The sequence below is a fragment of the Buteo buteo genome, unplaced genomic scaffold (genome assembly GCF_964188355.1).
Source record: "Buteo buteo unplaced genomic scaffold, bButBut1.hap1.1 HAP1_SCAFFOLD_232, whole genome shotgun sequence".
In the NCBI taxonomy this organism is placed as follows: domain Eukaryota; kingdom Metazoa; phylum Chordata; class Aves; order Accipitriformes; family Accipitridae; genus Buteo; species Buteo buteo.
Genome location: NW_027439396.1, coordinates 4,244 through 75,761, shown reverse-complemented (window position 1 = coordinate 75,761; position 71,518 = coordinate 4,244). Strand labels below are relative to the sequence as shown.

At 47.2% G+C, this 71,518-nt stretch overlaps 1 protein-coding gene across 1 annotated transcript; it reads right to left on the bottom strand.

Annotated features, from left to right (window-relative positions):
- Positions 1 to 26,973: 26,973 nt before the first annotated feature.
- LOC142028273 (A-kinase anchor protein 1, mitochondrial-like) lies at positions 26,974 to 43,075 on the bottom strand. The gene is made up of 11 exons (XM_075022230.1): positions 42,812 to 43,075; positions 37,789 to 38,452; positions 35,599 to 35,732; positions 34,032 to 34,158; positions 33,356 to 33,486; positions 31,330 to 31,507; positions 30,490 to 30,640; positions 29,787 to 29,854; positions 28,334 to 28,407; positions 27,480 to 27,545; positions 26,974 to 27,338 (listed from the first exon to the last, which is right to left on the bottom strand). The coding sequence occupies exons 2-11, from the start codon at positions 38,426 to 38,428 to the stop codon at positions 27,279 to 27,281; spliced, it is 1,629 nt and encodes a 542-aa protein (XP_074878331.1). The 5' UTR covers positions 38,429 to 38,452; positions 42,812 to 43,075; the 3' UTR covers positions 26,974 to 27,278.
- Positions 43,076 to 71,518: the final 28,443 nt, after the last annotated feature.

The window sequence follows — 71,518 nt, the reverse complement described above, 5'->3', positions numbered from 1 at the left end:
AGACTCCGGTGTCTGCATTGCAAGTCGCCCTTGTCAATACTATTCTGTGAATATATTATTCCGTAAATGTTGCCATTTTTCACTGAATAGAATTCAATTTTTTTGCAGTATTCATGCTCATATAAATTATTCACATAATAATGGCAATATTTATCAAGTAATTAATCCTTTCTAGTGTTTAACCAGTCCTAGCTACAGACAAAGTAGGCAGAATGTATTAGTCTATATGGAACAAGCACAAGTTATCATTACGATTCATCAAATGTGGGCATTTCTATTTATTTCTTATGAACCTATGACCCTGCTCTGACTATGAGTATAATGAAGCTTCCTCCAAAGCTTTTGGCAATTAGTGGGAACATTTCCACTGATTTTCATGGTCTTTGGATCAGATCCTGGTAATGCTGATAGTATACAGATAGCACTATTTTTCTGAAAAAAAACCCCAAACAAACCAGTGAAAATAAACAAAGGAATTCATGTTCAGGTTCAGAAAAGCATCCCTACTCATGAAAAACACTAAATATGGACCTTGTTTTAAATAGGCATTTAAGGTATTTCCTAGTAAGAAGTAAGAAAAGAGATGTGATTTAAGCTTATTCTAACCTGATAAATATGTATGTACTACATTACATGTGCCACTGTCACAAATAATCTTTCCTCACAATTAAATGCAAATTGCTGCTTGACCAGTCAGAACACCAATAATTACCAAGACTAACAACGCTTATGTTATAGAACAAAACTGACTAACCCAGGTCACTTAATAACAATGATCTGTGTTGTATTGTTCTTTTATCTGAATCAGGCTTGGCAAAAGAAGTCACTTCTTCGGGCTTCTGTTCTCTAACTGATTCAATATCAATACAGGAGAATAACACGCTTGAAAATAATTTTAATACCATACTTTTCAACTCATATATAAAAATGCAGATATTTGATGAGAAGAAACTTCCAGACTCAGATACCTATTACATTGAGGAAAATATATACCAGAAAAGCCCCCGACTCGGAGTCAAATTCCACTCTCCCAACCTCAGTCTGCACCAGCATCCAATCTCACACAAATTCACTTGAAACAGTGACATTATGCAGACATTCCTGTCTAGAACTTCCTCACACAAACACATTTCAGCCTTCATATTTTGGTAACCGTTCTTAGCTTCACACAGAATTGAAGGAATTTGCTATCTGCATACAATGCGTGATCCCTTGTGCAAGAAACCAGCTCATTTATCCTTCAACTGGAGGGCAGTCAGGTTCCCTTCTGCACTCAGCATGAAAGGCCTTGTGAGATATTGTCCTGACACAAAGAACCCCAAACATTCATGAAATGCAAATCAGACCCATACCCCCAATCCCACATGTAATGAGGTAAGAGAGATTTTACAATAGCCAATATATTTTCAGCCTGTATCTCAAGCTAAGATGATAGCTTTTTCACAGACTTTGAGCAATACAAAAACCAGGACTAAAACACCCTACCAAACACCACAAGATCCAAGATAAAAATCACAATTTTTGCTGGGTAACATCAGCACCACCTTTTTTCTTTCCTTCTTGAAAGACTTCCATTCTTCTACCGATTTTAGTATTTTCCCGTGAAACGAAAGTGTTCTAGATGCTTGTCTTATAAAAAGGCTTTAGTGAATAACTCTAGTTTTAAAGACTACAACCAAATGATCTTTTTCTTCTTTCCTGCTGAGATTCCTGACTTTTGTAAGCCTCTGGATTTCATCTCTACTGCAGGAGAACAATAAAAAACGTCTTGCTTATGAATTTTTAAAATGTGAAATGCAAGTACAAGATGAATAGAATTTTGAACACACACTATTACACTATGAGCGATTACCCACAAAAAGTAGGGAACACATACAAATACTTAGGCATTTAAGATGATTGCTACCCCTGTCTCACAAAGCCGTTTTTTTCCTGCTGCTTTATTCCACATTCCCTTGGTTGTAAGTTAGTTCGGTGCATCCTTCTTTTCACTGTAGCTGTTTTCTTCCTTCAGAAATGAAGGGGAAAAACCTATGTATGTTCTTTCTGTTTATCCATCGGTAACATACCTATAGCTCCTCTGCTAATTTTTTTTAAACTTTTTGTGCCTTGAATTCACTTAAAGTGTATATTCCATATAAACCCCATTTTCCCTTTATAAACTATAAATAACTGCTATATCAAATCTTGTTGACTGGGTATATGGATTTCTGATATTTTGGTTTATGAAACAAAAGCAGCCACCTGAAAACTTCACAGTGTTTCATGTCTAATTGCCTGAGTTATTTAACTGTCACCTCACTTCACTTGCTTCAGGAATGATACGTGAGGATGTACTTACTGATTAAAATGACAATTAAGGTAGGTTACCATCACATATCTGTACGAAACTTTGAACATGCTGTGTTTCTCAGCTTTTACAAATGCTGCTATATTTACATGCAACATAGCTGAAATTTGACCATGAAAAATGTATCCCTCACACATAACAATACAAAGTGTTGAGTGAGGCACATTAAAACAAAGATGTGTTCACCTAATTCTAACGTCTTTATAGTTTAAAAATCACCTACTAAAAAGCTATGAATGTTTTGCCTGTGAATACAAGAATTAGCTGCTTTTTTTTCCTCCAAAGAAAGCAACAGGCCTGCCTGCCAGTTTCCCGGCAATTGCAGTTGGTATTTGAACAAGCTTTCTCCTTCTGAATACAAAAGAACAATTAACTTGAAATCTAGAAGTGAGACTAGAGTAAGGGGGTATATACCCACTACAATCTATTGCAAAGCCATCTGCAAGGTTCCACATGAGATGATTGTTTTGTACAGAACAAAAAATAAATAAACAAAAAAGCACACGCAGCATTCACTTCACCTCCAGACTTCTAAGTGAAAAGATGTATGTAACCTGGGATGCAGTGAACTATCTAAGGGAAATCGGGCCTGATAATCAACCTCTTTCATGTTTGTCTTACAAAAGCAAGGCTTATCTTTCTATTTGTTTGACAGACCCCAATTAGAATGAGTCCCGATTTTAACATGAGTTCTGCAGAACAAAACTCCAGGTAGTTGGGTGTTTGTATTGCAATTCTCACTCCAGATCAGCCCTCTTCTATTTATTGAGGAGCAGGTGCTGAGAGAGAAAGCAAACTGTCTTGCCTTGTTTGGAACAACAACATCATCCTTAGCAATGATGTACCTTCATGAGTAAATTGACTCATGTGGGTAACTTCTAACTTGGCTGCATAATTATGCAAGCAACTTCATGGGATTAGTGGCATAAGTAAGTGCTCACTAGAGTAACAAAAAGGGCTTCATACATTAACATTGTTTTTCTTTCCCTTCAATGTAAGGCTCCTGTAACTTGTAATGCAACACAACAGCAAGCAAACATCAAGAAAAAAAACCAAAACAAACAGAAAACCCCAAATATGGGCTAACTTAACAGAGCATGCAGGCAGTAAAACTTCTTACTCAGAATCATCCTGGCAAGACGGCCATTCTGTAGGATGAGCTAGCATGAACTGTCCAAAGAGTAACCGCAGTGTGCACTGTTGCTATCCTAGCAGGAACTCTGCTGCACACAGTGAATTTTTCCTGCTGGAAAATGTCAGTTGTATCCCAAAACATGGTGTTTTCATTTTGTTTTTTTCCTTCATGGATGTGTAAGTACTTTACCAAAAAAACCTGTACTCAGTAGTTTATCGTATTTAGTTCACATCCCACATTTCTCATGTCGTTAGAGCTTATAGGACTGTTATTTACTCACAAAAGCCTACTGAAGTGATGTTAACCTGTACACTGTAGTGCATTGCTTCTACTTCTGAAGACAAAGTCCAAATAAAAGGCAGGAATGCCCTTCATTGCAGAGGAAAAAATACAGCTGCCACAGTGATTCCTTCTGTTGCTCCTGATGCTGTATATATTAACATCAACATCTGCTGACATTAGCAAAGAGCAACATGGAACTAGACTTACCATCAAGAAATCATGTTTTTGTGTGATAAATAGGCAGCAGCAGCTGTTTTTACAGCTGGGAGATTTCATCTAACTGTGGGACCAGACACAGTCACTTCTTGGACATTCCAGATTGTCTTGAACAGTGCTAGAATGAACAGAGAACAGAAAGAAATGCTGAAATTGCAACTTTTCTTATGGTAAATTGCAGTATTATTGGCATTCTTCTGAGTCTTCTTCCACGTGCTGCCCAATTCTTTTTTTGTGTGCTGTACTATGAGAATGTCTTCAAGGCACCTTGATAAAGGACATGCTCAGGACTACACTTCTCTCAGATTCTGTGCTTGACTGCTTCCTCTGTGTTCCCGACCAGTTAAGTTCTCAAGGTTATACCCCAGCTTCATCCCACTGGCCCAGAATAGGAGAACCACAAATTACAGTAACTTTTCTGGGTATGACGGGAACAGGCAGCCCCACGCTCACCGTGCAGCTCATCTCCACACATTTTCTTGAGACGCTTTTCTGACTGCAGCACCATGAGCGCTTGGAAAGCCTCTCCTGCTTGTTTTGCCTGCCAACAAACCACTTCAAAGACTTCAGCCCTCTGTTGTCTGCTCACATGCTACCCCACGGGATGGCCACGTGCTCGTACCTGTAATGCACTCACAGAAGAGGATCGAGAGGGCTGTGAAAGTGGTACCAGCTGCAGGTGAAATGACTTATGTAAGGGATTTTTCTATTTGGAGAAGATCATAAAACAATAATATTTTGGGCTACCAATAAAAAGACAGTTTTGTGATAAAATAGGAAGTTTTAGGCTCCCTTCCTCCCTCCAAACAGTGAGCAGCAGCCTCTAGACAGGAGCATGGAATAGTCCTGACCAGAGTCAGCATTGCATCACATGGACCTGGTCTAAAATAGCTCTAACAAAATCCCAGCCTCAGAGGAGAAAGCAGCAGCAGCAGCAAAGATAAATCCTGTGATTATAACCAGAGTGAGGTTGTAAAGTCAGTATCTCTCTTCAGGAAAGTGACCATTAAGACTATGGCTTCAGTTTCTGTCCTGGGGCCTTTTCAAGCTGGTTAGGTCATTGTTTTAGAAGTTTGAGGTTTATTCAGGAAGAGATCAATTCACGAATGGATCATATATTTTAGCTGATCAAGAGAATAAATGGCACATGGCTATGTCTGTTAGTGTGTGAGCCCATGTCCGTAGAAGCCCCGTCGACAGCTTCACCAAGATTACCTTCTCACAAGGCCATTCTTCAATGACCTTCAGACGGTTCAAAATACACAGCCTATCTTAATGCCACTATCCAGGAGAGGATGTTTGTCCCAGCTAGTGTTGCATGGTCTGAGAGCTGTCTTTCTCAGGGACGAATCGTCTAGGGTGAAAGTGGTTTTCGTCTTAATGAGGGCAGAGCAAAAGTGTGATGCTGCACAGACTCTCCCTCTCGTGGGGAGGGAGGTCCATATTGGTGTCTGGGTCCAGACCATGACATTCCCTTTCTCTTGCAGTGTGAAGTGTTGAGGCACACAGAGCAATGCAGAAAGCACAAAACACCAAGTTACCGTTACCAAGTTGGAAACTGTATCTGCACCCTATCAGCATGGTCATCTTCTTTCTCACTGTCCCATGCCAAGAGAGAGCCTCCCCAATTTGACCACTGCTTTGGCTAGAGAAAACCCACACAATTCTAATCCTCATCGCAGTGGCACAGGGAGATGTGCATGAAGGGCGGGAATGGGAAGGGTGCTACATAGACAAGCAAGGGGAATCCAGGGATAGCCACACACTTGTGACTAAGACACAGTGGCTTAGGGAAATGCACAGTTCTGGGGCATGAAGGTCCTAGCAAGAAAGACTGCAGAAGTCCCAAGCCCTTCCCCTCTGCTCTGTCGAGCCCTGGGCTCCCCAGTGCCAGGCAGAGACGGCCACATTGGAAAGAACTCTCCCCCCAGTGCCCCTCCCACTTTCCGTTGGGCTCAGAATGTTGGTCGTTGGGCTTAGAATGTTGGTCGTTGGGCTCGGAATGTTGGTCAGTTGGAGCCCACGGCCGCCAGAGACAGCAGCACGGAGCTGTGCTGGCACGCAGGAGCGCTGGGAGGAGGCAGGATCTGACCGAGCGGCACCGAACCGGCACCGGCACCTCGCCTCCCATCCCCGCTGTCGCCGACTGGCCCGCGTCCTCGGTCCACGGCGAGGGTCCTCCTCTCCCGGGCAGGATGGGCCAGGCCAACTGCTGCTGCGGCTCCAGGTGAGCTCTCCCTGTGCCTCGGGGGCACGGCCGGGACCCGCGGTGGCAGCGGCCTTTCTCATGCCCGCCGCTCTCTGCTCTGCAGGGAGGCTCTCGCCGACGCCGAGGCGGTGCTGAGCGCGGACGTGCGGCTGACCCGGGGCCGCAAGAGGAGCGAGAGACGCCTTCTCCTCCTCCAGGAGGAACTGGTGATCGCCAAGTTGCAGTAAGACCCTCAGAGCCCAGCTGCCTTTCCCCCAGCCCTGGCCCTGGCCCCGGGGCAGGGACACCCCGGCACCAGCCCCAGGCCCTGGCACCTTGGTGGGTGCTGGAGGCGCCCATCGCTGTCCGTCCGTCCGTCCCAAGGGCAGGTGGGGGACTGGGCTCTGCCCGGGGGGACCCCGAGGAGGACACCCCCAGCTCACCGCCTGCCTCTCCTCTCTGCTCTCTGCAGACGCGGCACCAGCCTGCGCCCACAGCTCCGCCTGGCCCTGGACCAGCTGTGGGTGCTGAGCGGCGGAAAGGAGGCGGCGGGGGACGAGGAAGAGGAGGAAGGCGGCGATGAGGACAGGACCTCCGTCATCCTCGTCTGGTCCACCGGCTCCTGTGTTGCCGCTTTTGGGTGAGTCGTGGTGCCACGTCCCATGGTCGGGCAGGAGAGGTTCACAACCGTGCCCACGCCATCCTGTGAACGGCCTCTGCCCTGTGTGGAGAGCCTGGGCAGGGAGCGGGAAGCACGCTGGCAGGGAGGGATGGGGGCATTGCCAGGTCCTGCATCCCTTGGTGCCCTTTGGGTCCCCAGAAGAGAAGGGCAAAAGCAGCTGCTCTGGCAGGACACGGGGAGCCAGGGCTTGGGCAGCGTCTCTGTCCTGCCCCACGGGGCTTCGTCCCACTCCGGCGTCCTTCCCCACGGGGCAGGGCTGCACAGGCGCCCGCCTCTGCCCACGGGCTTTGAAGCAGCGGGGCCTGACGCTGGTTCTCCTCTCTTTCTGCAGCTCCCAGGCGCTGAAGGAGCTGTGGGTGGGCACGCTGCTGGGGTAAGCCAAAGGGGGATGCTCCAGGCGCAGCCTGATGGGAGAACACAGCTCCCCAGCTGGGGAGAGGTGCCCTCGCAGCTGCCAGGAGCTCTCGGGGAGAGCTGCCTGACAGGAGAGAAGGGGCAGCTTGGGGCTCAGCCTGCTCTCTCCCTGTCCCTTGCCGGTGCACAGGACACCAGGAGGAGCCAAGAGAGCCTGCGTGACCCGTCTCCCCTCCCTCAGACCCCTGGAGAAGGAGCTGAGCCGCCGCCACACCGTGAGTGTCTCCCCGGTCTGGGCTCTGTCCCCGAGCCCTGGTCCTGAAGCATTGCTGCTCACCTTCCTCCGCTCCTTCTCTCTTGCCCAGTGGAGGACATTCAGCACCAGGAGCCTGGAGAGGCTGATGGAGGGCCAGGCAGAGGTGAGAATGGCTGCCTTTCACCCACCTCTGGCTGTGCCGGCGTCTGCGGCCAGCGGGGTGAGCTTGTAAGGCAGAGATGGAGGGAGGGAGCGTCCCGCGGTGCCACTCGGGGAGCGTAGAGGGTTGGGGAGCCACCAGGCATGCCAGCACATCCTCGCTGGCGGCGCTGGGGGGAAGCCTGCCGTGTGGGGCAGAGAGCCCAGGAGGGCAGAGGGTCCCAGCTCTGCCGCGCTCAGGCTGCTGGTGCCGGGCGGCAGCTCGCCGGTGGCCCTTTCTGCTGTGGGGCTGCTCTCTAAGCGCAGCCTGCTTCTTGCAGGATCGTCCCAAGCAAGGGCAAAGGCCACCGACAGCCCCATCTATCAAAGCTGGGGGACTTTGCGGCTCACCAGGTGAGTTCTGGAAAGAAGCACATTGTCCTGCAAATGGTTGAGCTGTGCTCACTTGTCCTTTGAGTGTCTCCATGCAGGTGCGGCACCCCAAGGGAGGACGTCACCTGGACGAGCAAGGACACCTGCTGGGCAGCAGCCGCTGGATGTGGTTCTGCGGGGACCCAGAGCCTCTCCTGCTGCCCACAGTTTGGAGGAGGGCAGGGCGAGGGCTGGGACAGGTTGTCCCGGTGGCATGCCGGCTCTCAAGAGCTTCCGAGCTGGAGCCGCTGAGCTGGAGCTGTGGTTCCAGCTGCTGGCTCCCTGCCCATCCTGCCTCAGCCCTCAGCACCGTGCTGCAGGCAGGGCAGGCTCCGGGAGTGCTGGCCCGGCTGTCTCCATTGACACGCTCTTGCTCCATTTTCCTTTTCGGAAGGAGGGAACACCATCAGGAGGAGGAAGAGGATGGGGCTGCCCTGGCCCTTTGCTCATCGGAGGACCCTGGCCGCTGCCCAGGCGCCAGGGCAGGTGGGCTCCGGCTGCAGCAGGGCGCTCTTTGGCCAGCCCCTGGCAGCCCTCTGCGGGGAGGACGGCTCCCTGCCCCGGCCCATCCAGGTAAGCCAGCCTGGGCAGGGGGTCCCCAGCCCTCCCTCCCGCTGCTCCAGAGGGGAGGTGGGTGTCCCCAGGAGCTCCGGGGATGGGGGATTGGGCCCTTCACCCCCAGAAGACGCTTCTGGTGCCAGCCCCCTTTGCGGGGGGCAAGGAGCAGGATGTGGGGCAGCGCTTTGGTCACTGCTGTTGGAAGGCAGCTTCTCAGCCAAGCAACTGTCCTCCTGCCCCTCCTGCAGGAGATGCTGGCTGTCCTGCACAAGGAAGGACCGTCGACAGAAGGGATATTCCGAAGAGCTGCCGGCAGGACAGAGTTTCGTGAGCTGCGGGAGGCCCTGGACCACGGTGCGGATGTCGACCTGGGCAGCCAGCCTGCGCTGCTGCTGGCCGTCATCTTGAAGGTGAGCGCTTCTGACCTGCAGCTGGAAGAGCTCCTGCCTGGCCTGGAGTGTTTAGAGGCTCACCTGGAGCCCCTGGCATTGCAGGACTTCCTCCGAAGCATCCCCGCCAAGCTCCTCGTGACAGACCTCTACGAGGACTGGATGGCAGCAATGCAGAAGAGCGGCAAGGAGGAGAAGGTTGAAGAGCTGAAAGCGTAAGTGTGGGCAGCAGCCTGCCTGTTGAGGAGGGACTGGTAGAGGCCTGGGACTTGCCTGAAAAGGGACGGTCTCCTTAAAAAGCTGTGTCTTCTGACAGCTTGCTTTTGCTGGGGTGGGCTTAGATTTCGGGGGAAAGGGCACGGACAGGGAGCCTTCCCTTGCCTGGGCTTGGGTGAAATGAGGAGCTGGGAAGCAACGCCGTGCTTCCTTCCTGAAGCGCAGGAGCACTGGCCGCTGGCTGAGAGCACCCGGAAAGCTGCGCAACCCACCTGCCTTGGGCAAGCTTTGGGGACAGCTGTGGGCAACATCTGCTCTATTAACGTTGAGTTCCTGTTCCCTCAGGGTGGCCAAGAAGTTGCCTGGAGCCAATCTCGTCCTCCTCAAGCGGCTGCTGGCCCTCCTCCAGCACATCGGCCACAACGCCTCCAGCAGCAGAATGACCGCCAGCAACCTGGCCATCTGCCTTGGGCCAAATCTGCTGAGCCCACCTAACGAGGACGTGCTCCCCCTCGAGGCCATGCTGGCGGTGACTGAGAAGGTGCGCTGTACTGAGCAGCCGGCTGCAGCCTTGCCGGCCCATCCGAGCTTGGCTGCTCAGAGGTCCCTGGCTGCCTCCTCTCTTGAGCGAATGCTGGTGGGGTGGCTGCCTGCAAGAGCAGCCCCACAACCACAGCCTCCTGCGCAGAGGCAAGGGTCGGGAGTGGGAAAGGCTGTGTGATACATTTTCAGGCACCTGGGTTGAGACTGAGGGTTTGATGTGTGCAGGTGAACGTGCTGGTGGCGTTTCTCATTGAAAACTGCGGTGACATCTTTGTGGAGGAGATGGCTGGCCGCTCCTGTCCATCAGCCGGGGAGTCGGCAGCCCCCATGGACAGAGCCACAGGTATGAGGAGGAACTGAGGGCTGTCCCAGGCTGGGGCTTGGGCTACCAGAAACCTCAATGTCGAGAAGACAGCTGGTGTAGGGCTTTGGGTGGGTTTTGCTTTAGGTGTGCTTTACTTCCAAGGAGTCACTTTGCTGCACGTGCTTTTCCTTTCTAGACCTGCATTTGGAAGAGCAAAGTGGCCCTGCAGGCAGAGCAGACAAGGACCACCAGGCAGAAGCCTTGCTGCACACACCACCCGCTTCTCTGCTGGATGTCCTCAAAGAAGCTGGGGGAGACGCGGTGGTGGAGTCCGAAACGTCACAGGTATGGCAGCTCCATCAGGGGCTACCCTCCTACCCGAGACACGGTATCCCCGTGTTTGTTGAGCTGCCAGAAACGAACCGAGTGTCACACACCCGTGTGAACCCTGTGTTCCAAAGTGAGGCCCTTGGAAGAATGGGCTAATGCAAACCAGCCAGAGGGATCTTCTCTGTAGGGCTAAGGCAGCATTTTGCCAAACAGTCGCCTGCTACTCCAGGGTGTCCCTTGCCACCTGCTGACTCTGACATTTCTGTTGTAGGCACCCGTTGCTTTGGCTCCAGCCACCCCAGGGAGCACAGTAGACTCCCTGGGATGCACAGAAGGACTAAAGAGCGTTTCAGAGGAAAGAAGGTGAAATGAGTCAGCTTTGGGTAAATCAAGAACTGATTCTAGTTGATCCTGGCTTTACCTACCTAATCATACTGTGGGATGGAAAGGTTTGCAGGCTCCCCCCAGGAGAAGGAAAACGGAAAGAAAAGAAAGAGAAAACAGGCCTGGGCAGAGGAGAAGGAATGCCAACGAGAAAAGAAAAGAAGGAAGAGAGAAGGAGATGGGGACTTAAAAGAAGCAGGAAGGTCCAGCAGGTCAGGAAGCCCAGGTGTGTACCAGGCTCTGCTGCCCATCTTTCCCAACTCTCAGCGCTGCTCCAAGTCAGTCCGACCCGCTGGCAAGGGACGGTGCTGCGTGGGGCTTGGAAATAACTCCATGGCCGCTCCCCAGGGGCTCCCCATCGAGCCCTGCTGCGTGGCACAGGGGCCCTGTGCATCTGTGCACGCATGCAGGTCTCCAAGTGCATTACCCGTGGGGATAAGGTGCCAGAGCCATCCCCTGGTTGATGCCAGCCATAGCTCTCTCTTCTGGGCTATGAACAATTCCTCGTCAACGGTGTTCCCCAAAGAAAGGGGAACCAAGTCATGCCTATTCCTGCCTTCATGGGTTTATCAGTGCTCTCTGACTCTGTCGTTGTAGGTGCCGTTTCCCTGTTACGGGCTGAAGCCCTGTGACTCCCGGGCCCGCCCCCCGCCGCAGTTGATGTTTGCAATAAAAGGATCTTTTCTCTCTTCTGAGTGTGTCTGCCATACGATATTCTGGACTAGGTAGATGGGGTTTTGTGGTGAGTCCTCGGGGAGGAGTCTGGGATCTTGCCTTGTCCCAGCATCCTTTCCCGCAGGCATCAGGGTTGAGTTCAGGTGCTTTAGGAGTGAAACCAAAGCACAGACTCACACAGGAGGGTGGAGGTTGAAAGGGACCTGTAGAGTTCCTCTGGTCCAACCCGCCTGCTCAAGCAGGCTCACCTAGAGCAGCTTGCCCAGGACAACGTGCCCTTGGGTTTTGAACATCGCCAAGGACGGAGACTCCGCAAACTCCCTGGGCAACCTGTGCCAGTGTTTGACCACCCAGACAGGAAAAAGTTGTTTTCTCATGTGCAGCTGGAGCATATCATGTGTTTTCATTTGTGCCTGTTGCCTCTGGTGCTCTCAGTGGGCACTCTTGAGAAGAGCCTGGCTCCCTCATCTTCATTCCCTCCCAGCAGATTTAGAGAGATAGATAGATAGCTAAGACACCCACCCCCACCCCCAGGCTTTCTCTTCTCCCCACGGAAGTGTGCCAGCTTAAAAGCAGCAGGGAAAAGTCGGCTTCCTTGAGGCTCCTTGTTTTGCAGGTGACCTGGAGACGTGAGGTTCCCCTGCCAAGCTGGCCCAGGGAAGAGAGGCGGAGGGCTGGAGGGCACAGCTGGACTCCTGCTCCTGCAACAGCAGGGACTCGCTGGCCAGAAATGGCCCCGAGGACCCCGGCAAGGGGCTGTGCTCAGTGCTGCAGAGGAAGGCGAACCCCCCCGGGACCTGTGCCAATCTGCCCGGGGGAAAAACTCCTTCCTGAGCCCAGCCCTGGTGCCCCGAGCAGGGTCCGGGGAGCTCCTGCGGGGGAGCGCGTTTGGGGTCGGCAGCCAGGGACCTAGAGAGTGGTTTTATGAGTGTAAGTGAATTTGCTTTTGCAACGAGATGTGTACAGGCATTGCCAGGGCCTGGCTTTACTCTGGAAGTGACTGTTGTTAGCTGCTGCAGAATTGAAGAGACTGTGCTATGAACACCACGCCAATTAGGCTGTCTCCAGACCCGAAGCTGCATTAAATCTCGTGCCACACTAGTCTCCTTTTTCCTTTGGAGAAGTAGGCCGAGTCTTTGAAATTCTGCCACATGACTTTATTTTGGGATGAATTGAAATGCAGTTGTTTCTTTAGCTTTGCTTATTAGCATTCTGCTGGAATAGTGTCAGATCCAGGAGGATTAACCTTCCTCCTTGTTTTGTTCTCTGTGTTGATTTTGGAGAGGAAGGCGTGTTGTCTGTCTTGTGGTGTCGTGTGGTGTTCAGAAGATGCTTGAAACGTTGCTCTTGTCTGTGACCGAGCTCTTTCCCTCAGCGTAATCCCTTTGGACAGCACTGCCAGTAGTGTGCGTACGTTTCTGAGCAGCCTGCAGGTGTTTGATCTCCCGATGGTAGAGAGAGCACTGCATTTGTTTGAGTTTGGCAGCCTGTCATCGCGCCTTGCTTTCTTCCATTCTTTCCACCCTCTTCCCCTCATCGCCGCTTCAGCGTCCCTTCCTGAATCGTACTTTTGTGTCCCTGCTGATTCCTGAAGACTTCATGACCACAGCGTAAGTCTTGGGTGGGTGATATCTGTCCTTCTGCTGTGGCGCGCTGTGTAACTCCTTTCATTAACTTCTTCCATATTAAGCAAGGAGAGGGCCTTTCTGAAGAGGAAGGAAAGTTCTCATCTCTGACCGAGTTCTGGCTGGGGCCCCTGAATGTGGAGGATATGAGAGTGGCTGCCTGCCAGACCATATACCAGCGAATACTTGCATGCCGTAATTCCTTACACTCCACCCTATTTCCTTATTTCCAAGTGACACTTGTGCGACATTTGTTTACTTCTTAATGGGTTCAGCTTTTCTTTGAGACCTTCTCTCTCCCTGTGCATTGTATTGTGGGCCGATACCTGGCAATGAACAACTTTTGAGAAGCTGGCTTACAAAAGATGTCGTTAATAGGTGCGAACACAGTTTGATGCAGGCAGTACACAACTCCCAGCATCACAGGGCCTAGCTCCAATGCTGTGAAGGCCCGTTCCTCTGCAGGTTTGCACTGTGGAGGGGATTGAGAGACACGTCCTGCCGGTTCCTTCTTTTAGTCCCTTGAGCAGAATGGCATTGCGATAGGCTGGAAGAGAGAGGTGCTGGTTTGAGGGCACCTTGTCAAAAACCCCAGTCCTAAAGGTTAGTGAGGATTGACTGAAAAGATCTGATCTCTCATCCTTTGTATCCTCAGATGCACAAAATACAAATGGGCAGAAAATTGAAAAGGAACAGTCCTTGTGGAAGACTGGATGTTTTTTAAGAACAATAAACTGGGAATTCATCTGCCTGCTAAGTATTTTCTCTGTGCAATGGGAATGATGTTTTGTTGTTGTTTAAACTCTTACAAGGAACGTAGCTCTGTTGCTTTTTGGCTGGGGTGGGACTAACTCTCTGTTTGTTTCACAGCGGTCTGGATCTCGACACCACTGAAAGTGCTGTCAAGGAGTTAGAGGTAGGAGATGAAGCAGGTCCACGGGAGCTTAGCTGAATGTTAGGCTGAGCAAATCTTTTGTTTGTTATGGGACGGAGGACGTTTTGTCAAATGCAGCATTTCAAGTGCGAGTAATGGGGAACTTCTCTAGAGAGTACGAGGGTGAAAAAAATGACGTAAATGAAAAGTGTCATCAACAGGCAGCATGAGCGCGAGTAATGCTTTTATCAGAAATACTTCAAAGAAGCTACTGCCTGTTGAAATTGGACAAATGAAAACTCCTATTTGTGGAGCTCGTTGCACTCCGTGCCTTGCTGGTTCCTGTTCAGATTCGTTCTGCAGTAGCACTTTCCCGTGGTTTCGCTCTCAGCCCCAGACCTGACCACTGCTTTGAACTTCTCAGGCTTGACTAGCTGTCAGACCCTCCTAGTTTTTCAGGAGCTGTGGCAGTACTGGTGAGCTAGCTTGATAGCAGCTAATCTAATGCTCAGTTGCACGTGCTTTCCTCATAGCTGTGGAGCTGGGGAAGCCAGCAGGGGAGCAAGCTCAGCTCAGTTGCTCTGACAACTCTGGTCCACGTGCTACCGAGAAAAAGCCGTACCTCCCTCATGAGTCGTGCTGCTCTCCAGCACGTCATGCGCTCTTCCTCGGCTATACTGTGCACACACGCAGGGCTGTAACTCAGTAGATTCAAGTTAAGAACTTCTTCCAAGGTACATCCAGGTAACTTAGATAGGAAGAAGACTATAATGAGCTACAAGCTCTTTCACACCAGGTCTAGAGCTCAGAATCGCTTTGAAAGGGAACAGTGAGGTTAGCAACCGTCAAAAAAATGCCAACACGTTCTCTATTTTACTGCATCTTACAATGCTTCGGGAACTCCAGCTATTACAGACTAGAATGTAAATAGGAGTCCAAATCTGTCCCTTCATTTCATAAAACGTAACCAATTCACAAATATTGAATCTGGAAATACAGTGCTAAAAAATGTGAAAGGCTAACAACTTGTCAAACCAAAAAATGACTTTTCTGCAAAGCAAATACTTTAAGAATAGACCATCCATGTATCCTATTGACCATTAAATCTACATATCAATGTCCAACAGATGTAACAATACAATTCAAACTGTATGCCAAGTCTAAATTAACTAAGCTTTCGCTTTCATACAAGCAAAATTCCTTGCATCCCCTGACTCTGGCCTTAGCCCCAGCTCCACACAGACTTCCAAATCCGCCCAAAATGAACCCATGGCGAGAAAACCACCTTTTCTCATGCTAACAACTCTATTGTAATAACATCTTCAGAGGCCATACTCCAGGTCTCAGGGAAAAGTAAACCACTGCAGCGCTTAATACCACAACAGCGCATTAACTCGTTCACACCCAGACAACCTTGCCAAACAAGGAGGAGTTTTCTCTCACATTTTCTTGATTTATATTTTCACAGCTGTCAGAGAGGAAAGCATGTAGGAAGCAAGTTATGTAAACCACGCCATTAGGCTGAAGTCCTCGGTATGGATCACACCTCCTTCCCTCTCCCATCTCCCTGCACCCTTGCACAGAGAAAGCAGAGAGACTCGATTACAAAAGGTTACATTTTCAAAGATTAAACTGGTCACTATTTGCATTGCTAGCTGTGTTATAATGCATGACACCGTACAACCAAAGGAGGAAATTCTCATTCTCACATTCTGCTGTCGGCAGCCTCACTGCTTTCAGCTTTGGTTTTCTTGTAAGACAGCAAGCACTGAGGCTCTGCTAGAGGTGTGCCTGGAGCAGAGACGGGGTTTGAGAATGTTACCGAAATCTCGGAATAAAAACTTATCAACACCAATTTAGTGTAGATAAGCAGACCCTTCTTTATTGACGGCTGGGTGCGCGGGCGAGTCCTCTCACGAACCACGCACACCTGTCACCAAAACAACACACCTTATATTGAACTTACTCATGCATATTCATAAGATTACAAAGACGTCATTTACATATTCATCAGATTTCCAGGAAATCATTTGCATATGTTAATGTCCATCACGCAGGCGCACTAAAGGTCTCTGGTGGTCTTCTAGAGTCCTCTGGTGGTCTTTCGTAGTCTTCCTCACTCGTCCGCTTCTTGACCTCTCAGGTGTTTCCAAGCAGCAAGCTGGTGTCCCTAACGGTTTCCTTAGCCTTTAAAACAAACACTACAAGACTACCAATCTTTGTCAAAACTTCTGTGGTTAAGTGATTTTGAACAATACTTAAATTCTTATGGTTACACATTATACGTTTTCTAAGCTCCTAAGTTCCTAAGGCTACATTTCAAACTTAACACTCCCATACTTACGCTTCACAATTTTCTACTTTTTAGTCAAACCAAACTCTTTCATGATCAGATTTTAACTTCTTTTATCTCGTTATCTAAGTTCTAAATGTTCCTACTAGATGATTTTAGCCAATTTCTCCGGCCTTGATACAGGGCTATACAGGGGATTTCACAGCAGATACTGGTTATTGGTTAAATATATAAAATGCAACATACATATAATTTTGCTAAAATATTAAAATTGAATATGATTAATTCTAACTAATAACAAATCAATGGCAAATCAGTAACATTTCCCCCCTTTGAAAGTGTTGAAAATTATTTCAATACTTTCACATCATCTACATGTCATTTATCTGCTACTATTTTGAGAGTCAGTATTTGTTTCGGCATATTCTGGTGGTGGACTACATTCTGGTGGAACAATTGGAATCTCTCTCATGATCATGCGATTGACTGCAATTCTACTGGTAAATTGTCTCTTCAGACAAGTATATAGTAGCATGATCATCAAAAAGACAATTAGTAACAGAAACAGAGTTTTGATTATAGACCATAACCAAGAGCTCAGATTCTATCCCAATCCACTAAAAATTTCTTCCTAGCCAATCTTCTGACATATTTTCTCAAATAGTTTTAGTTAATTTGAAATCATTTTTGAGTCCTCTACACAAATAGCCATATTTCAAGGTCGTAGCTAAAAGAAAAATTCTTTCGATTGCTGGGTCTTTATTACTACAATAATACATTTTTTTCCACATCTTTACCGAGATACTAAATTTTCTTTTTCCCATAATGAACTCCCCCTGTCATCTACTGATGGCCAGGCTGTATTAACTGATCCATCCCAAGTAAAGCACCGAGAAGTTTTGGCCATATATTGAGATTGAGACAATATGGTCATAGACCATACTGAACCCCAGCTAACTGTTTTTTCTGCTATGGTTTGATTGGTCTCACCACATTTTCATTCTATGACGCTCCGGCTTTCATTGCTTTTGACTCGTACATCATATGAACACCAACCCATAGGACTACCTACCGTAAACATGTCTCCTCTCATAGGACTACCTACCGTAAACATGTCTCCTATAGAGGAGGCTGGTATAAAATGATAATTTAATAATTTCAAGCAATCTTCTTCTCTGCCCATCTATTTCCATTGTTTTCTGATGATCTTTACCTGTTCAGACCATTTAGTCCCTGGCCTTTGTTTGCAATAGGTGGTTTTGTTTCTATGTTCCAGGGTAGTTAAATTCATAGTTAAAATTCCCCAAGGAATAGATTCCCCCACCGCTCTTGGTATCGGCAAACAAGCAGTAATTTGGGTAACATTTTGCAAGCTGGCAAATCTCTTAATCAATCTTAACATTACATTTTCTTCAGACGTTTTTTTTTTCAGGAATGCCAATCAGTTGTTCTGTTTCTACTTGTCTTTTGTTCCTAATCATCAAATCAGTCCGGGTTTCCACCATCATTATCTGCCGAGCTAATATAAAGAGAACAACCACAAACAGATATAAAAAAATTAGACATGTTTCAGAGTCAGTTTTAAAGTCTTTGGATCACGGCTACTAATCTTCCATGGAGTAGGTGCCTTCTTCACTCGGGTGTAGTGTATCCAAGCATCCGATTCTGCAATTTTAATAGCCGTAAAGGTGGTTAACAGTATCTGGAAGGGTCCTTTCCAACGTTCCTGCAGGGGTTCGGAAGTCCACGTTTTCACATAGACAGAGTCTCCTGGTTGAAAGTCATGCACCGGAACCTCCAGGGGTAATGGTCTGTTTCACACCACTGCTCTCTGAACTGCAGTCAAAGTTTTTCCTAAGGAAAGCAAATAGTTATACACATCCTGTTTTCCTTTTACATGCATGTTCGGGTTTGGTTCTGGAGATTCATAAGGTTTCCCATACAATAATTCATAAGGACTGACTGAGGTTCCACTCTTTGGCTGTACTCTGATTCGCAATAATGCCAATGGAAGCGCTTGAGGCCATTTTAAATTAGTCTCTTGACAAACTTTACTTATCTGCCTTTTTAAGGTTTAATTCCTTTTTTTTCTACTTTTCCACTGGATTGTGGCTTCCATGGGGTATGCAAATCCCATGTGATACCCAGAATTTTGCTAACATTTTGGACTACTTCTGCAACAAAGTGTGGACCTCTGTCAGAAGAAATTCCAATAGGAACTCCAAACCTTGGAATTACTTCTCGTAGTAACCACTTTACTACTTCCTTTGCTTGTGTAGAACGACAGGGAAAAGCTTCTGGCCATCCTGAAAAAGTATCAACCCCCACCAGGATGTACCGATACCCATTTTGCCTAGGTAGTTCTGAAAAATCTACTTGCCAATAATCTCCAGGCTCTGTACCAGATTTTATTCGACTCATTTGAACCTTTTTCCTGATCACTGGATTGTTTTTCAAACATACTTCACATTTTGCAGTTATTATTTTAGCTATTCCTAACATTCTGAGGGATACCACTGGTTTTTGTAAGGAAGTTACTAAGGCCTCTGCTCCCCAGTGACACTCCTGATGCTTTGTCTGAATTATTTCTCTCATCAAAAAGGGTGGAACTACTACCTGTCCTTTAGGTGTTACCCACCATCCGGCTAGGTTTTTCTTAGCATTTAATACTTGACCTAGCCTATCATCCTCCTCTGAGTATTTTGGTTCTTCCTTAGGGAGAGTTACTGTTTTGGAGGGAATTAATGCCATTTGCAATGCTCGTCCCTTTGCTACCTTTCTTGCCGTTCGGTCGGCTAAATTATTTCCAGCCATTTCCTTTATGTTTCCAATTTGATGTGCTTTACAGTGCATGATTGCTACCTGATCTGGTTTCTGAACTGCTTGTAATAATTGTAAAATTTCATCTTGGTGTTTAATATTTGATCCCTGGGAGGACAATAATCCTCTTTCTTTCCACAATGCTGCATGGACATGTACCACTCCAAAAGCATACTTTCAATCTGTCCAGATATTTGCTTTCTTCTTCTCACTTAGTTCTAAAGCTCAAATCAAAGCAATAAGTTCCGCTTTCTGAGCTGAGGTGGTACTTGGCAATGCTTCTGCTTCTATAACTGTGGTGTCTGTTGTTACCGCATACCCAGCGTATCGGACTCCTTGCTCCACAAAGCTGCTGCCATTCGCATACAGTTCCCAGTCCGGTCGCTCCAATGGTACATCCTTCAAATCTTCACGACTGGAATAAACATACTCAATAGCAGCCAGGCAATCATGTTCCAATTGTCCTTCTTCCTGTATGGAACTTAAAAACACAGCTGGATTTGCCAGGTTAGTTGTTTTTAAAATTACATCATCTTGTTGAGTTAATATTACCTGGTACTTCATCATTCTGCTCGGAGATAGCCAGTGTCCCCCCTTTTGTTCTAGAACAGTTTTCACCATGTGTGGGACATAGACTGTTATTGTTTTTCCCAAAGTCAATTTCCGAGCTTCTTGTATGATCATTACTGTAGCAGCTACTGCTCGAAGACAATTTGGCCACCCTTTACTCACTGTGTCCAGTTGTTTGGAGAAGTAACCGACTGGTCGTTTCCAGCTTCCCATCTCCTGGGTTAACACACCAAGTGCCAGGCGTTGTCTTTCATGAACAAACAACTGGAAATCTTTAGTTAAATCAGGGAGGCCTAAAGCGGGTGCAGACATTAAAGCGCGTTTTAACTCTGTAAAGGCCCTTTGCTGTTCTGGACCCCACACAAAGGAAGAGTTCTTTTGGGCCTCCTATAACGGTTTAGCTATTAGACCGTAGTTCATAATCCAAAGGCGACACCACCCTGCCATTCCCAAAAATGCTCTGAGTTCATGGATATTGTTCAGTTCAGGTATACTGCAAATGATTTCTTTGCGATCCTTTCCCAGTTGTCGCTGTCCTTTTGAAATCTCAAAGCCCAAGTATATCACAGTCTGACATGCTATTTGGGCTCTCTTCCTGAATACCTTGTACCCAGTTAGTCCTGGAAAATTCAAAAGGTCAATGGTTACCTGTATGCAGGTGACTCTTTCTTCTGTAGCAATCAGTATATCATCCACATATTGTAGAAGTAAATGTTCAGGCCTCGGTTTGTCCTGTTTCCAGATTTCAAGCTCCTTTGCCAGCTGGTTTCCGAAGATCGTCGGGCTGTTTTTAAATCCTTGGGGTAGTCTTGTCCATGTCAGCTGCATTTTTCGTCCAGTTTGTGGATTTTCCCACTCAAAAGCAAACAGCTTTCTGCTTTCCTTTTCCAAGGGTATACAAAAAAGCATCTTTCAAATCAAGCACTGTAAACCACTAATGAGTCTCCTTTAATGCTGTTAACAATGTGTAAGGATTTGGAACCACAGGATATATGTCCTTGGTTATTTGATTTACTGCTCTCAAATCTTGCACTAACTTATACTCACCCGAGGGTTTTCTAACTGATAAAATAGGAGTATTATATTCAGATTCACATTCTTCCAAAATTTTATACTCTAAAAATTTATCAATCAATTTCTTCAATTCCTGCCTAACTTCCGGTTTGATTGGGTATTGTTTAATTTTTACTGTTCCTGCACCTTCTTTTAAATCTATTTTCACAGGTGCTGCTAATTTTGATTTACCAAGAATATTTGTTTCCCATACTGTAGGGATCACTGCAGCATCCACCTCTGGTGGAATTTCCTGCTCCTCCACCTTTTCTTGTATCATCAGGATTTCTCCCGGTTTTGACTCAGGTATTTTTTTAAAAAAGAGTTCTCCATCCTCAAAAACAATTTGTGCATTTAATTTGGATAACAAATCCCTTCCTAACAAGGGTATCGGGCATTCTGGTACATACAAGAATTCATGTGTAATTATTTTATTTCCAAATTTCAAACCCAGGGGCTGCAGGAATGGTCTGTTTTCTTCCCTCCCTGTGGCTCTTACTATGTTTGCTGGTTTTGTTCCAATTTCTCCTTTACAAGTATTTAACACCGAAAATGTTGCTCCTGTATCCACTAGAAATTTAACTTCTTTTTCTCCCAGCTTAATTACAACCAGAGGCTCAGCTGGGTTCCCCTCCAGTCCCCTTCATTCATCCAAAACCATCATTCTGGCTATCTCTTTCTGAATTACTCACCTTTCCGTGGTATCAGGACGATGGATTAGCCAGGGATGCTTTCAGGCAATTTAGAAAGCAAACAGGAAGCACATTTTTCACCCACACGTAATTAAGTCGTGGGACATATTGCCACAGGATGTCGTGAAGGTCAGAAGGACAAATGGACTCAAAACACCATTACACAAATTCACCAGAGGTAGTTTATATGTGTCTATTAAGCGCAACACTGCGTGCAGCATTTGGCTCAGAAGTCCCTGCACTGCTCACAGATGGAAACCAGGAGCGTGTCGGGGCAAAACCGCTCTGTAGGAGATCCCTCTTTTGTACCTTTTGCCCAAATTACCTGGACTGCCAGAGTGGGTATGGGCCAGGCAGACCTCCAGTCTGATCGCTGCGGTGACCGGTCTCACATAGCAGAGCCCCAGCACGTCTGTCCTACAAGAACCGTTCACGTTTCCCCTGGCAAAAAGCCCAAGCCCTGACACTCACCGCGGCTGCCATCATCCCCGCTGTTGCCCAGTGCAGCCGGATTTTTTTCCTCTTGCTTTGCATTGTGGCTGGTTTTTCTTTTGAAGGGGGTAGGGAAGGAAGAGGAGAGGAAACAGAGGTGACTGGAGCCAAAACACAGCCCCGAGGCAATAAACTAAATGCAAGACACATGTTCTTTAATTCTAGCTCAGCAGCCTCCGACACACGGGCTTCCTAGGGACAGCACCGAGACAGGACCCGATAGATTTGTGTCACACAGTAGAAGGGAAGTAAAAATAAAGTTTCCATTGGATTCTTTTTGTTTGTTTTTTTTCGGGAAAACCCACTGCCAATGAAGTTTCCACGATGGAACTGCAGTGCCAGGTTCCCTGCCGCGCGGCGAGCAGGCTGCATATGTGGCCGTGAGAGGGAAGGGGCCGAACCGCTCCTCGTGCCGGTGCTCCAAGTGCCAGTATCGGACAGGGGCACCATTATTCTCCATCTGCTCCAAAAACACTCTCTTTGCTCCTCCCCTCCTCCCTCACTAAGGAGCCTTTGAGTCCACGTGCCGAAGGAAAATCATCTCCGGGCTTTGCCTAAGGACTGGCCCCGCTGCTCGAGAGGGTCTGCCAGGAAGGTGCCGCTTGCCCCGGGGAGAAGCTCCTGCTGGGCTGCCCAGGGCAGGACGATGAGGGGGCAGAGGCTGGGAAGCAAGGAAGGCTCGTAGGAAGCACCCCTCATCCTCGGAAAGAGCCCGAAGAGGGGAGGTCTGGGCTTCCAGGGGCTGCTCGGCGGGGGAATGCCGGAGCGTGCCTCGCGGCCGGCGGGAAGCTTTCCCTGCGGAAGTTATAAATTAGGCATCTCCAGAGACCTCATTCATTTTACCCGTAATAAAATTACCACTTTTCAAAGGGGAAAACCCCTTTGAATGGCTTCAGTCAAACTAACCCCACGGGACGGCTTAGCTCAGATGCACGTATGCTCAATCTCAGGTTTGCGGGCAAGAATTATAGAGCTGCTTTGGGGACGTGGCTGATATTACAAGCAGTGTGACCCCTTCAAAGCCCACCCCAGCTACGTTCCTGAGGTCTGATGGGGCACAAAGCACCACCACTGCATCTCGGAAAGGAAGATGCAAATACAGCTACCTTGTTTCAACCTCCCCTGTTCCTTTTCTGACCTGTACTTTTCCCCCTGCTCTTTTCCAAGCAGTCCATATCCAATTCCCCCACCTCAGCAATGCCATTCACCCTTGTCCATAATGAAAAAAACAACAAAACCAAAACCCCAAAACAAAAAAACAAAACCCAAACAAAAAACCCCCACACACCTGAAGCTATTAATGCATCAGTTCAGGCTGAGACTTTTGATTTTAAAGAAAGAAGGGTTGCCTATTTGTTACTTGCCAACACCTCCTTATTTTGGTTAATCTTACCCTACAATGTTCTATTTGCTACAGCTTAAAAAAAAAATAGGCAGCTTACAACACAAATAGGGAACAGGATGTTTTTCCATGCTGCAGAGCCAGAGGAAAGCGAGGGACACAGAGCAGACAACAGGAGCGCTCCCCACACCAGCTGCCAGCAGTTACTGCCGATTCCTGACTTCGACACACCCCTCAAAGCGAGGGAAAACACCAGCTTCGAGATGAGTTAAACTTTGTCGTGAACAATATAAAGTAACACATTCACCCCCATGCGCGCAGACTAAATAGTCCAGGGCTGCTCTAAGCTCTTGAGGAAAAAAACCCCACCACTTCCAAACTAACATGCGTTTGTTTGAATCTGATGACTATGGACTGTATCTTGGAAAGCTCTCTGGGATATGGGAATACAGCTGAGGGAGACCCATTTGCTTCCAAACCCTAAAACTGCAGCATCTGCATTCCCTTGGGATGGTGCTACCACCTCAGGACTGTCGTTCTGAATTTTGTTCTTCCTCTTCTACTTTGACATTCAGTAAGCAAGCCTCCTGGACTGCAGCCACCCTGCTCCTACATCCCACCGGGATGACAACAGCTCCATTTCACCTGTTCAGCGAGACTCCAGCATCGGGACAGGCTTCAGAGCAGAAAAAAAGTCTGTTCACAATGAGTCAGAAGAGCACTGGTGTGAGGTGGAGAAGGATAAGACAGTACCTGCACAGTACCATGCTCGTGAGGGACCAGCATCTTCCCAGGAGGGAGGGGGCTGCGGCGTTACCCACCCCGTGCAGAGCTGCACCTTCCCTGCAAGCGGCTCACCCCAGCGAAGCCCCAGCCCAGCCACTTCCACGCTTTTATTATTTTATACTCCCATGTTCTGGCCAGGTCGCAGCTAGAGAAAGCTGCAACAGTTCTCTCCTCCTCACACAACCACTGACAGTTTGTAGTTCTCCGGCCCAGCATGAATCTAGCCCCAGGGGACAAAGCTTCCCTCAGTAAAGAAAAAGCTGGGGAGACAAATTCAGAAGACATGCAAGCGAACTCCTCTGGGCACTGCACCTGCATCAGACTGACACCGGAGCGCAGGGCTCTTCATTTTCTCTTGACCTTTCATCTCCAGCCTGTCCACCACGCCAGGCACTGGCAGGAGAGAGCTACAAGGTCACACCGCCCTAAGGCTGAAACGCAAACCCTCCTCAGGAGGTTGGCTCCTGCCCAAGAGAACTGGTTTAATTGGGGGAGACCTCACCTAGCAGGGAAGGTACTCAGTAAGGCACTGTTGGAGCTGCTGAACCCAAGTTACAGAGCTGAAGGACAGACAACCTCCTTCACAGATACATGGCAGCTTTTTTCCTCCCCTCGGCCAGAAACTCTGTCCGAGGAAAGACGACTGGCAGGCAATTTGAAACAGCAAATCCAGACAGGCTGCCTGCAACCGTGGCAGAGAGCTCAGCATGCCACACACACACCCCACTCAGGTGCTCAGGCTATCAGTAACGTTAACCACCCACAGTGCAAGAAGCCAGCTACCAAATTTCTACCTGGGAGATCACGCCTGAGGGTGAAAGGCATCCCTCAGCGGATACTGGAGCCTAGCAAGGACTGAGAAACCCTGTGAAGTGAAACCTTCTTCCTGGGGTGAGAAGCAGTAAGGATGGACATTCTCGAACTGCGCTAACGTCCAGACCCACTACTCCCCCACCAAAACCCCCGATGTTTTATTCTTCACATATCACTTGCCTAAGCAGCACCAAGTTGTAGCCAGAGCATCTATGGGTTGTACGTATACTCTGCAGTGAACCCAACGGATTTGTTTTAATCCTTGAGATCTGGAAGACCAGTATGTGGAACTCTGAACAACTGTGTGCGCATGTGTACACATCTACAGACCACCAAAGCAGTACTTTTGAGTTTAACACACTTTGCTCTGTGCAGCCCAAGCATAGTCGGTCCAGCCCAGGCCTTTGCTTCTTTTCCACACAGTGGAATACATTCTACTGCAAGAGTAGACTTTCCCAGTTGCAAGGTGCTCCAACACCAGGGTGAGGACAAACTGTTCACTAGGACACCAAATTGCACTGCTTGGCTTGGACAAGAAACCGGTCAACATTTTAAAGAGGGGATTTTATAGCCCGCACAACAGACTCCCAAGTTTCACTTTTCAACACACAAGTGTGGCAAAAGGGACAACCCCAGTCTAGAGTAAATGAATTCCACAAATATATAACAGTTTCAACAGCCTTGAGTACCGGTGCTCAGACTAAGGCTTTCTAATAAGTAATTCATCATAAAAATAAACCCAGTTTTCAGCTGGAAGTAAAAGGAAACCCAGGAGATTTGAAGCTTGACCTTTCTACATCTGTTGAAAAGCCATCAGGATCTTATCGGACCTGTTTAGCCCATGGAGCTCCCTTCCCAACCCTACATCGCAAGAGGTCAGGAAATGAAGGCTCTCAGTCATCACAGTTTGATTAAGATGGCTTAAAATTCGAGCTTTAATTGAAAGGGAAAGAAACATTCCAAAAGGATATATGTTTTATAGACTCAACTGAGTTACCAAATTTAGGTTTCATTGGATGTTATTGCAAACATGAACATTAAATCATAAGCACCGAATAGTAGAGAACTCAAAAAAAAAAAGATATAACCATACCATATCAGAAGGGATCGGACCAAATGCTTTTGTAGGCAACTATCCAAATGTGATGCACCAACACATTAGCTCATAGGATGTAAGGACATCCCTGAACCCACCAGAAAAAACTTCTGAGGACTGACTACATCAACATTTTCCTGGCAAGTATCTTCTCTGCCAGCAATAAATCCCAGCTCAATACATATCTAAAATGATATACATTAGAGGGCGTGTGTTTAAGAGTATTAAGTTGGCTTAAATTACTTGAGCAAAATTTTAAATATGTAATAGAAATCTAAAAAGGAACACAAAAAAATTGAGAACACCACTGCAATATTAATGCCAAGCTGTTACTTTTTTTTTTTTAAACAGATCTGTACAGCAACATAGCAAAGAATGCAGTGATCACAATTCAAGCCAGACAGCAATCTAAGGGAATACTAATCCTGTATACAGCAGAGCTGAAACACTCCCAACATTCAGATGCTCCAAGTATGTTGGCTACCCTAATGCACTCCAAACCAGTTCTACCTACATAGGACATTTTGGTGTGAAAAAGTTTCTGTAAAGTTCCCTTTGTTTCCAGTGTTTTTCTTGTACAAAATATTACAATGGTTTTTTATATATATGTTTACAGACTTGCACAGCTAGAAAAATATAAACTACAATTGGGCTTGGCAATCAGTTCTTTTCTTTAAATACATGACATTTCAGAGAAAAAATTGTAGTGGTAACATACCCTGCACTTCAAGCATCTGCACAGAAAAGCTTTCTTCCTTAAGCGTATCAAGCCTAAAAACCATGACTGCAGTGAGACATGTGCCACAGTAAGTGCAACGAATGCAATTCATCTACCTCCTGGCATAAGGGAGACACAAGATGAATGTTATTTGTGCAGGTTAGTGGCACAATATAGAAAAATCCGTAACTAAACATTAAATTCCTTAATAACATTCATTAATTTCATAGGCAGAGCCTGTTAAAAAAAGGACAACCGTTGTAGCTTTTAAGAAAAGCAGACGCTAAGTTCACGGGGCATTATACATCTTGAGCAAAAATGCAACCACAGTTAACATTTCGGGGCATTTGCTAGCTTCAAGCAAGCCCCCAGGTATTAAGGTTTTTTCCATTCAACTTTTAAGTAGAGGCCGGGGAGGATTTTTTGCTTTAAAGCTACAGTATCTGTCATTATGGCTTTTAACACCCCAGCTTTCACCCAGATGAGGTACATGTTTCTAGTGAAATGGTAACAGTTGAGCAGGATGAGTTTCAATGGACCACAAAAATCCACACATAGGTGTAAACAGGTTGTCTTATGAAAGGTTGCCAAACCAAATTGTAACAGCGCAAAACAAGATTTCTTCTTTTATTTTTCTCTGTAGAAAGCGTTGTCGAGGCATCTAGGACATCGCTAGTAGTTAAGCCACTGAGCAAACCCTCTTTCCACCAGACTTCTGTTTACCGACACCACCTAAAAGGAGGTAAAAAAAAAAGTAGAAAGGTGAACAAACTACTAGCAAGAAGCATCAGCAAGTTCCTAACCAGCAATAAAAAGTCTGCATAATCATATACCTTATCAGTGTTGAAAAAATAGGCATGTTAACATACCCACCTCATCTCCCGTCAAGTTCCACAGCTGTATCAGTGGCAGACCTGTTGCGCTGTCATAATTTGTGACCTGGAAACACAGAAGAACATTAGCGTGCAGCAGTTCTGGTCTGAGCCGTGCAGGGTGCAAGGCTAGCATCATTCACTGCATATCAGATCCTCAGACTCAGCGTAGGCTCGTGGAAATGTAGCTCCTGCCACCAGGCAGCTGGGACACCCTGCTGGCAAGTGCGCTCTGGTCGCTCAAATCCGTGCCCTTGCTAGAATTAGTGATGCATTTGAGCACTGCACTAAAACCCAAGGAAGCTGCGAGATTGAGCGTCACAAGCGCTATCGGCTTCCCACTCGTCCCAACTGCCTTACGTGGACAGCTACAGCCACTGTCAGAGGCACTTCGGAAGAGGCAAGTGCCTCTTCGCTGAGACCAGGCACTGCATGCAGAAGCCTTTGGGATGCCCTTACTTCTCCCTCCGGCCAGCCAGAGGCCAAGTCCTGGATGTCAGTCTTGCAAAGACTGTTGAGACTGGCAAAGCAGCGCAGACCCAGGTGAATATTTGATCCGCTGGACAACAGGCCACTTTGTGCTCTGTAAATCCATCCAGGTGCCCTTCCTCTCTGCCCGCATCAGTAACAAGAGGGAATACTCATCCCTTCCCAGCCAGGCAGTCCTGAGTGGTCCTGGTGCCACACAAGGAAGTTTTCAGCGCCCGAGATTGCTCGACGAGAATCCTGCCCAGCAGCCAGACTTACAGGCTGTGGCTTTGTTTTCGATTTTAACACGCACGGTATGCGAGGGGGCAGAGAGGACAACAGCAGCAGTCAAATTGGCAACCAGACTTCCAGGCAGCTCTCGTGTACCTGTGCCACTAGGACTGCGCCTTTGGTCATCTCACTAACAGCGGCGTCGGCTTCAGGTGAAAAGTGATCCTCGTCTTGGGAAAGAAAAGAGCAGGAGAAAACAAATGAGATATATTCTTCACAGGCTTTAAAGGCCAGAAGGGACTATTAAGCTAATCTTGCCTGACCTCCTACATAAGTTAGGCCAGAGAATCCTCACCTACTGTTGCTGTACGCATTTGCTGAAACCAGTCTATTAAGCTGGAGATCACACAAGTATTGTGCCTGCTGTGTTGCTGAAGGGAAAGGATGAAGTGCTTTCTAAAGCCACTAGCTCAGTTAATGTGAACATAAGTGGCTGATGAATTAGGAGGCTTTAAAGACAGAAAAGTCTACTTCTGCAGTACGTTTGAGCTGCCATTAGTATTTTGATCCTTAATAAACTAAGCTCAGGGGCCTCAGGACATTACTGACCCTGCACAGAGTGCAATACTGTGAACGGGAACTCGGAAGCATTTGTATCACAGGCCGGCTGGCACCTGAACAGTGCCAAATGCACTCTTGGCAGCTCAGGTCTCTCAGCCTGCACAGCTTACGTGGGCACTGTTGCTAACTCCACACCTGTAATGCAGCAGGAAACTCTTGTGTCCCAGGCAATACAGTTACAATCTACACTGCAGACCAGACATTTCAGAAGTATTTTCATTTTGGAGGAAAGTTGCTTATTTCCTACCAAATCACTGCAAAATGAAGTTTCTCCTTTGTGCTCCCCACCCTGAGACCGCCTCCAGCAGCAAGTGAACTCCTTACAAATCCCGAAGGAGGTCGATTACCTCAGGGAACATGGAAAACACTGACTTCTGCAAGAAGCAGCTTAAACCTCGCCATCCATCTACAGTCTTGGCAGAGCCTCCTGTACCTCCTGGTTAGAGCACGCATCTCTAACACCACTAGAAAAAAGGAAAAAAAAAAAGGGGGGGGGGGGGGGCCAAACCAAAGCATTTCTAGGTAGTGACTGACATTCTTCCAGTGCTTGGAGGGTAGTCTTTTGAACACAGAATTATACACATCAGTCATTTTAGTAGGAAAATGTCAGATATTCATCTAGCAGATTAAAAACTAAGTTTGCGTTTACAGCTACTCTATGACAGAAGAAGGCAGAGTAGTTACAGCTGCTTCACCTGTACCCTGCCAGTCCTGCCAACTTGCTGTTTAGGAGAGTAATTCATTCTCTCCTCCATCCAGGAAAAAGCCTGAACATTTATCATCTTTCCCCTGGAGCCTGACAGGTTATGCCATGCTAGCACATTTAGAAGAATAAAATACAATTTTTCCAATCTTGCTCTAGTCACATCAGAGGCTGCGCTTGCAATAGGAGGGAAAAGGTTTAGACAGAATCATCGCTTGTACACAGTTGGTATCCATTTAAACCTGCAGGAGGAGCACCAACGGTATGTCTTGAGAGCTCCATTACCTGGGAGTGGCACCACGTTGTCTAGTAAAACTTCTGCTCCTTGGAAAGGTAGTGATAAAAAATCAGACCTTAAAGAAAAGAGAATCAATCAGAGTAAGAACACGGCTTTAAGTTTCTCCTGTATTCTTTTAGAGCAATTGATTAATCAATGTCACCTTACAGGAATTCAGTTTGAAATTGATGACAGTAAAAAAAAAAAAATCAGATTGTTCTCCCAGCAATCTAAGCAACAGCAATAAATAGTCTGATTAGCACGCCAAGTTGGATTGGGCTCCAAGCAAAAACCACCTCCATAATGGAAGCTGTACTGCTTTTCTCCCACCTCTGGGGCACAATCAAGTATTTAATGGGCTTGTCTAAGAAAACCCCCATCCAATACAGCTCTCCCAGCCAATGGGGCTGGGGCACAGAGAATCTGAATCTTCTTTCTAGCTCATCAATTAACTACAATTTAGGGCCTCCTGAAGGCATCCTTTCACTCAGCTTCCACGCTGAAGTGGCAGAAGTTGCAATTTCCTCTCCCCTCCCCTTCGAAAAAGCCTTGCAAGAGCTTGCTGTGCTCCCAAGGAATTCACAGCTGCTGCTGAGCCAAACCTTTCCACCGTTTTCCGCTTCAGCTGTGGAAAAACCTATAAGCAATTCAAACGGTATATGAAGATTCAAGCCAGATATTGCCTTAGGCCACAGAAGAGGAGCTAAAGACCTGATTTGTCTGAGTGTGTCAATCTTCACTTTGTCGTATCCTCCATAGTCCACGTATCTGAGCTCCACTTCACCGGTCTCTTCGAAGTAGCTAATAACTTGAGCCCGGAACCATGCCCCATCCAGGCCTGGAGCCGCGCAGATAATGCCAACTGCAAAACACAGGAGTACAGAGGAGAAAGGCTCAGCGTAAGTGGATTTCCAGAAATTAGCACTTCAGGCATCAGTACTTATCTACTGAGAATCAACAGCATTTCTTACGCTGCCAACATCTTCTTTCACCACCACCCACACCCCCACCAGACAAGGCCTGCAGCTGGGACGCAGGAGAAGTGGGTTTTACTCTCAAGTCTCTGTCTGCCACTTCCATGCTGTTCTACCCAGGTGTACAGTTCCCTTCCAGCCTTCGGTCACTAACAGTGAGGTCTGTCCCCAAAAAGGAAAGTTAGCGCTAGTAACCCCCTTCCATGTGATGCACCCTCCACTTTACACCACGTGCAGACTGTGACACTATGAAGATTTGGGAGTAGTTCCATACTTTGTCAGCAAAAATACACCAGATGCCAAGTTGATTAGAAATAGCCTGAGATGGACTTTATCTCATTCTGAATTTCAACATGCAACTAAGTGGCTGGGGAGGTACTCCAGGGATGAGTGGGGTAAGGAAGAGTAGAGCAGCATCTGTAGTCTGCCAGCGGCTTAAAAAAATATGAAATGACAAGTGAACTATCACATTCTCATCCACTGGGAAACTTCCCAAGCCTAACTCAGTGGCATCAGGCTTTCGTGTGACCCTAGAAGTTTCTCAGCTGAACAATTTGTGAGCAATCACATTACATGCCTTCTACTGGAGTTGGCAGGGTTGGAATTTCCAGTTGAGAATAGCAGGCGTACATCTGCTGGTCGAGGCTACGCAGACCATGGAAAGTGGGGTGCGTATGCTGCTGTAGAAACATGTGCCCTGCATCGACTTGGTTTGCCACGACGACCTCTACAGAGACTCCGTCTGGGAGGAAGAGCTGTCATGTGGAGAAAAGAAATTCTCATTAGCGTTCACTGCAACACAAGCTTCATTCACAGCAACTCCATGTTCCACCAGCAACTCCTGAGGCTTACAGCCATGGGTGGAAAAGCCCTGGCACTCCGGTATTTCACTTCCAAAAGCTACTCACTGTTACTCCCTGCTGCTCTAACAGAAATCAGACTTGAGGCGGGGCCCGCCTTGCATACAAAAAGACTATCGGCATGAAGCAGTCGGAAGACTTATTTACCCAAGGGATCCGGGGAACTACAGGCCTGTCGGTCTGACCTCGGTGCCAGGGAAGGTTACAGAGCAGATCATCTTGAGTGCCATCACACAGCAGGTACAAGACAACCAGGTGATCAGGCCCAGTCAGCGTGGGTTTATGAAACGCAGGTCTTGCTTGACTAACCTGATCTCCCTCTGTAGCAAGGTGACCCACTTAGTAGATGAGAGAAAGGCTGTGGATGTTGTCTACCTAGACTTTAGTAAAGCCTTTGACAGCATTTCCCACAGCATTCTCCTGGAGAAACTGGCTGCTCATGGCTTGCATGGGCGTACTCTTACTAGGTAAAAAACTGGCTAGATGGCCAGGCCCAAAGAGTGGTGGTGAATGGAGTTAAATCCAGTTGGCAGCCAGTCACAAGTGGTGGTCCCCAGAGCTCAGTTTTGGGGCCAGTTCTCTTTAATATCTTTATCAATGATCTGGACAAGGGGATCGAGTGCACCCTCAGTAAGTTTGTGGATGACACCAAGTTGGGCAGGAGTGTTGATCTGCTCGAGGGTAGGAAGGGTCTCCAGAGGGATCTGGACAGGCTGGATGGATGACCTGAGGCCAGTTGTATGCAATTCAACAAGGCCAAGTGCCGGGTCCTGCACCTGGGTCACAACAACCCCACGCGGCGCTACAGGCCTGGGGAAGAGTGGCTGGAAAACTGCCTGGTGGAAAAGGACCCGGGGGTGTTGGTCAACAGCCGGCTGAATATGAGCCAGCAGTGTGCCCAGGTGGCCAAGGTGGCCAACGGCATCCTGGCCTGTATCAGAAATAGTGTGGCCAGCAGGAGCAGGGCAGGGATCGCCCACCCAGGGATCAGCACTGGTGAGGCTGCACCTCGAATACTGTGTTCAGTTTTGGGCCCCTCACTAGAAGAAAGACGCTGAGGTGCTGGAGCGTGTCCAGAGAAGGGCAACGAAGCTGGTGAAGGGTCTGGAGCACAAGTCCTATGAGGAGCAGCTGAGGGAACTGGGGTTCTTCAGTCTGGAGAAAAGGAGGCTGAGGGGAGACCTTATCACTCTCTACAGCTACCTCAAAGGAGGTTGTACCGAGGTGGGTCTTGGTCTCTTTTCCCAAGTAAGAAGTGACAGGATGAGAGGAAACAGCCCCAAGTTGTGCCACGGGAGGTTTAGATTGGATATTAGGAAAAATTTCTCCACTGAAAGGGTTGTCAAGCATTGGAACAGGCTGCCCAGGAAAGTGGTTGAGTCACCATCCCTGGGGGTATTTAAAAGACGTGTAGACGTGCTGCTTAGGGACATGGTTTAGTGGTGGACTTGGCAGTGTTAGGTTAATGGTCGGACTTGATGATCTTAAAGGTCTTTTCCAACCTAAATGATTCTATGATTCTACATTTCTCAGCTCAGGCAGAATGGAAACTGCAGTGGAAGAGCAGGTAGGCAAATCTGATCTGTAACAGTTACATAAGCTGGACAGCAGAGAGCCACACAAAATCCAACTGGTTTTGAGGGCATCTGTGAACCAGCCACGTTGACGTAGCATACTATGACAGCAGCGACCAACAACAGCCTTCCACCCTGACATCAGCATAGCCAGCAAGCTGGGACTTACCCAGGCAGTCATAAGGAGGGAATGAAGCGTCAGTGGTGTTGGTGGAGGTAGAGCGTAGATGTTGGTGAGACACAGCTCTTTGAACTTCTTGCCAATCAGGCTCAGTACTTTTTTGACTTGTTGCGAAGAGCCTGGAAGACAAAAATCCCACAGAAAGTCTGTAGTACAGATATGCTGAGGACACCCCCACCCCGTGAAGTGCCTTCTGCGCTACATCAACGATTTAATTTTTAATAGATTGGCCATGTAACCTGATATCAGACCAACATGAGCAACTCAGGCCCCAGTTTCAACAGCGTTAGCCTCCAGTATGAACCCAATTCACTGGCAGATATTTTTCAGCCACAATTAATCTAACATCCTTCACAGTCAAGACCGCACTTGCTGATACACATCCCATAGCTCCTCCTTCAAGCCTGAAGGGATCCTTCAAAACGTGTTGGTTAAACTACAGCAGCCGAAGATGTTAAAATGCATTCTCACCTCTAGAATAAGAGGGTTCAAATGCCAAGGCACAGGCAACTTGGCATACACCTCTACTGTAACAGCACCGATTAGAAAAGTTTTGTAAAGCACTAGGCTCACAAAGCCACTAAATCTGTTTAAATTCCTTGCCCATCTAATTAAGGCCCCCAAGCTACATATTAGACCATGAATAAAGAGACATTCCGCTTACCTTCAATGTGACAGACTTGGGAGTCACGGAAATAAGGTAGTGTTGAGACATAAATTTTGGCACCAGACGATTGCCTCAAGAAGCTCATAAATTTTCCTTGTTTGCCGATCAAGCGGCCAACTAATTCCTTTATGAAAGTAACAAGAAAGCAACAGTCAGGAAGAGAAACATAGATCAAACAACACCGTTCTCTGTGGCTTATTTCACCCACATTCCCAGTTCCTGTAGCACAGGGCCAGGCAGAATAAGTATAAGGGAATGCTGGACCAGCGCAGAGTTCAGCAGGTCTATGACAAGTCAAGGTAGATACAGATCAGTAAGCACAGCTTGTTTTGATAGATCCGTCTTCGTATCTTGTAGAATGACACAAAGACACGATGGTTTTTACCAGGCCTGGTAAAAGCTACTGTCTTCCTACAGTCAAGTGAAGTCACGTCCTCTCCCAATCTCCTACCATTTCTTGTTTTAAAAAAGCATGCTACATGCCTTTTTCATTCAAATATGAAATACTAAGTTTTAGCAATTTTTAAACAAGCTAATTAGATTAGATAGGGAGTAGACAAATTCATGGGAGAGTAAACCAGGCTATCATGCCCATTAGACTGCAGAGTCCCAGGACAGCTGTGCGGGATGATGAAGAGATGTCTTTGCATGCCCTATTACTTCTACTCTTTCACTGGCACCTGCCACCACCTACTGTCAGAGACCAGGTACCAGAGCAGAAGTGTTGGGCCCAAGTCAGTATGGATAATCCTATACAATGTAGAGTTGGCTACTTCAAGAAAAGTGACAGCCTGTCTTCATGAAACACTGAAACATATTTTTCTGCTGTAGAACTGCTTCTTTAGCCTGTGTTTTACTGATCCATTAAAATGCACGTTACACGTCTTCCCTGGGCTCACAGCATCCAAGCACTCGAGGCAGCATGCTTATCCTGCCGGGAGCTGCTGTCTCACATTACTGGCTGTCATTATTCGGGTCTGCTGAGCAGCAGAACTGCAAGAGCGATGCTGTGCAGGACAGCCACAGATGATTTTGCATACACAAAGCAGGGAAGAAGGTATGAACGTAGTCCTAAAAACACAGTCTCTTTCTCAACGCAAAAGAAAGCTCACTATAAAGACAGAGACACAGCAGCTCTACAGAATAGCTCATACGAGCATTCAGCTTGTGAGGAAGGGTTTGGACAGGCAGTTGAAACATAACCCTCCTACATAGCAGGGAAAAAAAAAAAAAAAAAAATCACCTGCCCTTAATAACTGTGTACCCTCAAAGCCTTCTGAATGCTTTCAGAGCATCGGACTAACAGATTGGGGTGGAAGATAATGGGGAATAATGAGTCCAGCAACCAACATTACCCTGGGCATAACCCTGACATGCCTCTTGTTTACAGGTGTGTACTGGCTCTTTGTTCCTGTTGAGTCCTAACGGGAGCTAAATGCTTAAATCCTCGTTGATTTGTTGTTGATCTCTCTGGGATGGCACTGAGCCAGTACCAGGCTGGAAGAACCAGAAGATGGCTATGTAGGGCAAGGCAGGATGCGCGAGCAGGCCAACGGCTGGTTACCTTTGGAACCTCTATCTCCCAGATAACGACGCCGGACTTGCTGGATTCTCCTCTTAGCTTAGAGTTCTGCCGACTCACTGTCTTCCTCATGGCACAGCCACTGTCCACAAAGTCCACGCTATTTACATCCGAACCTACAAGACATACAGACATGTCAGTATTCAGACAACCCACACAATCCAGCTACCAGACACAAGGCCATGAAAATATATAATTTCATAGAGAGGTGACATTGAGCTCTTCCTATGCATTCAGTTGGGATGATCCTGTATCAGGTTCTCTGGTATTTCAGAAAGGGTAAAGTCCCATCACACGCGGCCTGCTACAAGTTTCCTTTTATTGCTGGAGAAAAACCTGCACACCTCTGGGAATGCAACAGAAGGAGGCCCGAGTTCAGCAGGAGTCCTTCAAACATGGTGACACCTTATGCAGCAGCAGAGACAAGACACTTTAAGTCAAAAGTTACCAGCTGAACGAGAGCTATGCTAACACCAACACTGAGCTGCTGCTGCAGCAAGGTATTTTGCATTTTCCCCACATGGTTTAAACAGGGCTTTTCACAGGGAGTTCAGCATGCAGGGAGGGATGTGCAACCTATTCGTCTGCTCTTTGCATTGACATTACATTCCTGCCCCAACGAGGGTTGCACGGTGACCTGAGCACCAGCTGTGCCCACTACTAGCTGTGGTAGAGGATTGTCTCTTGCCCAGATTTGTCATATGCTTGAAGAAACAAGGTGCCAGAGCTGAGCTACGTTTTGTTCCCAAACCATCAGCCGATACCAGGAACATTCGTACTTGGGAAGGGGACAAACTCAAACAGCTTCCTCCTGGTCAGATCCCAGATACAGTCAGTGTAACAAGATCAAGAACAAGAACAAGGCTGATCCTTCCTCCAGATTAACAAGCAGAAACATGAAGATCCTCACTTGCTTGCAAGAATTCAGATCACCCAGTACAAGACCGAAGAGAAAAATAAGCCCAACAGCTGCCTCACATTTGCCACATCTTAATAAGTAACACAGCACAGATGCCTCGAAAGTCAAAGGCAAGCAGTGCAGCTGTTTGCAATAGACTTGCTAGACAAGGATGAGGATTTAAGTCTCACAGCCTGGGTGCGAAGGTCAGCTGTAGGACCTCTTATCCAACACAGCCACATTATCAACTTTACCTGCTATACGCCGTCTCCCTACCTGTCTCCCTGCAGAGCTTTCAGCCCTTGTCATCACCAGGCTCCACAACACACCGTTGTACCTTCTCATCGCACCAGCATTCACAACAAGGCAAAACCATTTTCCTCCTGTGGTTACTCTCACTAGTGAAAATGTTTTGTGGGTTTAATCCTTAATTGTTGGCAAACTCACTCCCCATGTCTCACAACAAGCAGCGTTCCAACTACTTTGTAGCAATTACAAAAGACATCCTGTCATTAAGGGCTGTTGGCGCCACAGGGTCCTATAAAGGATTTTAACATCCATCCCCAAGGTCACACGGGTTAACATTTGCTCAGACAGCTTTGTATTCTGCCAGGCACACATCATCCAGGATCTAGAAGGCAAAAGCAACGCAGAGACAGATGGGGGAACTCCACGAACATTGCTCCCTGTTGGGATTTCTTGGCATGCACCTACCCTTCCAAGCAAAAAGGCTTCAGGGTAATTGGTCTGCAACCAACTGATTTTATCACAGCTCGTCAGAGCACTTCCCTGGTTCATCCAACAGCACCTCAGAAACCTGCCTTACAGCCTCCTTTCGGCAGCAGCCCACAAACACAGATAAGAACCCAGTCCTTACTAGAGGCTGCCCGAACTGAAGCAGAAACCATTTGCATTAGCAGGTCTCAAACCAGCAAGGTGTTCAACAGCCTGGCCTACATCCAGACACAGCCCATTTCACTGGGCTACTCAAGCACATGCTTCGCTTTAGACAATAAGCTTTGTGCTGAATGCAGACCAGTCTGTTCAACCTTTCGTCGTATACCCTGAAGATCACCCAGCTAACACGGGATCCTACAGGGACGGGAATTCTGAGAGCAAATGCATACCCACCTGCACACGAGGCCTAAATATTCATCTACTGGCAAAGGTAAAGATGAAGAGGACTTATCTGAACATGTTCTGAAGCAGAAGGGTTACAGCACATAAAATATTTGTTCACCACATTTTCATGGGAGCATTTTCAAATCCCTTACCTCCTGAGCGATCTCCATCCACCTCTGCTGCCCTGCGACGCTCATGATTCAAGCCTGGACCATCCTCCACGATTCCCAAAGACTCTCGTGTCAGTGTCGCTGATGCTGATGGCCACTGATCTTGGTTTGCACTAGAGCTTGAATCCTGTACAAGGCTCAGCGCAGCACTGCCGTGACACTCTGTGCTCTTTGAGATCAGAGGGAGAGAAACACAAGCAGGGACACCGCTTTCATCTTGAGATCCTGTCGTTTCTAGTTTTTCACTGTCGTCCTCAAGGGTACTGGGCTGCGTTGTCACTACTGACAGGTCTGGAAGGTCCTGTGAGAGATCTAGCCTCTCGTGAGTTTGAGACAGAAGAGAGGGCGTCGTCGACCCTGCTGAGAGCAGGGAGGTCGAGGTTTCGTTCTCTCGGCATTCCTCTTCTGACGAGAGAGGCAGTCTTCGAGGAACACATGCTTCTGTTTTGGGTGGTGAATCATTCTCTGGCGCTTCTTCCTGCTGCTCTTCTTCAGTGGCTATTGCTTGTTTATCATGATAGCTTGCATGCTTTTTTCTACGGGAATAGATCCACCAGCAGCCAACAAGTGCCAGCACTCCAGGTATGGCATATGGGATAATATTGCGGAAACGTGAAGCCATTTTACAGATCCTTAGCAATTATGTCTAGAAGAAGAAACAAAAGCCATGTTACAATAGTCACAGGAAAGGTAACAGCAAGGCTAAAGTTTCATAAATGCCTTGAGGTATTTCTATTAGCATGAACAGACTCGTTTTCTAGCCACTCCTTAAATTCACATCTCTGCTCCACCAACAGACCACAGAACAAGATCCTGACCTAAGACTAGGAATATCTGGACATTTCTCACCATTACGCTCACCAATTTCACCTTATCCCACCTTTACATGTAAAACAATTTCACCTTCTTTCTCCTGCCTCACCTTCGCAGGTCAGTACTACACACAAGGACAGCATCCGGCACTGCAAGTCTCTCCAGCATCAGGCTGGGTTCACAGCACAGCGGTACCACCAGCACTCCGAGACACAGACTTGACACGCTGCAGGTCTCCCCACTTCTCTGCTTGAAAGGCAGCACCACATTCCTGAGAGTTTCATAGGTTGACAACACGCACTTCTCTAAAACATAATAGCTCAGTGAAGGTGAAGTGCTTTGCAAATGTTCTCATCCACAGCAACTGCGAGAGGCTGGTGAGCGGGCACACGACAGAAGTCTGCAGTTAAGTAGACGCTAAACAGCAACACGCAGCTACTCCATTTACTTTTATACACACAGTGTAGGAATTCCTAAACAAAGAACAGCTACAGCCTGATCAAGCAAGTGCCTCCCAATAACCAGAAGTGCCTCTACAAGATTTTGCAGCAGTGAAGATGGGAAATCTGCTATAGCGCCCTTACAACCGCAGTATTTATCTAGCAAAAGCAGCCCGGATAGGGACACTACTACCTAGGAACCCAGCTCCAAAGTTTGTTCTACATTACTATGTTGACAGCTGCTGCTTCTCTGACTTTCCAGAGTCGAAAGCTGTCTCTCTGACTTAGAAAGTGTGTGCACCCTTCCCCACCTGCACACCGCCGAGACTCATGTCCCAGTCATGCTCCTCCATTTACAAGCCTCACCTGGGTTATCCGAGGCAGGGCTGACATGCCTTTCCTTTTCCTTAAGGAAAGTCTACAGCTGGAACACAAAGCTAAACAGTTACCCACATCCCCAAAACAGCCTTGCTGCAAAGCACTTACAGTTTATATTTTCACTGAGCAGGAATTAAAGCAAAACATCACATGTCTGGTGATGCTTACACATGACAGATTTTTCTCCAAACAGGCCTCAAGAGCCTGTTTTTGCCAATGAGCAACAAAAATAAAGATTGTTTTCAGGAGATAGCAAAGTCCTAGAAATGGGAACCACGCACTGGAAAAGAGCATTATCTAGCTCCTCTTTAGAAGCATAATATTTCCGAGACAAGACAAGGCAATCAAGTCATTCTGTCAACTATGCTTAGTCTGTCTCAACCGGAAAAAAACTTGTTATCAGAGCAAGCCTCCTGACCACAGCTTCCAAATACAACTCTCCTTTAGGGCCTTGATTTTCACGACAAGCTGATTACATTCTAGCCGAGGGACAAAAACATGCCTCCCTCAGGCTCAAACCGAGCATCCAAGCCTCAGAAAAATTAATATTCTCTCCAGATTTCTCACCTCCTCCAGCCACACCCTCCCATGCCACAAGAGCAAATACACAACTTTATCCAAGCTAGCTCAGACGCCAGCCTTGCTTCTGTACTGTTTACCACGGAGTCCTAACGACCGAGGCAAGTAAATACATGACTGGCAAAAACAGGGACTAGAAAATTTCTTGCTTAATCCCAAATCAAAGGTCAGCTGCAGACATGACTTAAGAAATCCAGTAATATCTCCAGTATATCACAAAAGAGGTATTTACGTTGTTCTACAAAGAAAACTTGAGTGTGTGTTAATTGGACATTCATAGCTGCTTTCTTCTAAATCCAAGTTACTTCCAGCTGGCTTTACACAGTCAGGTAGCAGGGCTCACTGCTGAGGATGAACTTTCAGTTAACGGCAACATCTGAGATTTGGAATTTAAAAAAAAAACCAAAACCAAAACCAAAACCAACAAACCTATGCAATAATTTGGATGTTTGGTTTTTGGAACTTGGTAAATGGAAAGGGTGAAGTCTGTACATTCCCAAGACAAAAGGTTCACATTTATGCTCTCCAGCACAATGGCACATTGTGAGCCACTGCGAGTGCTCGTCTGCTGTCTGCTTAAGTTGTTATAATTAATGCAGAACCACCCTACAAGCTGTCTCGCAGGCGTACCACAAACTCAAATTAAAGTAGCTCACATAAGTCCATTCCGAGCAAGCTTTCCTGATTAAACAGACAGCCCTATTATTATCCGATTCCCTATTAAGTTGCACCAACTGTACAAACAATAGTCCCACACAATTCCGCAGCGCAGGAAGGCAGTAGCAGGATGCCCCACAGAGGGCCAGGCCTATCCCAAAGCCTGGCAGACAAAACAGTTCTAAGAGTCATTTTCAACATTAATATAATTTAACATAAAGATCTTCACTCTTCTGTGATATTTAGATCAGTGGGGACTGGTGGATTAGCTGACTGCTCCTTGTGAAGCTCATTTAATTTCATGTTTTTAATTTGACTAATTTTAGCAAGAGCTGCATTATACTATCAGTGATCGTGTTAAATGGGAATTCCACATCCTTCCATCAGCTAGAAAGGGATGAAAGGTGGTGGGTCTGTACAAGATGCCAGCAGACACCCTAAAGCACCGGGTCGGCTAGGGGACAGCTAACACCAACAAACATCTCCTAACGTAAACGTGATGGGAAGACTTCATTGGCCTGATTTCGATACGCTGGTCACAATGTCACTTTTTACGTGATGCCTAGAAGATGACTGATTTTTAACCTGCTCAACCAAACGGTTGTAAGATGCAGCACATACTTCTCTTCCATTGCCTCCACAGGAGAGCTCCTAAAGCCCACGTGCCTTTTCCAACACGTTTAAGAGCGACAAAACCCGCTCTCCGCTGCCAATTTGACAGCCAGTTCAGGACTGCAGGGGCAATAGGATCATTTAAACACATGGGGGGAAGAAAGCCTGCGATTCTCCTGCCGGCAGCAGAACAGAACGTGGCAACTTGTCAAATCACATGGCTTTAAACACTGCCAAACTGGAGGGAGCCTGGCCCGACAGTCCTCGCACTCTCCAGGCAGGAGGAGCCAGCTGGAGAAACGCAGCAGCTCTGGAGGCTTTGGACCGGAGACGATCGGCTCGTAAGAGCCAGAACCAGTGCGAAGGGCTGGATGCCCCAGTGCCGTTTCCCAACACGCAGGGCCCCATGCAGTCCCGCACCAAAAATAGCGCGGAGCTCGCACACTGTATGCGCTCACCCCGCACCGCCAGCCACTTCCACTTCTTTCTGGCATGTCAGGAATCCGGTTTAAATGTCACACCTTCTGTCAAGGCAGGGCCAGAGAGCTGCAGCTAGGACATGAGACTTTTCCAACTTGCTAAATAATCCCCACGGTAGGTCAGGATGGGATTAAGACAGCAAGGGGAGAGTAGGGGTCAGTCAGCTCTCCAAATCTCTATCCTGACTTGATTTATGGAAAGCTCCTGGTAAAGACCAGGGAGATGAGAACAAGAATGAACGCACACCCTTGCCTACCTTAAAAAAAAAAAAAAAAGCGCCAAGGACAGTCAACTTATTCTACTTGTTCACATTAGGGTCCCAGAGCAGTTTTAAGCCACCTTGTTTCCCTAGCCAGGACAAACAACCCTTCAGTATACACATCCTTATTAGGTTAGAAATGTTTGCAGCATGAGGTTCAGAGAAAAGCCAGATAATTCACTCTCAAGGTTCGAGAGGAGACTTCAGCAAGCACTTGCTCCGGATTTTCAGGGCTTTCTACACACAAGGAGGTCTGTTCTGGGGGCAAGCTGCTTCAAGTCTCTACAAGAAGAGAGACAAGTCCCAAGCGACTGAGCCCCGGTGCTCTGCAGGGACATACCCTACACTGCTGCCAGTCCCTGCCTCCTCCGCTCCCCTTCCGCCCCAGCGCTGGAGAGGTTACACTTCCAAACCCCAAAAGCAGTGGCAATCCAGGCTGGAATTAAAGGCTGTCCTGAAGGACCACAGAGCAAACGAGCAGGCAGCTAAATTGGAAATGTAGCTTCAACAGCAAGGCCGGGATGCCTCCCTACAAACCCTATAGTTAGTGATACAGCACTCAGGAAATAAATACTATCTGGGTGAAAGAGAACTGGACAAGGTTGGCACAGTTAAAACTAAATGGGACCACGTGGGCTCTTAAAATTTTCCATGCTAAAAATAACCAGTAGCACATGCTCTGCCTTATAGGAGACATAAGGAGTTGACAAAAACCTAAAGAACTGGAGGCCCTACCGTTAAGATTAAAATAAGAGAAATTACTGCAGAGAAACAGACATAGACTTACTTGATCTACATTTGGCGTAAGGCTTTTCTTTTTCCATTGAAAGTCCAACTGGCATAGGGTACTGCAGTATCTAAACCACAGCTTCTTTGCTTTTTCGTACAAAGATAAAGGAGGCAGACAGTCAGCCACAGAGGGACCACCTGCTGCTTCCTCTCTGGAGAGAGAGCCTCTCCAGAGTGAGGTTCAAACTGGAGAGCAAAGACAACTCCTACCCACTCAGGTTTGCATCAGAGGCTGACCTCAAGGGACACATCTGTGAAGTCACAGTGGCCTGCCATGTCACGGGGCTGCAAGCCCTTGCATCACGCACTCCTGATCACCAGGGTGTCAGTCGGCCACAAGACTTTGCAGCCTTTCCCGCACTCTTTTCCCAGGCCAGCCTGGTGTACCACCATCAAAACCACCATCACGCAGAGGTGAGAGCTGGCAAAACATGACTCAGTGGCTACAAACCTCCAAAGACAGGTAGGAGCCAGGCAAGCAAGATCTCAAACCGGATGGCGCTTATTTTAAAAAGAAGTGAACAGGTAAGTTTCTCTATACTTAAGTAATTAAAGTGCTCTGCAGCAATTTCTGCTTCCAACAGCAGCCAGCAGCACTGAAAGACAACAGCAGCAAGAGATACCCCTTAAGCAATACCGCCTTTTCCCAGCCCAGTTAACATGGGCTACAGAGCTCCAGAAACAGGCTCCTCTGAATTCAGAAAACTACTAATAAAGTCTCTCCACAACCTTAAAATATTTGAGAACCAACAGTCCTATTTGCAGCCGGATTAATTACAACATCAGTAAAAGGCTGAAAAAGCTGGTTGCTGTAGAGCAAAACAAGAGCTCTGGAACAAGAAACGCCACCAACACCGGACTGTCTTTTATCTCCAAGATAAAATCTCCTTTCAGTGTAATCAGCTTCACTGGTGTTCCCACAACAGCTCAGTCCCCTCCTTTGCAGCTGAAGCTGCTACACTGATGGCCCAGGCTTTGTTCGTATTTCATTTTACAGTCACGGCCAAACAGTGGCCCAGCACAGCTCCAGCAGTACCACTTCTGGGCCAAAGCAGGACTCAAAAGAGTTTCTATTTACACTGGAAAGCATGGGTTTACAATAAAAGTATCAACCTAGCCAAACTGTAGGGGTTTTTTTTACAGGTGTTTTGGAAATCACCAAGAAGCTCATATATATACAAACACCAACCGCCAGCAACCCTCAGCACCTGCACTGCCTAAAGGATTAACGCAAGGCCCTGGGCTGATCACTCCTGCTATGCCATAAGTCACAGGTTACACTTTGTAACTAACATTAACCCTATCAGATTATCAAGCTCCTTACTGTACTTTATATCTTATTACCTTCCTGCTCCCATCGTTTCATTATTTATAGTTTCCTCAACCAAGCTAGAGGATTCACAGGGAGAGACACCATTACAGAGGAAGGCAAGATCAATTCTTCGCCGCTTTGCCAGAAAGGTATTTCAGGTACAGGAGCAAATTTCAGAAACTGCTTCTGTACCACTTTACCAATACCACCTTTACCTTTCGTGGCTATTCCTCAAGATACGGTGGAGGGTTGGTTTGTTGTTTTGTTTTTTGGGGGTGGTTTTTTTTCCAGTTTTGGAGTCTGCTCCAGAAACAGAGCCAGACCAAATGTTCTGCTTCTTCGAGCAAGCCAGGAGAGTTTAGCGCATAAGCCAGAGGCCACACAACCTTTCTATTATCACCCAGCTCCAAACTGCAGAGAAAGTCCTCTGATTCAGACTAACCCACTCTGTGCACAGGTATCCCTGACTGGGGAATGAACACTGCTTTTACAGCCAAGAGGCTAAGACACCAGTTGTTGCGATTCTTTCTTTCCTCCTTGACACACTTACCAGTCCAGATTCAACTCTTTTAAAAGCATTTTTCATAGAAGACTAAAGAGAATCAGTCCTCCACAGTACAGGCAAAGCAGCTTTTATTACCTTTATAATCTACCAACACATTACAAAAGTTTTCCCCAAATCCAGATTTTATTGTCTTTCATTCTTTCTGCATTTTCACCCAGGTTGGAGAATAGAACAAGTTACTTTCCAGAATTTCAGAAAAAATACATCCAATACTTAGTATTTTGTGTTTGCTTCTACACCAATGAAGCTAATGCAGCCCTTGCTATGGGCAATGCTAACGAGTGTAGTGTCCACTACCGGTGCAGCTTAAAAATTAAAATTTAAAAGCAGCCAGCTAAGTCAAATGTCTGGCACCTACATCAATTGCCACAAAACAGGCATGTACAGCACTCAGGAGCAGAGACTAAACTAACCAAAGGCTTCCAATATACTCTGCACATTAAAAAAACAACAACAACAACAACAACAAAAAAACAGACCTGAATTTTCAAGGAGACAGAACAGTGAGGTTTACATCACGACACACTGATACTGCTGCAAGAGACAGTGAGAAAAGAGGCAGCACTGAGACCAAACAGGTATCCGGAGAACAGCATCAAGAGCTGTTCACTGGGAGGTTTACTGTGCACAGCAACAAGACCTTGATAAGCAGCTTCTCAAAACAAAAGCTGGACTAGACTTAAACAGAAAAGCAAAAAGCAGTGTTGTTCAGTTGGAAGCCTTGAACCCAGGGCTTGGCTTGCTGAGAATAAGTTGCAGAAGCACACAGAGAGGAAGAATATCAAATATTTGTGAAAAAGGCACTCCACGTTCATCTGCACCAGGAAGGAACAGCAAAGATTTCACTGAGAGTCATTTAGACTGAACGAGCAGAAAGATAACTTGTATGCATTAACAAGCTTGCAACAAGAAGTCACACAACATATTTGAGACCTAATCAGAGAGAGAGACAGGCTTCGCTTTGATCTGTGTTACAGTAGCACTGGCAAGCCCTGCCCAGGTTACACTAAGGGGCTGTTCTACACAGAAAGGCTTCCCCCAAAGACTGCAGGCTGCCTCAATTTTTTAAATCCAAACTGTGGGATAAATTACTATTCTGAGAATTTATAATTTTTTTAAAAATTGCTGTTGGCTTGTCAAAAATATGTTTTTCATACAGTGAAATATTTTCATTCAGATGCACCAGCAGCATATAGTAAGAGTTAGGGCGGAGCAAGTAAGGATCTTGGTTTTTTTGTTTGTGAGACTGCATATTAGGAATCTAGAAGAAGAAAACCAACCAGCTGGATAGAGAGGATAACTGGTAACATTTGTTTGCAATAAAGTTAAGTCTAAAATCCATTGGAAAAACCCCCGCAGTGGTTTGTTTTAATCCCTTAGTAGAGAGAAAAAAATGGAAATCATGTAGAAAGGTAGGAAATCCTGCTTGAAAATTTGAAATCCAGCAGATGAATTCCTCCCCAAAGTAATAAATATGTTAAAAGTAAGTTAACTGAACAAGAAATTCTTTGAAGCTTTAAACTGAGCTTCTCCTGTCTCTCTGTTCTTCTTCAAAATTGTATTTGAAATTTTTCAGTTTACAGAGAGATTGTAATCATTGTCTCTGAAGACACAGCCTGAGGCTGGAGCTTTAGGCTAAGATTTTATTTTCTATATATTAGCATTCAGAATGTTGGGGAGAAGAAAAATACCATTTTCAAAGTGTACATTCAACGCCATGTATGCAATTCCTTTACTGTCCACTGGTTTGTATAGTGTTAATTTACTGGCAAGTGATCAATCAAAATCATAGTGCACAAAGAAGGATGGAATCTTTTTTACTCTCTTCTACCGGTGCTGGAATTAAGCACTTCAAAAACTTTGAAAACCTAGAAAAGCACTTTTACAGCTTTATTCAGTAGGGTGAACAAGTAAGTGTTACAGATATAAGCATATGTCATATCTACTGAGTAAAAACATTTTTTTTGTTTTTCCTGGTCCTGAGAGGAAAGATATTCTAAATATACTGCTCACTAGTGTTGCCTATTCCGTAAAGCTCACATACTTTGTTTTCCACTAATATTTTTAAATGACACAGAAGTTACTGCTCTTCAGTCATATCCCTGCATTCAATTACACAAGAACCTCATTCATTAGGTGGTTGAGAAAAGCTTTGTATTTTAGACTGTGAAATGATGGTAATTAAATGACAAGGATACAGGAGAAAGTTTATGTTTGTATCTCTACTCTCTACCTTCTTTGTAGAGCAAATAATTAAAAATTAGAGCCTAATTACATACAAATGAAAAAATCCGAAGCTTTCTGCACTCCAAATAGGAATGCACTGAAATATCAATAGCTCATTTTATATAGCTGAAGTATTAGCCTCTACTTATAGAGCATTAAAATAAAACACTTCAAGCAGTTTGTGCTCTATTTGGCAGTCAAAAGATAGCTTTCTACATTGTTGATTAATAGGCTGGGATTCAACTATACAACTTGAAATATATTTCATTAGCAAAATATACAATGGTTTGTCTGTAACAAGAAAAGAAAATCAACAACAAATGCTGAACGGAAAAGCAAAATAAATATATTCTCTTTAATAAGATGTGGCAGGAAGAGGTAGGTCTAACACAAGTGTATAAAGCCCAAGAAGCTGGTTCTCTGCAACTTACTTGGTTCCAGACCCCTTTGCTTGTGTACTTTTCTCCTTCTCTTATCCTGTTTTATTCGCAAATAGTACTTTTTTTCTGTGAGCACTACTCCATCTGCGTAGGGCAAGTACATTCCATTACGTTGCTATCTCTGCTGAAAGGCTTTCTTCTTTTTTTTAATGTGTTTTGTAACATTCTGTTACCTAAATGGGCACTGACACGTTTTTGATAGTGAAGGGGACATTGCAGTGGAGTACATTTTTCATCAGATGAAGTGTAAACCAAGAAGAATGCCTTTCCAAATGAATTTTTTTACCTCATACAATTTGTAGGTTTTATGCAGAAATTGCTCTGTAAAGCTTTGTGGCCGGTGCTGGATCTGGAGCCAGACCTGAGAATCGTAATAGTCCCCACTGACTCTAAAAGCTGTGAACTTCATTTAATACAAGTCATGGACAATTTAGCACCTGGTGATATCTTTATCTTTTCTGCCCCACGTTGAATTCAAACTCATAACCTGGAAGTAAAGACCCTGTTGTCAAATGCCTGTACCCTATATTCAGTGACTCAGTGTGAAATTAGATGCTTTACTTAAATTTTTGTATGATGCATATAAAACATTTATATGGAATGCTACATCTTCCAAATATGCCCTGAGGAGTCTAAGAATAATGAAGTATAAATTGCTTTTAGCTTGAAATACCAATAAGAAGAAAAATACAGATATAATAGAGATTTTAATAGTAACTAGAAACTGTGGTGATTAAAATTGACATGACCTGAATGTCTCTATAGAAATGTATTTACATTCACAATATTTTGCACTGCTGTGCCAAGGAATTAAAAACAATCTACTAGAGAATGATCCAACTTTTGCAGCTCTTGAATACTAAGGATTATGTTTAAGAAAACTGTGGCAAATGGGATTCTGTATCAAATCTGCACCTGCACATATGCTATGGCATGATGCTTTAAAAGCTTTGGTAAAAGTATGGAAATTTGGCTTCATTCTCAATTGACACTAAGGCATGGTCATGTCTTGGAAGTGAGAAATATTTGGATGAGGTTAATAAATTCGTCCCTACTTAGAAACAGATTAAGATAAAATGGGAACATACTATAATAAGAATGGTGTTGTCACTAGCTTCATTTGATCCGAGGCAGTTAAATTACAGTGTGCCTTTCTTTATGAGGCAATTTTGCCAAGATAAATATTCTTAGTTTAGAATGAATTGTGCAGAAATTTGAATACATTGATCTTTGTTTTGAAATGAAATTACTGCTACTTCTAACAACAGAATCAAGTATCTTGTGCTTTCTTGTTAAAAACAAAGTAGAGTGTATGAGAATAATGTTAAAGCAAATTAATCGTGTCTGGTGGAGTAATTTTCCCTTCGAAGATGCTCTTTGTACACAATAGAAATGTTTCTCAAGACTGTCAGTTCTGTCAAAATTGTCAATGGAATTCGTGCAATCAGTAGTAATAGCCAAAACCCAGAAATTCCATTTTGCAAGAAATAGGGAGGTTTGGACATCTGAGTCCACTTCAGATCTGATAACATTCAAATGTTTTCATGGAAAAACAGCACAGTGTTTGAGAGACAGATTTACATCTTTGTAACATTTGATGTGGTGCCAGAATGAATCTTCCATATTTTTAATGAGTGCCCTAATAGCAACTGTTGGCTCAGTTGAAGAGAGTCAGGCTCAGTCTCTGTCCTCTTCTATGTCCTTCTAAGTTTTTGGAGGATTAAACTTCTTTTGTTTACCCAACTGTAAAAATATGGTGTATGGTTTTATGTCCTCTAATAGTGCATAAACTCAACCTCCATCATAAAAAAATCATGCAGGTTAATTGTCATGTTATGATGGTCACCAAAATTATTACTATTATTTCCCTGATCCATTGCCTTTTGGACAAACCATTGCCTAATCCAAGATTCAGCATTTTCTCTCTTCTCCTTTGTGGGCTGCAGGAATGCACTTAAACTTCAGGCTCCAGCTTCATATCACTATCCAGATCCTCATTTTTATAATTAAAAAAAAAAAAAAAGAAAAAAAGTTTTATCTCTTAGACATTTTCTAATCCAAGGCAAAAAAATTACGTATTTATACCTATTTTCATAATATGATTCTGTCATAAGAAAAAATTCTTACTCAAATCTGACCCAAAGAAAAAGTTGTCATTTCCAAATAAAAGTATGCTTTTTCTTTTTTTCTCTTCCTCCTCTTTCCTGAAAATTTGGAGCCCTAAATGTGATAACCATATGAAAATTTCATAGTCCAGTGGATTATGTATTTTTAATACAATTTTCTTACCAGAAGCTTTACCATTCAGTGATTATCACTTTCCATAATGTAACTTTCAGAACTGCGGCACTCTGGCTGTGTTCCAATTTATAAAATTGAAGTGGCCACAGTTCACTAGTTTTTCTATGTAGGAAAGAAAGTTGTTAGATGTAGATGTGATAAATGTTGCTAAGTAATGGATTACACTGTATAAACCAAACAATAGTTGTTTTATGGTAGTTATTAAAATGTTCTATAAGCCTGTGCCCAGAATCAAAGTTGAAATCATGAATATTTTAAATTTTGCTGTTAATTTTAAGAAATCCCTGCTTATTGCTAGAGTACGAGAAGTTTGCTGAAAATATTCTGAAAAGAATAATAATAATATATGATAATATAAACCTACTTTAATCTTAATACCATGAAATAAATTTCTCAAATTATATCTATACTGGCAATGTGTGTTCACTGTAAATGCTACAGAAACATGTTTTTTTCTTCAGTTTTAAATTAGCATTTTCTTCTTCTAAGTAATAATTACAGGGGAGGGTTAATAGCTTTTCTTTTAAAGTATTTATATTATCCATATTTGTTGCTGTATTTCTTCCTTGCATGTTATGTTAGTTTCCCAGAAGAAATGTATTTTCTCTATTGTCCCATAATATTTGGAGGGGTTTGGGTAATTGTCATCATCTCCTGCAGATTCTTTTAGCTGTAGCTTGAAATTATTTTAAAGTTGTTCATAGTATTTTTTGCATGTTTTATTGCACTGTAGCCTTAGTATGTGAATAATAACATGTGAGTTACGGCAAAGGACTGATGCAGCATAAATAGCAAACCATCCAGAACAGTCCATGAGGAGTTGATTTTGCCAACATGATGCTGCTTGTTGTTTTTATTTAAAACAAAACAAAACAACCGCAAACCCAAACAAACCCCAAAGTATTCATATGTGTTAAATTTTATCACAGTAGCATGTTGGAGTACGTAGAATCTCTCCAAGTCAGACTTGCTTAAGGCCGTCCTCTGAATCGTAGTTTTAGCAGTATTCTGACGTGCAATACCGCACCTTCTGCTGTTTTGGGTGGTTTAATGCTGTGCAGTAGGAGATTAATTTCAGCTCTGAGGAGTGCTGAATCATAAAAAAATACAGGCGCATATGATCTTTGTCCTGGGTTCAGCTGGGATAGAGTTAATTTTCACAGGAACCTGGATGGGGCACAGCCAGGACAGCTAACCTGAACTAACCAAGGAGCTATTCCATACTATGTGATATCATGCCCAGTATACAAATGGGGAGTGGGCTGGGGTGGTGGCCCCCCCAAAATGGAACCTTGTGGGTTGAGATAAGGACAATTTACTGGGACAACACAAAAAGAAAAGTTACAACAACAACAACAGTACTGATAAAAAAATATACAAAAGGAGTGACGCACAGTGCAACTGCTCACCACTCAGAACCCGACACTCTGCCACTTCCCCCCCGGAAAGCCCAGGGCACCCCCCCAGCGTATACCCCCCGGTGTATAGTGTTACGTTTTGGATTTAGTATGAGAATAATGTTGATAACACACTTATGTTGTTAGTTGTTGCTAAGTAGTGTTTAGACTGAGTCAAAGATTTTTCTCTTTCTCCTGGCCAGCCAGCAAGAAGGCTGGAGGGGGACAAGAAGTTGGGAGGGGACACAGCTGGGACTGCTGACCCCAACTGGCCGAGGGGGTATTCCCTACCACGTGACGTCATGCCCAGTATATAAACTGGGGGGAATTGGCTGGGGGTGGATCACAGCTCAGGAACTAACTGGGCATCAGTCAGCAAGTGGTGAGCGATGGCATTGTGCATCACTTGTTTTGTATATTCCAATCCTATTGTTGTTATTATTATTACTATCATTATTAGTTTCTTCCTGTTATTTCTTTCCTGTTATTGCATTCTGTATTCTCTCTTTGATATCTTTAGTGTGTAAAAATGATACCCTCTTGTAAATTAAGAATAGTCAAAATATGCCACTGTGTTCCCATTTGAGTCACAAGATAGATGTTTCAGTATCGTGTTTGGTTCAGGCTTACGTGATGCAGTCCTTTGTCTCCTGAGGGTGCTGAGATACAGTCAGCAGAAAAAAACCAACCGCTGTACCTTGACATGACAAAGTCCCCATCAGTGATTCTCCTATATAGCATACTGGTATGGAGTTATTTGGAAAGATGCAGGAATGTTAGTGGAGGTACCAGGGAGAAAATACATTGAATTTCTCCCTTTTCTTACTAATACAAATAAGCTTACATCCCTGGAAAATATGATGTCTTATATTTATTACCATCAAGTAGTGAAATAGTAGCATGATGCCTACCTTTCTAGACTTACATGTAATATCCTTGAGGAATTTGTAAATGCTTTGAGTAAAAAAAAATCTGAAACAGGAATATTGCCTCAGTCATGAGGGGTTTAAATTTGCAAGTTTGTTCTTAATGCAGTAAAAAGATAGACCAGAGAGAACATTTTGTACCCATTTGAGTCATCTGCTTGTCTAGCTTTTTGATTTGTTGTTGACACTCTCCTTTAGTTAGAGATAATTTCCAGGCGATTTAAAAGCCTCTTTTGAATATTCAAATATTTTGAGGATTTAAAGGGTGAAAGCCCTGGAGGGTAGAGGAGGCCGAGAAAGCTTCTTAGTATGAAAGGATCACCTCCTAAGGGCCACTGAGATGATGAAGAGACTGGAGCATCTCTCGTGTGAAGAAAGGCTGAGAGGGCTGGGACTGTTTAGCCCGGAGAAGAGAAGGCTCAGGGTGGAGCTTATCCATGTGTGTAAATACCTGAAAGGAGGGTGTAAAGAAGACAGAGCCAAACTCTTTCTGTTGGTGCCCAGTGATGGGGCAAGATGCACAAACTGAAACACAGGAGGTTCCCTCTGACCATTAGGAAACACTTTTTTTTTACAGGGTGCCCAGAGAGGTTGTGGAGTCTCCCTCCCTGGAGATATTCAGAAAACATCTGGACATGGTCCTGGGCAAGCAGCTCTAGGTGGTCCTGCTTGAGCAGGGGGTTTGGACTAGGTGAGCTCCAGAGGTGCCTTCCAACCTCAACTATTCTCTGTGATTCAGTGCTTTAGTTTTACTCATAAAGCCTCTGAACACATCCCTGATGCCTGCCAGGAAGGATTCTGGGACGATGGATGATCCCAAACTCCTCCACTAGGATTCATCACAAAACAAAATCTACCTATTCCAGAATATCATACGGCAGACACAGTCATAAGAATAAAAAATATAATTTTGTTGTGGACATCAACTGCAGGATCCCAGGAGGCCCAGTGGCTCAGCCAGGAAATCCAATCAGTAACAGAATATCAGCACCTACAATGATAGAGTCAGAAAGCACTGACAAAACCATAAAGGCAAGAATAGGCATGATTTTGCTCCCCTTTCTTCAGGAAATACAGTTGTAAAGGAATTGTTTATAGCCCAGAGGAGAGAACTAGCACTGGCATTGACTATGAGATTGCTTTGGCGCCTTACCAACGTGGGTAATAGCCTGTTTAGAGACCTGTAAGTTTACAGAGGTTTACAGAGCCCCTTTGCTACGCAACAGGGCTCGACAGGGAGCCCCTGGATAGCTACGATATAGTTATTTCCAAACTCTGCACAGCATCATCCCTCCTTGTCCCTTCCAAGCAACCCAAGTTTGCAGGCAAAACACGCTCCCTTGGGCAGAGCAACATAGCTGCCTGGTATTGTGTTGCTTCCAGGACTTCAGTCACTCTTTCTGCAAAACACCATGCTGAGCTGTCTGGTTTTACCAGTTTGCACCTAAGACATCCCAGACGGCTTTGCTATCTAGTGGGCTGTGCATGGAAAAAAATGTGAAGGCACCAGACTAGAGCCCTTCTGTATAGTGACCAGATGTATTTGTCTTCTCTTTTTTGAATTTTTTTTCCCTTCTAACTTACCTCAGGTGAAATTTGGCCTTTTAAAAAAGTGCCAATATCTTAGAGTCTAAAGTGACTTGGAACAAATCCTTGCTGTGTATTTGGGATTCAGATAATACAAGGCAGTGTGAGGATTGCCAACTGACACAGACAAAAAAGTGAGACTTCATTTGCGTCTTTATTTAGGTAGCAGGTTAAATAGCTCAGAATTGGGACTTTCATGACCTTGCCAGGGTGTGCGCTTACCCTTGAGCAAACAGAACTTCAATAAATACAAAACAAAAACTGCAAAATTGGGAACGGCATTCTCCTCCTGACATACTTTTTTTCCAGAAGGCAGGTGCATGCTTCCTTTCTGGGGCCATCTTTGTGTATCATAGAAATAGTTCATATACTTAGACCAGTCTTCAGAGTTTTGAAAGATGGACAGAAGGGTCAAACAAACACCTAGGATTCTTGACCTTCCTGGATTTTTTCAGTTGTTGATAACCAAAAGCTCTTTTTCTCTCCTCCTCCTTTTCTCTTCTGGTATGCTTTCACTCTCCTCTCCACAGGCCTGTTTTCTCTTTCTGTTTCTTCGGTTTTCATTTTCCTTGGAAGACCCTGCAAGCCTTTATATTCCACAGTGCGATTAGATAGGTAAAGCCACGATCCACTGGAGTCAGTTCTTACTTTAACCAAAGAAAGCTCATTTTACCTTTCTTCCTCTGAAACACTTTTCAGTTCTTCTGGACATACCAGGAATTCTGCTGTGCTCTCTGGGGTTATTGCAGGCAAAGGTACAGGCACCTGAACCAGAAATGTTGAACTTAACAGGTAGCAAGACGCCTGGAGTAGTAAGGTACTTTTTTCCAAATTGCTAACTTAGCTCTTAAAATAAGATCCCTTTGGTTGGTTTGCATTATCCACATGTTGCACAGTCCCCTGTCCCAAAATAGACTTCATGAAGCTCTGATGAAGTAGGATCTTAGCCAAACTCCTCTGAAGTTGACAACTACACCCATGGCTGCTCAGCTGAGCAAATTCTAACAAACAGGATTGTCTCACAAAGCGCGATGGCAAACCTGCACGGCACTTAGCCTTAATTTTCACAGAGCTGCAGACTGACGACCTTGCTGTCCCTTTCAGAGTATTTTAGACTGTAGCAAGAATGACGTCCTTTCTTCAAAGCTTGCTTTCAAACACAGTTTTCACACGGGTGTATGACACAGTTAATTTGTGAGGGCCATTCAGCTGGGAGCCTGCAATCCCGCTCGGGGCTCACAGGGGCTGCAGCAGCCACCGCACATTCGAGCCCTGGCATCCTGATGTGCAGAAGGAGCTGACGGGCTGCTCCTTGCAGGTTGGGGCACCACAGACTGAGGGGCCTCTGAGGGTAGGATAGAGCTCAGAGAAATGCTGGGAAAGGAGAGCAAGAAAAGGCTTGCCAATTTCTTTCTGCTGGGGTTTCTTCTGCCCTCCCGAGACGTAGTTCTGCTGCTATTCATTTGGCAGCAATACCAACTTCTGAGGTGGGAGCCTTTTCTTTTGAAATCTGCCTTTTTGTATTTGTCTTCTAGTAGGTATTTAGTTTGATTAAGTACATGCCTAATGCAGATTTGAAACAACCTTTCTGGTTTTTCTTATGTATCGTTCTAGAGTGAAAAAAACGCCCACCACCACCCAAGGGATCTAATGCCTGGAAGAGGCACAGCAGCTACTTGGACCTGTCAGAAACTACTCTCATACATGAGAAACGTCACAGCGTTTGTCGACCTGACATACCTCTCCTGTTTCCGATTCCACTGCCATATCTACACCTGCTTCTTTGGGGAGGACAAGCAGAGACGGTGGTGTGTCCAGGAAGGCTTTTGACTGGTCCTCTGCGTCTGCTTCACCTGCAGGGCCACTTTGGTCTTCCAAAGGCAGCTCTGGAAAGCAAAAGCACGTGCAGCAATGTAACTTCTTGGAAGTGGACAACAGGTAAAGCAAAACCCAGCCAAAGCCTTACACCAGCTGTCTTCTTGGCCCTCTGATGCCCTGTTTTCTGTCACGTCTCCTCCATTGAATGGAAACAATTTGCAAAAGGACATCTCTGTCAGCAGGTTTCTGAACTCAGAGCTTCAGCTCATCTTGCAGAGCAAAGTGTTCCTGCCCCGATAGACAGTGTCCAAACAGAGGTGATGGGAGAAGCAGGGCTTAAAAGACAGAACTCAATGCCCAGCCCTGCTAGAAATGATGCTGAGGTAGGAGCAGCATTCGCAAAGCATCTCCCTGATGCAAGTGCACGTAGAAGGGCAGATGCTGAACGTCAGCAGTGATGTTTACTGTATGAATACCATCACTCTGGTCACGTGGGAAGCCTAACAATAGGAAAGCACTGCTGTCAAGTCTTGAGTGCTCGCAGCTCCCTCCATTTGCACAGGTGTCCACCAGGAGCACAGTATGGAACAGGAACACAAGTCCCCACCATGTGACAGCCCTCAGTTCCTCCTCATACCTGTGGCTCCGTCCGTGGGTGCTGGTGACTCCCTGGCTGACGGACAGGAGCGGCCATCCATCTCCTCCCCAAAGATGTCACTGAAGTTTTCAATCATAAACAGCAGCAGCACGTTCACCTGCACACATCAAAGCCTCGGTCTCAACCCAGGTGCCTAAAAACGTATCACACAGCCTTTCCCACTGCTGACCCTTGCCTCTGCGCAGACGGCTGTTGCTGTGGGGCTGCTCTTGCAGGCAGCCACCCCACCAGCATTTGTTGGGGAGAGGAGGAAACCAGGGACCTCTGAGCAGCCAAATTCTGATGGGCCGGCAAGGCTGCAGCCGGCTGCTCGATCCAGCGTACCTTCTCAGTCACCGCCAGCATGGCCTGGAGCGGGAGCAGGTCCTCATTAGGTGGGCTCAGGAGGTTTGGCCCAAGGCAGATGGCCAGGTTGCTGGTGGTCATTCTGCTGGTGGAGGCGTTGTGGCCGATGTGCTGGAGGAGGGCCAGCAGCTGCTTGAGGAGGAGGAGGTTGGCTCCAGGCAACTTCTCGGCCACCCTGAGATGTAAAGGGGGTCTCGGGCTACTTGCAACCCAAAACACGTCTTGAGGTAGCATCAGCTGACCCCATTCAGCAGCAGTGTGAGGGAAGCACTGAGAAGGCTCCCCACGCCAGGATCTGGCCTCCAGGAGTATTTATTTACTTCTGCCTGGGAAAGACTCCCCAGTGCATGCAATGGCAGAGCCTCTTTTCTTGCTATCATATACCTTCCACAAATATCCCCTACCCTAAAGACTCCCCACGTTTGAAGGGGAGGACCTAGCCCTGCCAGCAGGAGCCTGACAGTGATCTCTATGGGGAAGAGGCTCTAAGCTGAATCCTTTGGTTATGTCCTCCTCATCTACTCTTCTCCTTCCCCGGTCTACCCTCACAGAGGCTGCTCCCACACATCTGCAGTGAAAACAGAAGCTCAGAGAAACAAAACCTCAGTGCTGGTCAATGGGGCTCATGCTGGACAGAGCTGGGACCTCACGGCACCGAGGACACAGAGGAGCAGCTCCACACTGGTGCTCTCAGAAGAGAAGCTGCAGGCACCGAGACATACGCTCCCTCTGTGCAGCCCACGCTGCCCAGTCCCCTGGTTCCCATCCAGCCCTGACATCAATCTTTTTCTGCAGGTTAGACACAACGCCTTCAGCTGATCTGGCTCTGCAAGGTCGACAGGCTGCAGCCTTTTTGCTGCCTTCGGGATCTCTCCAGGCCCTGAACTCTAAACACTTGCAACTATTTGCTAAGCTCTCATGTTGCTCAGGAGCTAGTTCAGCATCCGTAGAGCTGAGATGAAGATCACGCCTGTATCTCTGGGGCCTTGTACGGCAGCAGAACATGGAACTCCTGTTGGACTCACTCGGGGAAAGGGATTCCTGACAACCAGCTTCAGCCCAGGAGGGCTGGTCTCTGCTGACTCCTGCCGTAGTTAATAGAGAGAAATCAGTGCCCCCTGAGGGCAATTCAGGGCAAGAGATTAATGCTCTGAATTACATGTTGGAGGGCTGTGATTCTCTGCTGGCTCGAGAGGAAGCCTTGTGAGACATACTCTCGTGTGCTCAAGTTGGGCTCTATGTGTCTGCAGCACCATCAGGATACTTACTCTCATTACCTATCACCTGTGCTGTAGTCCTACCTAAGTCCCATGCCCACGTGCGTTTTCAGACTGTTCTTCCCACCACATATGCCTGGGTCTTCCTATTCCAGCCATTTCTGCAGCTCAAAACTGCCTCTGCAGCACTGCAGTGACATGGAGATTAGTGGGAGGAACTGGTTAGGAGCCCATTCCCAAATTCCCATACCAAGGTGCTGCTGGCACGCTGAGAAAGGTACTGAAATGCCATCACTTGTCGTCATCAAGGGATTGTCAGCTGGGAGGCAGCTTCGGAAGGTCCCTTTGGCTGAAGGTACTCTGTGCGTGCTGCTGTACGGGCCCTTCATTTAATTCAGCACCAAAGCATAGGAAGAGGCATGAGCATTTGGGAGGGACTCGGGGCACGGTGTGACAGGTCAAAGTGAAGTATCTTCCAAGAACTGAGCAGCAGGGTGATGACTGTTGCCTAGAGGACCTTCTAAGATTGCATTTTTTGTTTTCCTTGGCAGGGGAGTTCTCTTGAAAATCAATTTCCTGTTATTTTCACTTCTTCCCTTATCCATCAGCACATTAGCTTTTCTTCATTCTTCCTTGGCTTTCCTTACCACACACACTGTTGGCCAGCTTATTCATCTGGAATCTGCCATTTGCTAACTGATCTGATTAGAGTTAATTACTAATTATTTGTATTACTACAACCCTGATGCTATACGCACCATGGGAATATAATTTAATTACAGCACAATATCAATCAGATGCATAAATTAAAATGTTCACATTTTAATATGAGCCCGTTTTCTATTTTCAGCTGTATGAGCTGCCAAGCTTGGAGGAGAAAAAAGCTGTTGCTCCAGGCTGTTGCGCAGTGAGAGATGGGCAGTTCTCCCAAATCAGGTGGAGGAATGGGGGTCACAGTTCCCAGCTGTGGTTACCTTTAAGAAGAATTCTTTCTAAAAGGATTTTTAACAAGAAAAGCTGTGATTTTACACCATTTAAGTTCTGCAGCATCTAGCAGCAAATAGTTTAACTACACGGTCTATGAACAACCACCTCTTTGTGTTCACTCTGACCTAGACAACAGGAGGGTCTTTTGCTGGAAGTAGAAATGCAAGCCAGTCCCTTTATGGCCTCTCCTTGCCATTCATCATTCTTCATATCCCTGGCATGTCTTCACTCAGCCATTTTTTTTCCCCAGCTCGCAGATTTAGGCCAGTTAGCTTATTCTTTGTGCACAAGCTGGTCTGTAACTTTATTTCCCTTTCTGAGCCATTTCCAGAGAGGGGAACAGCACTGCAGGCACTATGTAAGATGGTGGACACACCATCGACACATACATTACACAAAAGACAACGAGCCTCAAGGAACCTGACTTGTCCCTGGTGCTTTTAAGCAGACTCATTTCAGTGGGGAGAAGAGAAATCCTAGGGGGGTGTGTGGGGGTGTCTTATTTATATCTATATATCTATATATCTATATATCTATATATAAACCTGCTGGGAGGGAATCAAGATGAGAAAGCCAGGCTCTTCCCAAAAGTGCCCACTTAGAGCACCAGAGACAAAACACGTAATACTCCAGCTGCACATGAGAAAACAACTTTTTCCTGTCAGGGTGGTCAAACACTGGCGCAGGTTGCCCAGGGAGTTTGTGGAGTCTCCGTCCTTGGTGATATTCAAAAGCCAAGGGCACACTGTGCTGAGCAACCTGGTCTAGTTGACCCTGCTTGAGCAGGCGGGTTGGACCAGAGGACCTGGTCCCTTCCAACCTCCACCCTCCTGTGCAAATCTGTGCTTTGGTTTCACTCCTAAAGCACCTGAACTCAGCCCTGACGCCCGCTGGCAAGGATGCTGGGGCAAGCCACGATCCCAAACTCCTCCCCGAGGGTTCATCACCAAACAACGGCTCCCCGCTCCAGAATATCGTATGGCAGACACGCTCAGAAGAGAGAAAAGATCATTTTATTGCAAACATCAACTGCGGCAGGGGATGAGCCCAGGAGTCACAGGAGTTCAACCAGTAACAGAGAAACGGCACCTACAACGACAGAGAGCACTGATAAACCCAACAAAGGCAGGAATAGGCATGACTCGGTTCCCCTTTCTTTGGGGAACACCATTGACAAGGAATTGTTCATATAGCCCAGAAGAGAGAGCTATGGCTGGCATTGACTAAGGGACAGCTCTGGCACCTTATCCCCACGGGGAATGCCCTTAGAGACCTGTGTGCGTGCAGAGATGCTCAGGGCCCTCGTGCCACGCAGCAGGGCTCGATGCGGAGCCCCTGGGGAGCTCAGAGTTATTTCCAAGCCCTGCGCAGCACCATCCCTCGCCGGCCCTTGCCATCACGTTGGACTGACTTGGAGCAGTGCTGAGAGCTGGGAAAGATGGGCAGCAGAGCCTGCTACGCACCTGGGCTCCTTGACCTGCTGGACCTTCCTGCTTCTTTTAAGTCCCCATCTCTTTCTGTCTTCCTTCTTTTCTTTGCTCGATAGCCTTCCTTCTCGTCTGCCCAGACCTCTTTTCTCTTTCTTTTTTTTCGGTTTCCCTTTTCCTGGGGGGAGCCTGCAAACCTTTCCATTCCCACAGGAGGATTAGGTAGGTAAAGCCAGGATCAACTAGAATCAGTTCTTGATTTAACCAAAGCTGACTCATTTTACCTTCTTTCCTCTGAAAGGCTCTTTACTTCTTCTTTTTCGCTTCCCAGGGAGTCTACTGTGGTCTCTGGGGTGGTTGGAGCCAAAGCAACGGGTTCCTACAACAGAAATGTCAGAGTCAGCGGGTGGCAAGGGACACCCTGGAGTAGTAGGTGACTGTTTGGCAAAATGCTGCCTTAGCCCTACAGAGAAGATCCCTTTGGCTGGTTTGCATTAGCCCGTTCTTCCAAGGGCCTCACTTTGGAACACAGGGTTCACACGGGTGTGTGACACCCAGTTCATTTCTGGCAGCTCAACACTGGGATAACGCGTCTTGGGTAGCAGGGGAGTTCCTGATGGAGCTGCCATACCTCTGCCATTTCGGACTCCACCACCGTGTCTCCCCCAGCTTCTTTGAAGACATCCAGAGAGGGGGATGCAGGCAGAATGGCTTCTGCCTGGTGGTCCTGGTCTGTTCTGTCTGCAGGGCCACTTTGCTCTTCCAAATGCAGGTCTAGAAAGCAAAACCATGTGCAGCAGTGATGCCTTGGAAGTAAAGCACACCGAAAGCAAAACCCACCCAAAGCCCTACACCAGTTGTCTTGTTGAGGTTTCTGGTATCCCAAGCCCCAGCCTGTGACAGCCCTCGGTTCCTCCTCATACCTGTGGCTCCGTCCGTGGGTGCTGGCGACTCCCTGGCTGATGGGCAGGAGCAGCCATCCATCTCCTCCCCAAAAATGTCACCGCGGTGTTCAATCATAAACAACACCAGCACGTTCACCTGCATATATCAACCCCATGGTCTCAACCCAGGTGCCTGAAAACGTATCGCACAGCCTTTCCCACTGCTGACCCTTGCCTCTGCGCAGACGGCTGTTGCTGTGGGGCTGCTCTTGCAGGCAGCCACCCCACCAGCATTTGTTGGGGAGAGGAGGAAACCAGGGACCTCTGAGCAGCCAAATTCTGATGGGCCGGCAAGGCTGCAGCCGGCTGCTCGATCCAGCGTACCTTCTCAGTCACCGCCAGCATGGCCTGGAGCGGGAGCAGGTCCTCATTAGGTGGGCTCAGGAGGTTTGGCCCAAGGCAGATGGCCAGGTTGCTGGTGGTCATTCTGCTGGTGGAGGCGTTGTGGCCGATGTGCTGGAGGAGGGCCAGCAGCTGCTTGAGGAGGAGGAGGTTGGCTCCAGGCAACTTCTCGGCCACCCTGAGGGAACAGGAACTCAACGTTAATAGAGCAGATGTTGCCCACAGCCATCCCCGAAGCTTGCCCAAGGCAGGTGGGAGCCAGTGGGTGAGTTGCACAGATTTCCAGGTGCTCTCAGCCAGCGGTCAGTGCTCCTGTGCCTCAGGAAGGAAGCACGGCGTTCCTTCCTAGATCCTGATTTCCCCCAAGCCCAGGCAAGGGAAGGCTCCCTGTCCATGCCCTTTCCCCCGAAATCTAAGCCCACCGCAGCAAAAGCAAGCTGTCAGAAGACACAGCTTTTTAAGGAGACCGTCCCTTTGCAGGCAAGTCCCAGGCCTCTACCAGTCCCTCCTCAACAGGCAGGCTGCTGCCCACACTTACGCTTTCAGCTCTTCAATCTTCTCCTCCTTGCCGCTCTTCTGCATCGCCGCCATCCAGTCCTCGTAGAGGTCTGTCACGAGGAGCTTGGCGGGGATGCTTCGGAGGAAGTCCTGCAATGCCAGGGGCTCCAGGTGAGCCTCTGAACACTCCAGGCCAGGCAGGAGCTCTTCCAGCTGCAGGTCAGAAGCGCTCACCTTCAAGATGACGGCCAGCAGCAGCGCAGGCTGGCTGCCCAGGTCGACGTCGGCGCCGTGGTCCATGGCCTCTCGCAGCTCCCGAAATTCCGTTCCGCTGGCAGCTCTTCGGAATATCCCTTCCGTCGATGGTCCTTCCCGGTGCAGGACAGCCAGCAGCTCCTGCAGGAGGGGCAGGAGGACAGTTGCTTGGCTGAGAAGCTGCCTTCCAACAGCAGTGACCAAAGCGCTGCCCCACATCCTGCTCCTTGCCCCCCAAAGCATGGTCTGGGGGTGAAGAGCCCAATCCCCCATCCCCAGAGCTCCTGGGGACAGCCACGTCCCCTCTGGAGCAGCGGGAGGGAGGGCTGGGGACCCCCTGCCCAGGCTGCCTTACCTGGATGGGCCGGGGCAGGGAGCCGTCCTCCCCGCAGAGGGCTGCCAGGGGCTGTCCAAAAAGCGCCCTGCCACAGCCGGAGCCCGCCTGCCCTGGCGCCTGGGCAGCGGCCGGGGTCCTCCGCAGAGCAAAGGGCCAGGGCAGCCCCATCCTCCTCCTGCTCCTCCTGCTGTTTCCTCCTGCTGCAAAGGAAAACAGAGCAAGATCCCGTCAATGGAGACTGCCAGGCCGCTGCTCCCGGAGCCTGCCCTGCCTGCAGCGCGGTGCTGAGCAGTGAGGACGAGCAGGGAGCCAGCAGCTGGAACCGCGGCTCCAGCTCAGCGGCTCCATCTCGCAGGCTCCTGAGAGCCAGCGTGCCACCGGGACAGCCTGTCCCAGCCCTCGCCCTGCCCTCCTCCAAGCCGTGGGCAGCAGCAGAGGCTCCGTGTCCCCGCAGAACCACGTCCAGCGGCCGCTGCCCAGCGGGTGTCTGTGCTCGTCCAGGTGATGTCCTGCCTTGGGGTGCCGCACCTGCATGGCGACACTCAAGGGACAAGTGAGCACAGCTCAACCATTCGCAGGAGGTTGCCTTCCTTTCCAAAACTCACCTGGTGAGCGGCAAAGTCCGCCTCCCTTGTTCCCAGATGGGGCTGTCGGTGGCCCTTGCTTGGGATGATCCTGCAAAAATGAGATTGCGCTTAGAGAGCATCCCCGCAGCAGAAAGGGCCGCCGGCGAGCTGCCGCCCGGCACCAGCAGCCTGAGCGCAGCAGAGCTGGGACCCTGTGCCCTGTGGGGCTCTCTGCCCTGCATGGCAGGATTCCCCCCAGTGCCACCAGTGAGGATGTGCTGGCATTCCTGGTGGCTCCCCAACCCTCTCCACTCCCCGAGTGGCACCATGAGACCCTCCCCACAACCTCTCCCCACTTGCCGCACATGCCGGCACAGCCAGAGGTGGGCGAAAGGCAGCCGTTCTCACCTCTGCCTGGCCCTCGATCAGCCTCTCCAGGCTCCCGGCGCTGAATGTCCTCCACTGGGCAAGAGAGAAGGAGCGGAGGAAGGTGAGCAGCGATGCCTCTGCCGCTTGCTCGGCTGGAGGACCAGGGCTCGGGGACAGAGCCCAGATTGGGGAGACACTCACGGCGTGGCGGCGGCTCAGCTGCTTCTCCAGGGGTTTGAGGGAGGGGAGATGGGTCACCCGGGCTTGCTTTGCTCCTTCTGGTGTCCTGTGGACCGGGAAGGGACAGGGAGAGAGCTGGCTGAGCCCCGAGCTGCCCCTTCTCTCCTGTCAGGCAGCTCTCCCCGAGAGCTCCTGGCAGCTGCGAGGGCACCTCTCCCCAGCTGGGGAGCTGTGTTCTCCCATCAGGCTGCGCCTGGAGCATCCCCCTTTGGCTTACCCCAGCAGCGTGCCCACCCACAGCTCCTTCAGCGCCTGGGAGCTGCAGAAAGAGAGGAGAACCAGCGTCAGGCCCCGCTGCTTCAAAGCCCGTGGGCAGAGGCGTGTTTCTGTGTAGCCCTGCGCCGTGGGGAAGGACAGAGGGGCAGGACGAAGAAGCCCCGTGGGGCAGGACAGGGACTCTGCCCAAGCCCTGGCTCCCTGTGTCCTGCCAGAGCAGGACTTTTGCCCTTCTCTTCTGGGCACGGTTGGGAACCTCTCCCACCCAGCCACGGGATGTGGCACCACGACTCACCCAAAGGCGACAACGCATGAGCCGGTGGGCCAGACGAGGATGAGGATGTCCTCGTCGCCGCCTTCCTCCTCCTCTTTTTCCTCCCCTGCTGCCTCCTTTCTGCTGCTCAGCACCCACAGCTGGTCCAGGGCCAGGCGGAGCTGTGGGCGCAGGCTGGTGCCGCGTCTGCAGAGAGCAGAGAGGAGAGGCAGGCGGTGAGCTGGGGGTGTCCTCCTCGGGGTCCCCCCGGGCCGAGCCCTGTCCCCCACCTGCCCTTGGGACAGACATCGATGGGCGCATCCAGCACCAAGGGGCCGGGGCCTGGGGCTGGGGCCGGGGTGTCCCGGGGCTGGGGCCAGGGCCAGGGCTGGGGGAAAGGCAGCTGGGCTCTGAGGGTCTTACTGCAACTTGGCGATCACCAGTTCCTCCTGGAGGAGGAGAAGGCGTCTCTCGCTCCTCTTGCGGCCCCGGGTCAGCCGCACGTCCGCGCTCAGCACCGCCTCGGCGTCGGCGAGAGCCTCCCTGCAGAGCAGAGAGCGGCGGGCATGAGAAAGGCCGCTGCCACCGCGGGTCCCGGCCGTGCCCCCGAGGCACAGGGAGAGCTCACCTGGAGCCGCAGCAGCAGTTGGCCTGGCCCATCCTGCCCGGGAGAGGAGGACCCTCGCCGTGGACCGAGGACGCGGGCCAGTCGGCGACAGCGGGGATGGGAGGCGAGGTGCCGGTGCCGGTTCGGTGCCGCTCGGTCAGATCCTGCCTCCTCCCAGCGCTCCTGCGTGCCAGCACAGCTCCGTGCTGCTGTCTCTGGCGGCCGTGGGCTCCAACTGACCAACATTCCGAGCCCAGCGACCAACATTCTAAGCCCAACGACCAACATTCTAAGCCCAACGACCAACATTCTAAGCCCAACGGAAAGTGGGAGGGGCACTGGGGGGAGAGTTCTTTCCAATGTGGCCGTCTCTGCCTGGCACTGGGGAGCCCAGGGCTCGACAGAGCGGAGGGGAAGGGCTTGGGACTTCTGCAGTCTTTCTTGCTAGGACCTTCATGCCCCAGAACTGTGCATTTCCCTAAGCCACTGTGTCTTAGTCACAAGTGTGTGGCTATCCCTGGATTCCCCTTGCTTGTCTATGTAGCACCCTTCCCATTCCCGCCCTTCATGCACATCTCCCTGTGCCACTGCGATGAGGATTAGAATTGTGTGGGTTTTCTCTAGCCAAAGCAGTGGTCAAATTGGGGAGGCTCTCTCTTGGCATGGGACAGTGAGAAAGAAGATGACCATGCTGATAGGGTGCAGATACAGTTTCCAACTTGGTAACGGTAACTTGGTGTTTTGTGCTTTCTGCATTGCTCTGTGTGCCTCAACACTTCACACTGCAAGAGAAAGGGAATGTCATGGTCTGGACCCAGACACCAATATGGACCTCCCTCCCCACGAGAGGGAGAGTCTGTGCAGCATCACACTTTTGCTCTGCCCTCATTAAGACGAAAACCACTTTCACCCTAGACGATTCGTCCCTGAGAAAGACAGCTCTCAGACCATGCAACACTAGCTGGGACAAACATCCTCTCCTGGATAGTGGCATTAAGATAGGCTGTGTATTTTGAACCGTCTGAAGGTCATTGAAGAATGGCCTTGTGAGAAGGTAATCTTGGTGAAGCTGTCGACGGGGCTTCTACGGACATGGGCTCACACACTAACAGACATAGCCATGTGCCACTTATTCTCTTGATCAGCTAAAATATATGATCCATTCGTGAATTGATCTCTTCCTGAATAAACCTCAAACTTCTAAAACAATGACCTAACCAGCTTGAAAAGGCCCCAGGACAGAAACTGAAGCCATAGTCTTAATGGTCACTTTCCTGAAGAGAGATACTGACTTTACAACCTCACTCTGGTTATAATCACAGGATTTATCTTTGCTGCTGCTGCTGCTTTCTCCTCTGAGGCTGGGATTTTGTTAGAGCTATTTTAGACCAGGTCCATGTGATGCAATGCTGACTCTGGTCAGGACTATTCCATGCTCCTGTCTAGAGGCTGCTGCTCACTGTTTGGAGGGAGGAAGGGAGCCTAAAACTTCCTATTTTATCACAAAACTGTCTTTTTATTGGTAGCCCAAAATATTATTGTTTTATGATCTTCTCCAAATAGAAAAATCCCTTACATAAGTCATTTCACCTGCAGCTGGTACCACTTTCACAGCCCTCTCGATCCTCTTCTGTGAGTGCATTACAGGTACGAGCACGTGGCCATCCCGTGGGGTAGCATGTGAGCAGACAACAGAGGGCTGAAGTCTTTGAAGTGGTTTGTTGGCAGGCAAAACAAGCAGGAGAGGCTTTCCAAGCGCTCATGGTGCTGCAGTCAGAAAAGCGTGTCAAGAAAATGTGTGGAGATGAGCTGCACGGTGAGCGTGGGGCTGCCTGTTCCCGTCATACCCAGAAAAGTTACTGTAATTTGTGGTTCTCCTATTCTGGGCCAGTGGGATGAAGCTGGGGTATAACCTTGAGAACTTAACTGGTCGGGAACACAGAGGAAGCAGTCAAGCACAGAATCTGAGAGAAGTGTAGTCCTGAGCATGTCCTTTATCAAGGTGCCTTGAAGACATTCTCATAGTACAGCACACAAAAAAAGAATTGGGCAGCACGTGGAAGAAGACTCAGAAGAATGCCAATAATACTGCAACTTACCATAAGAAAAGTTGCAATTTCAGCATTTCTTTCTGTTCTCTGTTCATTCTAGCACTGTTCAAGACAATCTGGAATGTCCAAGAAGTGACTGTGTCTGGTCCCACAGTTAGATGAAATCTCCCAGCTGTAAAAACAGCTGCTGCTGCCTATTTAGCACACAAAAACATGATTTCTTGATGGTAAGTCTAGTTCCATGTTGCTCTTTGCTAATGTCAGCAGATGTTGATGTTAATATATACAGCATCAGGAGCAACAGAAGGAATCACTGTGGCAGCTGTATTTTTTCCTCTGCAATGAAGGGCATTCCTGCCTTTTATTTGGACTTTGTCTTCAGAAGTAGAAGCAATGCACTACAGTGTACAGGTTAACATCACTTCAGTAGGCTTTTGTGAGTAAATAACAGTCCCATAAGCTCTAACGACATGAGAAATGTGGGATGTGAACTAAATACGATAAACTACTGAGTACAGGTTTTTTTGGTAAAGTACTTACACATCCATGAAGGAAAAAACCAAAATGAAAACACCATGTTTTGGGATACAACTGACATTTTCCAGCAGGAAAAATTCACTGTGTGCAGCAGAGTTCCTGCTAGGATAGCAACAGTGCACACTGCGGTTACTCTTTGGACAGTTCATGCTAGCTCATCCTACAGAATGGCCGTCTTGCCAGGATGATTCTGAGTAAGAAGTTTTACTGCCTGCATGCTCTGTTAAGTTAGCCCATATTTGGGGTTTTCTGTTTGTTTTGGTTTTTTTTCTTGATGTTTGCTTGCTGTTGTGTTGCATGACAAGTTACAGGAGCCTTACATTGAAGGGAAAGAAAAACAATGTTAATGTATGAAGCCCTTTTTGTTACTCTAGTGAGCACTTACTTATGCCACTAATCCCATGAAGTTGCTTGCATAATTATGCAGCCAAGTTAGAAGTTACCCACATGAGTCAATTTACTCATGAAGGTACATCATTGTTAAGGATGATGTTGTTGTTCCAAACAAGGCAATACATTTTGCTTTCTCTCTCAGCACCTGCTCCTCAATAAATAGAAGAGGGCTGATCTGGAGTGAGAATTGCAATACAAACACCCAACTACCTGGAGTTTTGTTCTGCAGAACTCATGTTAAAATCGGGACTCATTCTAATTGGGGTCTGTCAAACAAATAGAAAGATAAGCCTTGCTTTTGTAAGACAAACATGAAAGAGGTTGATTATCAGGCCCGATTTCCCTTAGATAGTTCACTGCATCCCAGGTTACATACATCTTTTCACTTAGAAGTCTGGAGGTGAAGTGAATGCTGCGTGTGCTTTTTTGTTTATTTATTTTTTGTTCTGTACAAAACAATCATCTCATGTGGAACCTTGCAGATGGCTTTGCAATAGATTGTAGTGGGTATATACCCCCTTACTCTAGTCTCACTTCTAGATTTCAAGTTAATTGTTCTTTTGTATTCAGAAGGAGAAAGCTTGTTCAAATACCAACTGCAATTGCCGGGAAACTGGCAGGCAGGCCTGTTGCTTTCTTTGGAGGAAAAAAAAGCAGCTAATTCTTGTATTCACAGGCAAAACATTCATAGCTTTTTAGTAGGTGATTTTTAAACTATAAAGACGTTAGAATTAGGTGAACACATCTTTGTTTTAATGTGCCTCACTCAACACTTTGTATTGTTATGTGTGAGGGATACATTTTTCATGGTCAAATTTCAGCTATGTTGCATGTAAATATAGCAGCATTTGTAAAAGCTGAGAAACACAGCATGTTCAAAGTTTCGTACAGATATGTGATGGTAACCTACCTTAATTGTCATTTTAATCAATAAGTACATCCTCACATATCATTCCTGAAGCAAGTGAAGTGAGGTGACAGTTAAATAACTCAGGCAATTAGACATGAAACACTGTGAAGTTTTCAGGTGGCTGCTTTTGTTTCATAAACCAAAATATCAGAAATCCATATATCCAGTCAACAAGATTTGATATAGTAGTTATTTATAGTTTATAAAGGGAAAATGGGGTTTATATGGAATATACACTTTAAGTGAATTCAAGGCACAAAAAGTTTAAAAAAAATTAGCAGAGGAGCTATAGGTATGTTACCGATGGATAAACAGAAAGAACATACATAGGTTTTTCCCCTTCATTTCTGAAGGAAGAAAACAGCTACAGTGCAAAGAAGGATGCACCGAACTAACTTACAACCAAGGGAATGTGGAATAAAGCAGCAGGAAAAAAACGGCTTTGTGAGACAGGGGTAGCAATCATCTTAAACGCCTAAGCATTTGTATGTGTTCCCTACTTTTTGTGGGTAATCGCTCATAGTGTAATAGTGTGTGTTCAAAATTCTATTCATCTTGTACTTGCATTTCACATTTTAAAAACTCATAAGCAAGAAGTTTTTTATTGTTCTCCTGCAGTAGAGGTGAAATCCAGAGGCTTACAAAAGTCAGGAATCTCAGCAGGAAAGAAGAAAAAGATCATTTGGTTGTAGTCTTTAAAACTAGAGTTATTCACTAAAGCCTTTTTATAAGACAAGCATCTAGAACACTTTTGTTTCACGGGAAAATACTAAAATCGGTAGAAGAATGGAAGTCTTTCAAGAAGGAAAGAAAAAAGGTGGTGTTGATGTTACCCAGCAAAAATTGTGATTTTTATCTTGGATCTTGTGGTGTTTGGTAGGGTGTTTTAGTCCTGGTTTTTGTATTGCTCAAAGTCTGTGAAAAAGCTATCATCTTATCTTGAGATACAGGCTGAAAATATATTGGCTATTGTAAAATCTCTCTTACCTCATTACATGTGGGATTGGAGGTATGGGTCTGATTTGCATTTCATGAATGTTTGGGGTTCTTTGTGTCAGGACAATATCTCACAAGGCCTTTCATGCTGAGTGCAGAAGGGAACCTGACTCACAGGTTCCTGCCCCACGGGGCTTCATCGTCCTGCCCCTTTGTCCTTCCCCTCCTCCTTGTCCTCATCCTCGTCCTCGTCCTCGCCCTCGTCCTCCCCCAGGCAGGCGGCCATGAGGCCTGCGGGGGCCGGGGCCGGGCCGGGGCCGGTGTCCCTGCAGGGTCAGGCAGCAGGAAGGAGCGCCCCGGGGCATGCTGGGAGCTGTAGTCCTGGGGCACGGGGCTGCCGGGGGCCCTGGTGGTTCCCGGGGCATGCTGGGAGCTGTAGTCCTGGGGCACGGGGCTGCCGGGCGGCCATGTTGGTCTCTGCAGTCTCTGCTCCAGCTGCGGCCCGGCTGAGGTGAGGGCTGGGGCTGCCCGTGAGGCGAGCGAGGCCCTTGGGCGGGCGTGGGGGTGTGGGAGCCGGGCCCGGCTGAGGGAAGGAGAGAAGGGGCAGGGTGAGGGGGGTCGCAGTCCTGGGTTTGTGGGTTTCACACAGACTCCCTCTTCAGAAAACACAGCCTCTGTGTGGGTCAGCGGTCCCTGCAGAGCTTTAGTATTTGTAGCCGTTTTTATAAATACACAGCGGGCTCACACGGTGCTGTGCTTCTTGTAAACTGAATCGCTGGATTCAGCATGCCCCGGGAACCACCAGGGCCCCCGGCAGCCCCGTGCCCCAGGACTACAGCTCCCAGCATGCCCCGGGGCGCTCCTTCCTGCTGCCTGACCCTGCAGGGACACCGTCCCCGGCCCGGCCCCGGCCCCCGCAGGCCCCATGGCCGCCTGCCCCGGGGAGGATGAGGACGAGGACGAGGACGAGGACAAGGACAAAGAGGAGGAGGAGGAGGAGGAGGAGGAGAAGAAGAAGAACTGACGTGCGGAAAACAGACTGCACAATCAGTGAGATTGTAAAGTAGGTATGTTTATTCAGCGCTGGGCAGCACGGGGGGTAGTCCCACCAAAGTCGTGCGTGCCGTCGGGCCTAGTTGTGCAGGTTAAGTACATGTTCTACATAGGTATTCATTAGATTTCCGAGAAATGTTGTACATATTCATTAGTTTTCTGGGAAGCTATTAGCATATGCAGATGTCTTTTACGCAGGCGCATTGAAGGTCTCTGGTGGTCTTCCATAGTCTTGTCCGCTATTTGACCCGCCTCAGGTGATTCTGCGCAGTATGGTCTTTTACATATGTTGATACATCAGTGCTCGTTAGTGCTCTTATTATCTAAGTTCTCATTAGTGGTGTAAAACCATATGGTTAGTTTAAGCTAAATTATCTACAAGGACGAGAACAAAGGCAGGAGTTCTTCTCTTTTCTGGCCCTATCTATTCAAGCAAGGTCTCTACTTGTGCCTTCTTAACAAGATCGTAAATACATCAAACATTTAATTAAGTTTTGTGATTGTTCATGGTTCCTTCTTGCTCATCACTCCCAAGTAGCAGTCTCTGACAGGCTTAATCCTTGATGAACACCAGTCTTTGGTATGTAAAGTTACAGAGAGACAATCATTAAGCAATTAGCAGTTCATTCTCTATGTCAGAAGAAAGAGAGAAAGAGAAAGAGGAGGAGAAGGGGGGACAGAGCGGTGGACAGAGGTGGGACAGGGAGCAGGAGAGAGGGACGGAGGGGAAGGGTGAGAGGAGAAAGGCACGGAAGAGAGAAAGAAAGGGAGAGGCAGGGACAGAGAGCAAGGGAAGGACAGGAAACAGCCCAGAGAGCCTGAGAAACAGAGGGATGCGGATCAGGACAAGGAGGGGGAGAAGGACAGAACAGCCGTGGTCTCCAGGATGAAGATGGCGGGGGAGCAGAAGGGGGTGGGGAGCAGGATGGAGGCCCAGAGAGAAGAGAGAAGGCCCAGCCAGCTGAGCAGGGGATACAGGCAGGAACGAGGAG

Excerpts from the sequence above, each read along its gene's own strand:
- LOC142028273 (XM_075022230.1), bottom strand. The coding sequence starts at position 38,428 with ATGGCTTCACGTTTCCGCAATATTATCCCATATGCCATACCTGGAGTG. Across the intron at positions 30,641-31,329 it reads CCTGCCAACTCCAGTAGAAG|TTGGCATTATCTGCGCGGCT; the intron begins GCATGTAATGTG and ends TGTGTTTTGCAG. Across the intron at positions 29,855-30,489 it reads GACACACTCAGACAAATCAG|GTCTGATTTTTTATCACTAC; the intron begins GTCTTTAGCTCC and ends CTTTTCTTTAAG.